Raw genomic sequence first — 54,972 nt, 5'->3', positions numbered from 1 at the left:
AAAACTTGGATGGAATAACTGGAAATGACAGTTTCAAGACTACTCTTTACCAAACTGAGTCATGGATTAAATAGCAATTTAGTTGCCTGTGACACATTTGTGTTCTAACCCCATGAAGGGGGCAGGAGCTGTGGTTCAGTGCCTGAGATACAGGCTACAAGGGGCTAAAACTGTGAATAATATTGGAAGGGCTGATTTTTTTTCTCTTGGGATAGTGAGCTGTTTGTGCATAGCAGGATCTCAGGGAACTCACACCACGGTGTCTACTGACTGCACAGGAGGTGGAGAGCTATGAAGATGGTGTAAGGTGATCCTAAAACAAGGCATGGGAAACCAGAGGTTTGTTAGGTAGCTTTAAGGCTTTGAGGGGCTAGATGGGATTGAGTGGAGCTTGTTTCCTGGACACACTCTTTCTTGCAGGAAAGCTGTTAATTTCCCACTGGGAAGAGGAATAGAATTCCATGCTTTACAGTGATTGTTTTGCTTCTGGGAGAGCTGCACCTGCCTCAAGGATGTGGAGTGACACAAGCTTGGAGCTCCAAATCTCCTACTTCCCAAGAGGATGGATTGTTATTTTTCCTGTTGAAGGTCTTTGTTTTCAACAGCAGGAAGTAGTGTAATGTTGTGTAGCTCAGCTACATACAGCCCTCAATAATATCCCCCCCTCACTGTCACACCACTACAGTCAAGGATGTAGGAGATCAGAAGATGGTGCTTATATCAAATGCTGACTTTTAACTTGGTGTGTACTCCTTAAGTAGTGGTTGTGCTGAAGCAGTGGCTTGGTTTTTAGAATCAAGTGGTCAAGCAGACCTTTGCCCCTGCCCCTTACCCTTCTTAAAGCAGATATCTGGGCTTTCATTTCTTGCTCTGCCAGAGTTAAACTTGGTTCCCCTTCCTGAGCTGTCAGTGTAAAGCTGCAGGATTGTATTCAGCCTCTCTTAAATCCAGACTGGAAGTTCTCTCAAGAATATGAAAACCCTGCTTAAAGCAGCTTAGAGGCTGCAAGAAAAAAACAACCAGAGGTGCTTTTATCATGGACACTTCAGACAATTTGCTGCGGGCTGGAGATGTTCTTCCTGTGGCAATTTAATGTAGGAAGCTTACTAGATGTGGCTGGGACTACTTAAAACAGGTATTTAAACATCAGGCCAACAGTGTGACATCAGCTGTCTTCCCATGCAGTGATTTAAATACAACTCCTTTCCTACACACCCAGAGTAAGTGGCCCTTCTGACAAGTCACCATTTCATAAAACTCACTCTGCTTTATTAGAAAAGTTATAGTAGAAATGTAAAAAACCCGAAGTTACTACAAAAATCTATGTACAAATTCTGCAGGACTGCAGAACATTTCCCTCTGAAGCTGCCAGGGCTAAGCAAGCTCTTCAGCTGAGAATTCCACATTGTAAACAAGTTTTTAGTGTTAAGAGGCCTGGAAGCAAAGTGTCTCCTGCTTCACAGTGTTCAAGCTGCTGAGGGAGCAGAGGAAAAGCTTCCTGTCACTGCTGCCTCGACTGGCAGCAACGTGGAGAACGTAGGCTGGTGCTCCCACACCTTGCACACTCTACTCCCTCACGACGACAAGTCACATCTTTCTCTTGCTCAGGCCTCTGAAATGTAACAGGGCTGCAGCCAGGCTGCCTTGTGAGGCAGCAGGGCTCTCAAGCTCAGCTCAGCAACACCTGCTGCTCCCCGCCCAGCGCTGAGCCTGGCTTAGAGCGGGTTTTTCCTCACGTCTATCATGGCTGGGTGGTGCGGCACCGGGCTGACGGTGAGGCTGGCTCTGCGCAGCTCCCGCCGGGCTTTGGGAGCCGCAGCCAGGCTCCGCGGGGCCAGCAGCTCGTGGGGCTGCCCCGCTCTGTGCTCGCTGTCCCTCGGCCGGGGCTCGCCGGGGCTGTCGCTGGGCAGCGAGGAACGCCTCCATGTCGAGGGCAAAGGAGCGTGCACCAGGTCCCTGCTCTCATCCCTGGCCCGAGGGCTCTCTTCAGCTGGAGGCACGGGCTGCTCCCTGGGGCTGAATTCCTCACAGGTGCCAAGCTCAGGGGCAGCTCTGTCCCCAGCCCCATGAATGCTTCTCTCCATCCCTGCTGGGAAAAATTGAGGGTATGGTGATTTGAGTATCAGGATCTCTACTTTCCTCATCAAAATTGGTATAGCAGTTGCTGAAGGAGCTATACAGGCACTGCTCTGGATGCTCCAAGCTCTCACTGCCAGGGAACTGAACCTCCCTTTTAACTTGGCAGGAACAGCAAAGCCCTGGCCTGGGTTTCCTCTCACCTTTGTTCTGTCCAGGATGGAGGTTCATGTTACTCAGTCTCTGGTTCAGCTCCTGGTTTGCCCACATGTAGCGGCTCAGCTCCTTTTCCAGCACTTGAATCCTCGCCTCATACTGCAGCTTGCTGCTGGCCAGCCCCTCATCCATGTGCTCTACAAGCAAACACAAGGCTATTTCAGCCTGGGAGCCCTGTGACAGACAAAAGCAGTAGCACTGCTGCCCCTCTGGAGGGCTGGGGGTTACCGCGGCTCTGCTGCAGCAGTAACTGCATGTTCTGCTCGTGCTCCTTCTGCTGCAGGGTCAGCTGCCGGTCCATCTCCAGGCGCTGCCGCTCCACGGCCGCCTCCAGCCAGTACACCAGCTGCTGCTGCTCCTCCAGCTGCATCTCCAGCTCTGAGAAGGCAATGTGCTGCCTGTGCTGATCCTCCCGCAGTGTCACCACCTGGCCAGGGCACAAGAGCAAGGAACACTTCAGCTCCTTCACGCCTGGGAGGATTTCCTGCCCCACCGAGCCCCAGTCATGTTAGTTTTTTGGTACAGCTTACAAAGGTTAGTAGTGCTGGGATGTCAGAGCTGCCTTGTGGAGGGAAGGTGTGGCTGCACTGATGTGGCAGAGCCACTGCAGGGATCCATGCATCCCATGACTAGTTGAGCCCTTCTCCCAGCTAGAGGTCATGGAGCTGTGGCTTTGTGGCCTTGCTTTACAGGACAAAACTACAACATGATGCAAGGAGAAAGCTTGAAACTGAGGAAAAAAGGAGTGTGGTCAGGTCATCATTTCTGTTAACAAGTGTGTTCAAGCTGTGTTATATTTATTATGTGCTCTGGCTGGCTACTAATGCAATCACTAACAGCCAGTAAATGAAGTACAGCTCCCACCAGCACAGAGGGCAGTTGTCTCCCACCTTATCAAAGTACTTGCAGAGCAGAGCTCGTGTCTCAGAGGAGGAGAGGTAGCTGAGCTTGGCCATGAGGTTCATCTCACACTGTGACAGCAGGCTGGCCGAGGCCCGCAGGACTCGCTGCCTGCACGTGATGGACTCGTTCTTGTACTCAATGGCTGCATCCAGAGCCTCAATTGCCTCATCCAGCTGGAACAAGATCCGTTCTTCCTGCCAGGCAGAGCTGTAGTTACTGGGGTGCAAAGGGTTTGCTCTGTCTCACCCTGCCCTAGCCTTGCTTGTCATGTCAGCAGTGCTGGTGAGAAGCTGGGACATGCAGAGTTTGGGATGTGGGGGAGAATATGCCAACAACCTCATGCTCAGTCTTTACTTGTCTCCTACAAGCTCCTGCTCCCCAGCCCCAGCAGAGGTACCTCTGGGGACAGCAGCGTGCCCTGACGCAGCTTGTTGTCGAGCTCCAGCCTCTGCTTGAGCAGCTGGTCCTTCTCCTGGCGCAGGCTGTTGATCTCCTGGCGGATCTGCTGCTGGTCGTGGGCACTGCCGTGGCGCAGCTGCCCGTTCTTCTCGCTCAGCTCCTTCTCCAGGTGCTCCAGGCGGCTGGACACGCGCACTATGTCATCTGTCAGGGCCTGCAGCAGAGCATGCTCAAGGGGATCTGCTCCTCAGCCCCGTTCTACTCCCTCTCTAGGTCAAGTGACCCCCCCAGGCAGACATAAGCCAAGGGCTACCAAACCAACAAGCTCAGACTCTTTCACAGAGACAAGATTTCCTACCCACCTCCCAGCACCACCTCATCCTGGCCTGCAGCCAGACCCAGGATGGCACCCAGATCTTCCAGGTCCACCTCTGCTGGAAATCAAACAAAGGGCTGAGGTGTCACACCCTTTTCTTACCTGGCTCGAGCGCAGCCTTTTGCTCTCCAGGCCATTCTTCTCCTGCAGCAGGGCTTCCTTTTTAGCCACAATAGCTTCCCGCTTCCTCAGCTCATCTTCCAGCTCATCCAGGGCCTGGCGCTGCTCGAGAACTTTATCCATCTCCATGTCCAGCCACTTCTTCTGCTCCTCAATTTTCTGATGGAGGGAGAAGCAAAAGGCGTGTATGTGTGTGTGTGTGCAGACAGCAGCAGCAGTGCCCAGGACTGCTGGACTAAAGAGCAGCAGGGTTGAGATCAGAACAAGGGTCCTTATTCCATCTCTGCTAACCCCCATAGCCCAGACCTCACTGGTTTTATCCTTCCAGCTCCTCCAAGAGGCAGAGCTAAACTAAATTCCCAGCTGTCAAGGAGTTCTTGGAGGGCACATCTCTCACCACCCTTCTGCTAACAGACAAAACTTCAAAATTTCTTTACCAATGCTAGAATTTAGATGAGATCCTGCTTCTGGGGTAAGAAAATATCTGGAGTCCTCTGCTACTAGATGCCAAAGACATTACAGACTGTCCTTCTCAAGGGTGGGATGGGCTCAAGTCCCTGTTTTCAGATGTCTCCCATCAGCCTGCAGTCTGCCAAGCATCCCCTCTGAACAGGGAAGCAGAGGCAGGCTTGCTGTCTGTACCTGCTGCTGCTCCAGGCTGATCACAGAACCATTGCTGCCACTCCGCCGCTTCCTCTGGAAAGCCGCAATTTCCTCTGTTTTGATGCGCAGGATTTTCTGGTGCTGCTCGTGCTTCAGCTCCAGTTCCTGCATGTGAAAGAGCAGCCGTGAGCATGCAGGGAGTGGAATGTGTTTGCCCTATGGCCAGGGGCTGAGGGACTAGTTATGTTCTCCTCTAGCTCTCTGGATAGAGCTCTCTCCGTGCCCTCCAAGACAATTACATCAGAGACAGTGGGTGCACTGTCATCCTCACAAACCCCACAGCAGCACAGCTGCTCCTGCCCTCTCCTACCTTGACTCGGTGCTGTCCCTTGTTCACCTCTGTCTCCAGCCGCCGTTTCTGCTCGCTCTCCTCGCGCAGCCGCCGCTGCAGCTGCCCCTGCTGCCGCCGCATCAGCTGGATGTTCCTCTCCAGCTCCTGCACGCGCTTCTCGCTCTGCGCCGACAGCGACACCAGCCTCTCCGTCGCCTGCTTCTTCCTGCACAGAACCTGCCAGGGGGTGAAACCACCCTTGGCCTCGGCATCTCCCCTCTCTGCAGAGATGCCCCCAGCTCTGCCCCTGCTCAGCAGCAGGGCGGGCAGAGCCCTTTCCCCTCACCTGTGCCTTGCTCCGCACGGCCGCCAGGCGTGTGCGGTACTCCTGCAGCTTGCGCTTCTCCCCAGGGTCCCACGGCTCTTTGCCCTCCAGCTCCTGGAGCTGCTTCTGGCTGTCGCTCAGCTCTGCCCGCACCTGCTCTGCTTCCTGCTCCAGCTCGCTGATCTTCTGGCTGTACTGCTTGTTCAGAGCCTGGGCATCCTTGCCTGAAACACAGCCCCCTCTCTCACAGCCAGGATCCTGACCCTTCCTCCCTCTCCCCAAGTATTTTTGGCTGCAGAGACTGAATGTTCCCTTTCCCTCAGCTACTCCAGGGAAGGAACAAACCAGTGGGATGGGTTTCTGTCAGCTGGAGGGATGGAGAAACAAGGCCGTGCTGCTTATAGGGGAAGAGACTGAGCACAAGCAACACAGGGCGAGAATATGAGGATGGAAGAAGAGACTAAGCACCACACCTAGGAGGAGGTTTCATGGGAAATGGGTGCATATTCCTGCCAGTAGCTCTGCACCTGTCTTAATGAGCTCTGTGATCAGCTCCTCCTTCATGCGGATGTTGATCGCCAGCTCTCGGATCTTCTGCTGTGCTTGCACCAGCCTCCACTCAGAGTCCTTCCCTGGCAGGCGCTTCCAGGAACCAAGCAGCGACTCCCGCTTCCCACAGACCTCTGGAACACAGATTCCCAGGTCAGGAAAGTCCTATCTTAGCAGATGGGTGACAGAAGGACAATCTGATCTTGGATCTGTAGCCTGAGTCGGCACAGCATTGCCCAGAGTCACCTCAAGCTTCTACTATAACATACACCCTTGCCAGACCCTAAGAGTTCAAGTTTCTCCCTAAAAAAGCAGCTGTGTTCCATTTTTGCTCCATTTTTGTCCTCTGGGCACATCCAAGTTGGACATCAAGATCTCCCAGTGAAGCACCACCAGCCCATGGAAGATTGTCTAACAACCTACGGATGCTACTTGCCTTTTGACAGCTCCAGCTGCTCCTCCTGAATTGAGTGGGCATTGCCTCCATTTGGCTCCTCACCCAACTTGAAAATCTCTTTCTTGCTCAAATTTTGGATCCCATTTCTAGAAGGAGAAGCAAATGAATCAGTTTGGTCTGGACACTGCTAAAGCTGTTCCCAGTAAGGACCCTCATGATTCACAGGCTTCAGAAGGAGATGGAAACAATAGTTATGGTCAGGAATGATGGTAATGAGCTCCCCAGGGAGCAGTAAGGTGTATCAGCAGCATCACTGACCCCACAGGCAGCTTTTGCCCTGCATCAGACATGAGAGCTGAGCTGCAGTGGGGCAGCCAGGGTCACAGCCAGGGACAGGGACATGGCACAGGGACAGCCCCAACTCACCGGCACTGGGACACGGACTGCTTCTGTTCCCATTCCTCCATCTCCTCTCCTGAGGACACTTCTGATGGCTTCTCTGAGTCCTGGCTGAGCTCCCTCCTCAGCACCACCTCTCTGACCTCGGGATCACCAGTGGGGTGCTGTGCATGGTTCAGGCGCCAGCCTGCCAGATCCTCCTTCTGCAAGGAGGAGTTGTTGCTGAGCTTCTGGGCACAGAAAGAGAGGAATGGGAAAGAGAGGAAACAAGCTGTGTGAGAGCCAGTGTTAGAAAAAGCAGCTCCCAGCTGAGCATCACTGCTACACATAAAAGCAACAAAATTGACTGAGTGTATTTTCAGGAGAACCGGTGTGTTGCCAGACCCAGCTGACTGTGCTTCTGCTGCTCAAATACTGAACAATTCTGGGACTCACCCACACCATGAAAGAAAAAGCCTCAGTTTTGAAGCTGGGCTGTTTTTGCCAGAGTTGTAAAACTCTGGATTTGAATACTGAGCACAATCCTCTGGACTACACTTCTGACAAGGATCACATTAAACAGCAGGGCAAAGGCTCTCCTACAGTGGAGAGCAGCCAAGTGAAGAGGCAGCAGTTCTTCAATGGCACAGCCTTATGCTCTCACCTTCTTGCAAAGAGCTCTTCCACCCTGCTCAGGAAGCAGCCCCGAGGGAACCCCACCAAAGCCATGGGATGGGGCAGCATCCAGCGGGGCTGTGTGAGGTCTCTGGCTGGCTGTCACCAGGTGAAGATTCTCCAGCAGTCCTGGCACACACAGGTTTGGCATTGCCATCTCCAAGCGCACGTGCAGCTCTGAGATCTTATCCTGCTGCTCCTGCAGTTTGTCACTCTAGGAAACAATGAGAAAAAAGTAGTTATATACATGTTGATCTGAGACCCACTGCAGAGGAACCTGAAAGCTGGGCTGAGCACCCCTGGGCAGGAAGGAGAGGAGTGGGGCAGGTCCCTACAAAGAGAGCAGAGCCCAGAAATACCTGCAGCTTATACTGTTCCATAGCATCCTCCAGGGCAGCCAGGAAATCACGGTTCTCCTCCTCCAGACGTTCCACTTGCCTCTGTAGCTTGGCCACCTGCTCATCTTTGATGGACTCACACTTCTTCTCAGTGCTCACCTGCTCCCCAAAGTAAAAGAGAGGCAGTATCAGCATTTGTCCTTCCCCTCCCATCTCTGCAAGGACACAGATTCTTCCTATGCAATAAATCTCTCAGTTGCAGTTGAATCCAATTTCTCCCTGCCTGCTGTGAGAACCATGTCCTTCTGCCTTCCTAGGGCCTCTTGGACAGGTTACTTCACCTCCCCACCCTTTCCTGACCCTTCCATCGTGCTGTGCTGGGGCTGCTGTGGCCATGAGCTGTAACACCCCACCATTACCTGGCCTTTCGCCCCTTTTGAACCTTGTGCCTCCAGTCCCTGCTCCTCCATGGAGGTGCTCTCAATGCCGCTATCCAGCCCGGCCGAGGTCAGCTCGCTCCTCTCGCTCTCCACGGCGCACAGCCACTCCTTGACGCGCAGGATCTGCTCCACGGTCAGGTTGCTGTCCTCCTGGAGCTCGGAGAGCAGCCGGTGCGCGGCGTCGGTGCAGGTGCGGTAATGGGCGCACTCGGCCAGCAGCCGGGCCGTGGCGTCCGGCGCGCCGCGCTTGGCGCTGCCCGAGCGGCGGATGGTGCGCGTCTCGGAGCGCTGCCGCTGCTCCAGCGCCTTCTGCAGGCTCTTGATCTGCAGCTGCAGCTCCTCGATGTGCTCCGTCTCCTTGCGGCAGTTCACCACTGCCCTGTTCTGGATGTTCTGAGCCCGGTTGGCGTAGTTCAGCGTGTTGAGGCTCTCGTCGAAGTCGGAGGATGAGGGGCTGACGCAGGCTATCATCACGGTCTGGGCATTCCCCCCCAGGGAGTCTTTCAGGATCCTAAGGAAGAGCACAGGGATTCAAATAGTGGAAACACAAAATAAGACAGGAAACAGAACGTTTTCAGAGGTTAAGCCCAAGGAATATGATGTCCTTGCTCTGTGGTTGGTTTGGCATCAGTGAGGTGAATGGAATCATTAAGCAGAGGATTAACAGTTTGCACCAAGTCTCTATCCAAATAACTCCTGAGGCTGGGAGCTCCCTGACTCTGATCACTGCTAGGTATGGTCCTGCTGGAGATTGCAAAGGCTGCCTGTTCAAGCTAATGTCTATGGACCATTAAACAAGTCTACTGGGAGTATTTTTTATTCCCTGATGGGCAGGAAGGGCAGGATAATCACCTCATCTCAGCTTTAGCAACAGGAGTTATGCAAGCCTCACTGTTTCCAGCACTGCATTCCTATCCTGGCCTCACTGCTCCTCGAGATGCCCTACATGAGAACCTGCAGAGAGGGCAGACCTGTAAGCTGAGCCCGTGAGACTTGGGGGGTCCTGCTCCCAGTGTACCTGGTGATTTTGGAGTCCCTGTATGGGATGTGGGTGGTCTTTCTCCGAGGATCTCCCAAGGCACTGATGACGTTGCCCAAGGCCAGGAGGCCGCAGTTGATCTGGATACTCTCCTTCAGCCTCTCCCCCGTGTTTCCCGTCTTCACAATTCGCTCTGAGCCCGCCAGGTCCACGAAATGGAACTTGGACACCAGGACCTGTCCGGCGGCGGGCACAGTGGGGGGGTGGTGGTGCAGGGGCAGCCGGCCAGCGCCACGCCGCTGCTCCATGGTCACCGTGAAGATGGTGTGCGAGCGGCTCGACTGCCTGTTGATGTGGGTGGCTCCCGTGTGCTTGGCTGTGTTCCCCATCTCCAGCAGGCTCAGCACCTCGTCCAGCCCTTCCACTTCTGACTCCTTCACCCCGCAGAGCACTGCAAAGCAAAGGCAGCTGTGGCTGGGTGTTGTAAAAGCAGGCGACCCCCACTGAAGGAAGGATGATGTATCTGACTCCACTGATATCAGAAGGCTAATTAATTATTATACTGTATTATTCTATATTACATTACACTATATCACACTACATCTAAACTGAAACTGCACAAGCACTCAACTCAACTGAACAAAATCTTGTGACTGCCTCCTGACCGACAGTCTGGACACACGCTTGGCCCTGACAGGCCAAGAAAACAAAACACCATCACTGGGGGTAAACAATCTCCACATTGCATTCTACTTTGGCACAACACAAGAGCAGCAAATGAGATAAGAATTGTTTTGATTGTTCTTTTCTCTGCTTCTCTCAGGTTCAGAGATGTGAATCCCACAGCTGGGAGGGATGGGCTGCCCGAGGATGCAGCCCCTCGGCACAGCCTGGCGCTGTCACCCTGCCTTGCCCAGACCAGCTTTCCAAATTCAGCACAGCAAACTGCTGCAGGAGACAAAGAGATGGAGGGAGAAGAGCTGGCTCTGCCTTCATGGGTATATAACCCAGCTCTGGCCTACAACATGGGGAAAAAAGGAGCCTGTGCACAGCCACACATACCAATGTTCCCCTTGTCATCCTCCCGGATCTGGATGTCTTTGCTGGCTGTATCCACCTGCAGCAAGTCCCGAAACTCCTCCTTGTACACTTCCAGGTAGGACACTCGGACCGTGTAGTCGATCAGGTCATTCTCATCGATGAGCCTGAAGGTCTCAGCCATGGCTCGTGGGATGATGCCCTGCTCATCTTCATTGATGGAAGCTGGCAAAGAGAGGCACACACTCATGGAGCAGCCAGGGAGCCCAGCCCATGCTGGCTGGGGACAGAGCTGAGGTCAGAAGCCTGCCTGCAACACACATCAGCTGGAAAGGAGCAGCCTCACAACTCTCCCACAGCTCAGCCCTAGCAGCCTGGGTTAAACATCCCACAAGAGCTCTGGGCAAATCCTATCCCACTGCTCCACTGCTGTGCTGGATTCCAGCAAAGCTGCTTGTTTCCAGTCCTTCCTCAAGAAGGAAAATGCACCTTAGCATTTCAGTGAGTATCCAACACCATGCTGCAGCTGCAGTGTGCTGTCCTTTGAAGCCAGCATGACTCCACAACTTTTCCCAACTATGTGAAGCTTTTTTTTTTTTTTGTGCTTGTAGCTTGCTTGTATCTGGCCACAGCACTCTACTGTCCGAATTTTAAATGTTTTTTCTTTTGTCTCCAACAGCCATGTAAAATGGCAATTCTCTAATTTGGTGCAATGATAGCCTGAGCTGGGAGACTGAAAACAGACGTACATTAAACGTATGAAACAATTCAGTGTTTACAAATGATGCAATTAACTAAAGATGACTGAAATGTTTACAGTACATTCTCTGTAAGAAATCACAATACCATTAAACCAGAATGAAAAAGTTGTGTCTTTCCTCATTTCCTTCATATAAAGAAACAAACAGGATTAACACTTGCAAACCTCCCTCTCCTTCAGGTTTATTTCAGGACCTAGGACTATCACCACCACCTCTAGAGCTGGTGCAGGACCAGGTTCTGTCATTTGTCCTGCAGTGAAAGAGGAGAAACCCAGACACTGTGATCTTAAGGATGTGGAGACACACCTTTGGGGGGTGGCTACTGCAACACATGTGGGGGGAAAGGAAAGACTGCTGGGGGTGGGTGGTGGACACTGTGATCTTAAGGATGTGGAGACACACCTTTTGGGGGGTGGCTACTGCAACATATGTAGGGGGAAAGGAAAGACTGCTGGGGGTGGGATGGTGGGGGGAGGTTGGCTTGATCTGGAGGGGCTGGCAGGGTGGAAGGGTTGTTTGGGAGTGAAACTGGAAGTGATGGAGACTGTGACGATGCAGTTGGGTTTGGGTAAAGAGAGCAAAGGTGCTGAAATGGGTGTGGACAGCAGCACCGGTGAGGCTGGTGGGCTGGGAAAGATGGCTGGGATAATGGTGGTGTGGGTGGCTTGGCTGGGGATGGAAGGAGATGGAAGGAGGTGGCCATGTGGGGCTGGTGGGGAGGGCAGGCAGGTAGTGAGGATACTGGCAGGACAGGCATGCTGGTGGAGCAGGGATGCTGGTGGAGCAGGGATGCTGAAGAATCAGGGATGCTGGTGGAGCAGGGATGCTGCCAGCATGCTGGTGGAGCAGGGATGCTGAAGAATCAGGGATGCTGGCAGGACAGGGATGCTGGTGGAACAGGGATGCTGGAGAAGCAGGGATGCTGGAGGAACGGGTATGTTGGTGGACCAGAGATGCTGGAGGAACAGGGATGCTGGCGGAGCAGGGATGCTGGCAGAGCACGGATACTGGCGGGACAGGGGTGTTGCCGGGATGTGAGGATACTGGCAGGACAGGGATGCTGAAGAATCAGGGATGCTGGTGGAGCAGGGATGCTGCCAGGACAGGGATGCTGCCAGGACAGGGATGCTGGTGGAGCAGGGATGCTGGAGAAACAGGGATGCTGGTGGGATAGGGATGCTGTCAGGACAGGGATGCTGGAGGAACAGGGATGGTGGCAGAGAACGGATGCTGCTGGGACAGGGGTGTTGCCGGGACAGGGATGCTGGCAGAGCAGGGATGCTGGCGGGCAGAAGCCTCCAGTCCCGGCGAGACTCACCGACGCTGGCCTCCCCGATGGTGTAGGTCTTGCCGGAGCCGGTCTGTCCGTAGGCGAACACGGTGGCGTTGAAGCCGCGGAAGAAGGCGCGCAGCAGCGGCTGGACGCAGGCCCGGTACACGGCCGCCTGCCCCGCCGCCTCGGGCAGCACGGCGGCGAAGCGGAACCGGCGGCGGCCCAGCGCCACCTCGCCGGTGGCGGCATCGCTCCGCAGGCAGGGCCGGTGTCCCCGCAGCGCCTCGCGGGGCAGCAGCGGCCGCACCCGCACCGCCACCCGCACCACCGCCGCCTCCGCCGCCATGGCCGCGCCCGGCGCGCCGCGATGGCGTCAGCGGCTCCTCCCGGCCGGCCGCGGGGGAGGAGGATGCGGAGGGCCGGGAGGAGGATGCGGAGGGCCGGGAGGATGCGGCCGGTCCTCGCTGCGCCCCGCGGAGAGCGGCCGGGGGGAGCGGGGGGACGCCCGCGGCTGCGGGAGCTGCGCGGCCGCTCCCCGGTGCTCCAGGGAAACTCCATCACTCTTGGGATGCTCCATCACTCTTGGGCTGCTCCGTCACTCTTGGGATGCTCCGTCACTCTTGGGGTGCTCCGTCACTCTTGGGATGCTCCGTCACTCTTGGGGTGCTCCGTCACTCTTGGGGTGCTCCGTCACTCTTGGGCTGCTCCGTCACTCTTGGGATGCTCCATCACTCTTGGGATGCTCCATCACTCTTGGGGTGCTCCGTCACTCTTGGGCTGCTCCATCACTCTCGGGGTGCTCCATCACTCTTGGGGTGCTCCGTCACTCACTCGCAGGGGATTCCGTCCCTCGGGGGATGCTTCGTCACGTGCGAGGCAGCGCTCCGTTAACCGCGGTGCTCCATCGCTGGTGAATCAGAGTTCCCCCAGCCGTGAGAGGCTCCGTCAGTCGCGGGGGACTCGCGTCTCTCATCCCTGCTTCATCCCTGAGGAGACAGCGCAGCGCCGGTGGCACTGCTCCACTCCCGGCTGACATTCCCACTGTCACCCCGGGGCAGGGACAAGGGGCTGCGTGGCCCTGGCAGGGCACAGAGCGCTTTGGGCTGGGGGCGTGGGCAGCTCCCGGGATGCAGCTCCGGAGCAGCCGGTGCCGGCAGCTGGTGCTTGCCGGCCGCCCGCCGCGCCGGGGGCTGGCAGGGCCGGCTCAGCCGCTGACGTATGTCCAGGACAATCTGAGCGATGACAAAGTTTTTCATCCGGCTGCCTGCAGCTCCCTCCGCACCGCCCCTGCGGCTGCGGGGAGGGGTATGGGCCCCGTGGGTCCCCTGGGTGCCGTGGGAAGCGCTGGGCTGTCGGCTGTGCCGAGCCGGGTCGCGCACAGGGCTGGGAGCGGGCGAGGGGCTCGGCCGCGCTCGGCATGGGGCTCCGGCTCCCGCTGCGCCGCAGCACCAGCTTCACCCCCGACCACCCTGCCCTCATGGAGGTGCCGGGCCCCGCTGCCCCGCTGAAGATGGAAGCAAACGTCCTTGTCATGGGAGCAGACAACGTGGGGAAATCAGGTGAGAGCTGGCCGTGAGCTGGAACAGGGGGTTCGCAGGCTGAAAACTGCAGCGGTGTTTGGAGAGAGCCGGTGGTGGGGAGCAAATTGGTGAGATGGGGCTGAGCCCTGGGGTGCTGCTGTGGTTCAAGGTGGGGAAGCTGAGCACAACCTTGTAGCCAGCTGGGGAATGAGAGGGGAAGGTATTTTCCACTGAGCTGCAGTTTGCTGATGCTCCGGATCGTGCAGATGCTTTGATTCGTGCTGTGCCTCTGCTGCACTCACAGACCTGCTGGTGGCTGGGGAAACTCAGAGGTCGTTGCTGCTTGTAGGAGTTTGCAAGGGCATGGTGCCTGACTCTGCTCTGGATTTAGAAAGGAGAATCCTCCAGGTTTTGGGTTATTCTGATGACTCCTGTCCTTCCGTCTGCAGCTCTGACCGTGCGTTTCCTGACCCGGCGCTTTATTGGAGAGTACGGAGACATGGGTGAGTGCCAGGCCAGGGCCAGGCAGTTCCCAGCACAGACTGGGGTCGAGGGACAACCCTGCTTCTGCCTGTGGGGTTTCATTGCAGCGCATCCTCTCCTGCCTTTCTCCAAAGCATTTGCCTGCTCTCAGGGGCTCAGTGTTGTATTTGTTCAGTGACACATCTCTTTGCTCCAGAGCTGCTTCTCTGGGGTGCAAAAGGTCCAGGGTGGGAGCTGGTGATACCATGAAGATGACTATTTTTTTTCTTTTTGGGGACACAGAATTCATCTACAGCCACAACCTGACTGTGGATGGCCGAGAGATTCTCTTACACATCTGGGACGTCCCCAATTCCCAGGTGAGAGGGCTCCACTCCTATCACCCATTTCTACCCCAAGGACAAAAAATTCCTTTACTGGAAGTTACCTATGGGGAACCACAGACTGGGAGGTCCAGTTGAGCAAGGCTTTCAAATCAGAGGGTTCATAAGTGGCTGAACTCTTCTAATCTGCTAAGCACCAGACAGCAATGCTGCTGACAGGGTAGCAATAGTTACCATAGCCCATGGCCTTCTGGAGCTGAAACTCTGATGCTAATAGAGGACTGTGTTAAAGAGGTAGAGGTGCTGCTCTGAGCTCCCTGCACTGTTATCAGCTACAGCCTGCAGTGCTTGGCAGCTGGGTGAGGGTTAGGATTAGGGTGTGATGCTGAAAGCTGAATCATCCCCCCTTGGTTAGTTCTGCCAGGTGCTGCTCTGCCCTCCTTGGTACTCCTCCTTCTCTCTGCCCTTTTGTTGTTCTCTAGCTGTCCCTGCCCCGACAGGCTCAGGATTGCCCTCTTCAATCAGGCAGGCCTGGAGGGAGGGAGCCCAGTAAAACAACCCTTCCTTTTCTCTTTCCCCAGGAGCAGGCAGAGGATGGCTCCTCAGAGGAGAAGCGAATCCAGTGGGCAGACAGCTTTGTCCTGGTCTACAGCATCTGTGACCGTGCCAGCTTCAACATCCTGCCCCTCAAAATCCAGTTCATCAAGGCTGCCAAGGAGGGGCAGAGCCAGGAGAAGGTGCCCATTGTCATTGTGGGCAACAAACGGGACCTGCACCACCAACGGGTGGTGTCCAGCGAGGAGGGGCGGCTGCTGGCCCTCTCTTTAGACTGTGGTTTCTATGAGGTCTCTGCAGCTGAGGCTTATCACGGGGCCCTCATGGTCTTCCATGGACTGGCCAAGCTCATCCCAGACACCAAGCTGGCCCTGAAGAAGGGCACAGGGATCCGTGGCATCGTCAAGACCATGTCGGCTGTGTTTGGCCGAAAGCGAACAGACTCCCTCTGAGCTCCTGCACGGGTGTGGCTGCTTTCTCTGCTGCCCAGCTGGGCCAGGCCACCTCGCTGGGTGCCCGTGGAGACGGTGTGTGTCTTTCCATAAGTATGACGGGTTCCTTGCTGTCCTCCTAGTGCCAGGGTCTGGGTGTCCTGCCATGCACAGTCACTCCAGCTGAGGACTGTAGTGGGTTGGTCTTGGCTCTGCCGTGGGACAGTCTCATGTCTTTGCTGTACCAGCTCTTTAGGTGCCTCCTGCTTTCTCCTTCCATCCTCCAACACTGGAAACCACGGGGGGGTTTTGCCAAAGCTGCAGGCAGCAGCATCCCTAGCTCCTGCAGCAGGAGCTGCCCAGGCTGTCAGCGATTAGGGAGGATATCCTGCTCTTGTACACGACTCCCTGTCTCTCCACTCCTACTCTGGGATCCTTATTCCTGTTTAACCCTCATCAGGATCCTCTTCAGTAACCCTGGAGCACCCATGAGCTGGAGAGGTGGGGCTTTCTCCGCCGGGGAGGCACTGGTAGCTCCCGCCTGTGTTTCACTCTCCAGAGCCCAGGCACCGGCCATCCTGGAGCACTTTGGTGAGGGCTGGTGCCTCCCATCCCCCAGCCGTGCTCAGGGCCCTCTCCCCCACAGCCTTTCAGCCATCACAGCCGCTTCCCTTGTGCTGTACAGCGCTGTACAGGCTGTGCCTGGGAAAAGCCAGGCGCGGGGCTCGTTCCCAGGATGGGAATTGCACCACCGCCTTCCCAAGCCACTCCTTCTGTCGGGCTGCCTGTCCCCGGGGAGGAAAGGAGGTGGGGAAAGGGGTCGCTGGGCTCCTCGCTGAATCCTCTGCTGCTGGGAGGCTTTTCCCTGCCTCTCCCAAGCCCTTCTCTTTGTGCCCTGGGAAAGCAGTGTATTGGAAAAGGGTTTGTGCGTGCTGTAGGGACACTGATTTCTCTGCTGTGTTCTTCTGGAAATGCAATAAATTGTCTTTGGCAGGAAGCCCCGGCTCCTTGGAGCTGTGAGTTTGTACTTGGGGCATGGGAAGAGACACGTACAGTGCTGGGCATGAGCACCCACTCTCCCAGGGGCAGCTACCCACAGGGAATGTAACAGGACTCTTCCTGCACCCACTCCCTTGGCCCTGAGCTGGGGTCTCACCCCACTGTGTTCCCCTGGTTTGGTGTCTCACTGCCACAAAGAAGCTGAGCAGATGGGGTGAGAGGCAGGTGATTTATTATTGCAGGTTTATTATTGCAGCAGATACAACAAGGTGTTGTGGGAAGCCAGGTGATCCTGTGGGAGAGGGGCTCCAGGAGCTCCACCTGTTCTTTTTCCTGACCCCACCATCCATCCCACTACCAGCTGGGAGAGAAGTGCCCAGGGCTTTCCCACTCATGAATCCTGCTGGTTGGTGGGGATCTTCAGCCCCTCCATGGAAGAGCCATCTGTGCCTAGGGATGGGGCCTGCAAGGGGGGATGGAGGGAGGAAGGATGGGGAAGCAGGCTTGCTATGGTGATGTTTGACAGCTTTGCCATCCTCCCCTCTCACTCTCAATGTGTAGCCCATCTAAGTTCACCCTGTCTGCTGAGCAGGGTCCAAGATAGCCCAGTGCCAGCCCTGGCTGGTCCCTTCTGGTCTCACCGCTCTTTCCACATCTCCTTCACCTTCCTAGTCCCACCTTCCCCTACCTTCTCCTTCCAGCAGCAGGGCTTTTGGTTGCCTTTATTCCCCCATCCTGGCCTTGATGCACTCCAGAACAAGCTATCCCATGGCCTGTCTACCACTTTAAGCTCCCGTCCTGGAACAGGGGTATGTGTGGGAAGCTGGCAGGGGCCCAGGCAAAGCGTGCTGAGGGGGTTTGAGAGGGGCTGGGATGTGCTTGTCCCGCCCGCTGGCTCAGTCCTTCTTGAAGACAGGAGTGTACAGGTTGCCGTAGTAGGCCCGGCCGTACATGGACTCGGGGCTGAAGCGGTAGGAGCCCTCGCTCACCCGCCGGTTGTAGGGGGAGAAGGCGGATTTCCGCGGGAAGGGGTAGTCGGGGTCGAAGGCAGGGCTGCGGTAGTAGCTGTGCCGCAGGAAGAGGGGGTCCTCGAGCCCCAGGAAGGAGAGGGGGTGATGGCCGCGGTACAGCCGCCAGTCACCCCTCAGCTGGGATTTCTCCTCACTGGAGGGGGCAGCAGGCTTGGTCTCCTCCTCCTCCTCCTCCTTCTCCTTCTTCTCTTTTTTCTCTGCGTTGGTCTTGGTGCTCCTGGATGCTTCTTCTTCCTTCACCGACTGCCTGCGGAGCTGAGAGATGGGGTGAGCACCCAGCCAGCTGCCAGCCCTGCTCCACCGGTGCTACACAGCCCCCCTTAAACTGGGAGAACCTCAGGAGAAGCCAGTTTGTGCCCAGAGTAGAGAGGCGTGGGTGGCTTGAGCAGCTGTGGTGGAGAAATGCTCCCAGGGGAACAACAGGCTGAGGTAAAGGAGGGAGAACAGGGTCTCAGCCTGAACTTTCACCTTCCCAGGAATGTGGTCACACCTTGGCTTGGGCATGAACTGTGTGAAGGTGTCACTGCTATCTGACTTATTTATTCTATTGGGGCACTCACTGTCATGGCTTTGGGGATGCTCAAGAGGAGGGTGGGACTGAGGTGTCTTCATGGCACCCCATCTCCCCAGTGTGGTCCCCCCTGACATTGCCTGCAGCTGTGGGGTGCTCACGGCAGGAGATTTAGCAAAATGAGGTTTGCTGGAGTTGAACAGGGCCTGGCTGGGGGCAAACTCACCGGCACGTAGCTGTACAGGGTGCCCAGCAGATGCTTAGGGGCACTGACGAGGGTCCCCCCGAGAGCATCCACAGTCTCCATGGCCCTGGACAGCCTGCGGGGGGTGAAGAGGATCAAGCCCTCTGCCGCATCCCAGGCCACGGCTGGGACCTTCTTCACGCTGGAGATGCCCGAGGCGCAGGCGGTTTGCAGGTTGTGAGCCACGCTGCCCACGAGCCCGGGGTCCTGTGCCGCCTGCCCAGAGAAACCATATCAGCTCTGGAGCTGCCCCACCTCCAGGCAGGACAGGGGTGGCCCTGGTTTCCCCAGCTCTAAGCCTGAGAGGTTTCAGCTTGCTGCTCTGCAAAAGCCACCGCAGCCCTTTGCAGCAGGGTCTGTCCCTGTCCCTGCCAGCTCCCCCCACTGCGGGCCCCGGGGGACCCTCGCTCGAGGCTGTGCTTCCGCTGCAGGCAGAGGCAAAGGGCACTGACCCCAACCTGCTGCTTCCCGTCCCCAGGTCCCAGCGGAGCCCATGCAGGAGACTGTTCCCAGCCCCACCGGCTCAGAGCACCCCTCCCTGCTGGGACCACGGCTGGGGATTTTTCAGGGTCGTTCAGAGCTTCAATAGGGAGTTCAGTGCTGACATCCCACAGCTCCAAAGGAGTTTTGAACATACAAGCCAGGGTGATTTTGCCAGTCAGAGAGGCTGCCCACAGCTCCCAGCTTTGGGGAAAGGGAAGGCGACTCCTGGGGCTGCCCCACTGCCAACCCGTGATTTTGCCAGTCAGAGAGGCTGCCCACAGCTCCCAGCTTTGGGAAAAAGGGGACTCCTGGGGCTGCCCCACTGCCAATCCCCTCTTGCATCCTCCAAGCTGCATTTCAGGATTGAGCAGGGATAGGGGCCTGGTCCCCAAAGGTATGGGGGACAGCTTCCACGGTCCATGTGGAGGAGGATGCTTTGGAGCATTCCTAGCTCCCTGCTCTGCTTGTCTCCATACCTTGGCGGGGTTGGTGTCTTTCTTGCCTGCCTTCTCCTGCTTCTGCTCCGGTGCCTTGCTGGCTCTCCGGGTCAGCCAGCCCGTGCTGCCCTGCCCATCGCTGCGGGCCTGAGGGGCCGCAGGGGCACTGGGCTTGGCCAGGCTTCCCTGCAAGGGGAGCAAAAGGCACCACTCAGAGGGGGCTGGCTGGTCCCATCCACTCCGTCCTCTTTAGCCTGAGGTACACAGGGAGTTTGTTTGTACATCTTGGGAGAAATCCTGAGGGCAGATGGGAGCTCTGGGATTGTGGCACAGGCCAGGGAAGTTGTTCCCACTGCAGCATAGAGCAGGAAAAGTACCTCCTTCTCCCCATCCCCTCTGGGTCTCTGCAGGGGCTTTTTGCTTTAGGGAGGATGTTATGGCAAGGCCATAAATCAACAATTACATGCTGGGAACCTGCTGAAAATAACTTGTCCCACCAATGTGGTACATGGTTATGTGTGAACATCACGCAGGAACTGCTAGCTCCAGCTTGTCCTGCTGAGCAGGGGAAGTGAACTCTGCTCAGATTTGCTCCAAGGAGCCTGAAATGTCCTGTCTGAAAGCAAAATCAGCCCAAAAGAGGATATGGGGGAGCAGCAGGTGGGTTCTGGCACTCACCAGGATGGGGATCCAGGAGGCCAGCTCCTGCCCTTTGGTTTTGGCACGCTGGAGGCTTTGGGTGGTTTGCTGGTAAGCGCGGTGGGACACGGTGCTGACCAAAGCACCAATCCGGCCCAGGGTGCTGGGAGCACTGGGAGCACTGGGAGTGCTGGCAGTGCTGGCAGTGCTGGCAGTGCTGGTTGTGCTGTATGCCCTGGGAGCACTGGGAGCCCTGGGAGCACTGGGAGCCCTGGTAGCACTGGTACCACTGGGAGCACTGGGAGCCTTGGTAGCACTGGGAGCACTGGGAGCCCTGGTAGCACTGGTACCACTGGGAGCACTGGGAGCCTTGGTAGCACTGGGAGCACTGGGAGCCCTGGTAGCACTGGGAGCACTGGGAGCAGTGGTAGTGCTGGGCTGCTGCTGGGACACCTTTGGTGTTGACAGACGTTTCTTTTTGGGCTTCTTATCTAAAGGTGGAAGAGTACAGGCAGAAGAATGGTGTGAAGGTTACATTCTGGTGGGACCACCCTCCTAGGCAGACTCATGCCAAAATCCAGGGGCTGCCTCCTGCCCCATGCACCCCAAACTGAGGAGCCACCCAGCCAGTTAACCCCAGACTCCCTCAGAGGGGATTCGGACATCAGGACTACCTGCTTCTTCATCCTCCTCTGGCAGCAGGTATTCCATCAGCTTCTCCAGCCCTCCCAGGGCTGTGTCGACCCCTGCAGCTGCCATCTGGGTCACTGAGTTCTTCCTTGTGTACTTGGCTGTCGTTTCCACCGTGCTCTTGGTGGCCTCATAGCCCTCCGCCGCCAGCTCGATGATCTTATCCATGGAGCTGCCAATGGTGCTTTTGGCACTTTGGATGGGGCAGGAGATGGTGTCCTTCAGTTCAGATGCGAGCTGTGGGCAGAGAGATGGAGAACAGCCCCCCTGGTGTGCTTGGGATGGCATAGGACAGCCAGAGGAACCGCAGGGACCCCAGCCACGTCCATGCCAGTAAACAGCTCCAAGAGGGGCATAACAGCTCTCTCCAACCTGGTCTGGAGGTAGCTGGCAGGGATGGGACACAGGACATTGCTGACTTGTATTTGGGAGCCCCAACCATCGTTTAGGCTGCAGAGGCCCTTGGAGGAGCCCTCACTTGGAGATGCTGCCTTGTTTCCCAGCCAGCAGCCTGTCACCATCCAGAAACAAGACTAGAGGAGATGTACTGTGGGCTTTTCAGAGGGTCTGGGGGGTCCCACATCGTCCTGCCTGTGACTTACCTTGTCAACAGGGTACTGGAGAGCAGGGATCTTCTCCTCTAGGTGGTCCAAGCCCCGGCAAGCCAGGTTGTTGGCCACAGCGACTGCCTCGGGCAAAAGCACAGGGTAAGAAAAACCCCTGGGCCGTGCCAGGCACGTGCTTGTGCCAGCGCTGCCCCACCAGGGGAAGCTCTGCTGGGCCCCCCTGGCACGTCCCCCCGGCACACGGACTCACACTGCGGCTCCAGCCGGCGCACCACGGGCTCCATGCCCCACATGGCCAGGGCGCCGGCGCCCTGCACGCCGCGCTCGTACACCTCGCACACCGAGGCCATCAGCGGGTGCGACTCCTTGGTGCTGCTGTACTTGCGCTGCAGCGTCTGGCACGTGGAGCTCACCACGGGCAGCTGCAGCACCCTCTGCAGCACGTTCTCCTGCAGGGTGAGGAGATGGGCATGGCTGAGCCCACAGCCCTTCCCTGGGAGAGCCCCATTGCCCGCACACCGCTGGCTCTCGGTGGGTTGCAGTGGCCAGAGGAGCTCGGCTTGCACGGGAAGAGGAGGAGGCTGTTTCTCCAGCCCCACTGAGGGTCTGCCAGGTGTGCTGAGTAGGGACAGGCAGGCTGGCTGCTGCCACTGAGGGAGCAGGGACACTGCAGGCAGTGTCCATGGGGGTTGGTCTCCACTCCTCCAATATCCCAAGCCCAACTGTTCAGATGCTCCCTCTGGCTTTCCACCCTGTGGAAACCTTCATGCTGGAGGTCTGGGGACTAAATGGGGCACAGATGAAGGACAGACACAGCTGGCAGCTATCACTTAGTGCTTGTAGATTAACTTTTTTGAATCCGAACTATTGAATTTCAAGCAAGAATAAAGGTTTGTCCTTTCCCTTTGGTGATGCTCCATACTACTGCAGGTAAAGATCCATATAAAGAGAGCATGGGACATGTGAGACAGCACGAGGTGTGGCTGGTATTCATCCAGCACAGTCAATACACACTACCTGGCCCCCTTGGCACATCTCTGCCCTTTTTTCTCTCCCTTTCCCTGCACCCACCTTGGCACTTCCATCCTGCAGAGCCTGGGTCTTCTTCACCGTCATTGTGGCGCATGCACCTGCAAAGCAAAGTTGGGAACCGCAGACTCTGCCTGAAAGCAGGGCTGGGCTTGGGCTCCCCCCTCACTCCTGCACCCCCAAGCACAGCAGCTGGGCTGACACACACCTCCCGTGGCTGCAATGGAGGTGGCATTGCCCAACATTTGACTTTTTACCAGTTAAACTGTAAAAACAAAGCCTCCATGCAGCCATGCCCTGCTTGTGTGCCTTAACACCCAAAGATCCAAAAAAATTAGTTGAGAGGCATTTGGTTTGGAGAAGTTATGGTAAGGGCAGGATAAAGTATGCTGGCAAAGCAAACTCAGAGCAACCAGGATGCTAACAGATGTGCATGAGAACAGACTCTGGCTGAGAAGGGATAAGAAGGCAGGACAGGAGCAGATAGAAGAGTGGGGGACAGGAATATGGTGAGATGTCCAGCTGAGTTCAGCATCCCCCTTGCACATGTCTGCTGCTCATAATGCCAGCACTCATCCTGGTGAAAACACAGCTCCAGCCCCAGCACAGACCCCTTTTTCTTAGCAGCAGATGAAATTCTAGAAATCTAGAGAGAATGGATGATCCCTGCTCTTACTGCCTGGTCCCACTGAAGCAGCCAGTGGGCACAGACTACTCACCGAGGGCCAGCCTGTCCCCAGCAGAGCAGGAGCAGAGAGTGGTGTCTGCACTGTCCCTTCACCCTGGTCCTGTGAGGGTGATGCACCGTGCTCTGGCCACTACCACCACCACGAGGCCCCACCTCCCAGTTGCGTGGGCTCGGGAGCTGAGGGATTGTGGTGGAAACGGGCCAAGGAGCTCCCTGAAACCACCGTAATTGGGAACAGATGACGGCAGAAAATCCCCTCTGCTGCCCTCCCTGCAGAGCCCAGAAGCCACAGCATGTGTGAAACGTTCCAGGGTCTAACACCACACTGCCACAGAAGATGAGAGGAAGCTGCCCTGGGACCTCACCACCTCAAAAGCAACAGATCCTGAGCAGACAGGGAGAAGGTGAAGAGTCAGGGTTTTCTAAGAGATTAAAACCTTCCTGTATCTCTGTAAGCCCTGCTATGCCTCCTCATGGACCAGGGTATGATCCTGCTGGGAAACCTAACAGACCAAGAACATGGCTTCTCCTCAGGAGAGTTCACTGGGCACAAGGAGCAGAAGGCAGATGTGGGGGACATATTCTGCTTGAAGCAATCTGGTTTGGCCAGGTCTGCAATTTCTAAGATGATTCATGAGGCTTTTGGTGAGGAGGCTTTAGCTGAGGGTCAAGGGCAGACACTACATTAGGAAAGCTTTAGACAGTTGGGGTAGATGGACAAAAAGATCAGTTGGGAAGTGATCTCTGAAGAACACCTCATTCAACTCCTGCTCAAAGCAGGGCTACCCTCAAAGCCAGATCAGGCTGCTCTAGGTCTGGTCCAGACTTAAAAACTTCCAGTGAGAGGATTCCCCTCTCCCTGGGGCCCATTTCCTGTGCTAACCATACTAATGGTTAAACTATTTTTTCCTAATGTCCAGCTGGAATTTTCTTTGTTGTACCTGACATCTATTTGCTTTGTGCACCTCTGAGCAGAGTTTGTGCCCTACTTGGTGCTGGTGCAGCCTGTGTTCCATGCCCCTGAATGCCCTACACTCTCACTGATCTTCTGGCAGACTATTCAAGATGTCTCTGTGATGGTGGAACCAAAGCAAGTCGTGGTTCCCCCAAATGTGGATTCACAAATGCTTTGTAGAGGAACCACTGCCCTCATTGACCAGCCAGCAGTGCCCTCACTAAAATGCTGCTCTTCCATGGCCTCAGTGCACAGGAGGCACACTGAGGACTCACCATCATTAACAAATCCATTTGTGGTACTGATTGAAAAGAAGAAAACACCACCTGTGTGGGGCTATGCCAAGTTTTGGTTATTGACTACAGATGAGCCACACTGATGAGAGCAGGACAGTGTGGTGGAAAGAGGACAAATGCCAGAGCACAAGGCAATAATCAGGGAGATCAGTGCAGATGAGAAGTCCAGGGCTGCCGTGTGTCCTGGATCAGCTGGTGAGGCAGGGAGCCCCTTGGCATGTGGCTCACCATGCCCACAGCTGCCCAGCACTCCCATTCAGCACAGGGAGGAGAGCACCCAACACGGCTCCATGCTCCCTGTTTGTGGCTGCACTGCTCCTACATGGGGGTGGGAGGCTTCTCTGGGGCATGGGAAAGCCACAGATGGAAAGAAAATCCTCCTTTGCTTCCCAAAGAGCCCAGAGTGTGCTCATAGCCCGGGGCTGTGCCTGCCTTGCTGGCTGGGTACAGAGGCACATGAATGTGCTGGGCTGCCTCCAGCTGGTGCTGGGGTCAGCCAATGCCCTTGAGACAGAGGGACAAAGGGCACCAGCCTGCTTGAAAGTTTGCTCTCTTGGCACTGAGATTTTTTCCAGCCCTGCTGGCCTGGCTGAAAGTGCAGAGGGCACAGCAACCTCCTCCCTGCCTTGGCTGGAGTCAGGAGCCAACACAGCCCTTGCCCTACTAATGCCTGTGCTCATCCCCTCCCCTTCCTCTGGGGCAAAGGCTGTGCCAGCCCCAGCTCTGCAGGGCAAAGGTACCACGGCCTCCCTGCCCCACACTCCAGCTTCCACCAGGAACACCCCCTGTGCTCCTGCAGGCAATGTTTAGAGCTCACAGATCCACGGGGTGTAGGGAAGCATTTCACAGCCCTGACTCTGCAGTCTGCTCAGTACTCATTAATATACCATGGTGAGGGGATGAGCCAGATCCACAAAGCCCTGCAAGGCACCTTTATACTTTGGTCTGGGAAGGGGCTGGAGAAGTATCTGATTCATTTCCATGCAGGATCAGCTACCCCATAACCACTGCTGATAGATGTCTGCCCAGTCTCTTTTTAAGGATGCCCTCCTAGGCATGCTATTTAGATTTTTATTTTACTTTCAGTTAAAAAAAAAAGAAAAAGTTGTGATTTAATTCTTTGTGGTAATATGATCTTCTGGATCTGGAGACTGATTTGTTGCCTTGCTCTAGGCAGAAAAGCTTTTAGACACTTGGAAAACTACTCACACCCTCCCCTAGTGACACTTCCTCTACAGAACTGCTTTATTTGGTATCTCCCTGGAGATGCTGGTTTTTAACCTTTGCCTGCTCTTGATGCTCACCTGGGAATCCCCAATGGCTCACAAATTCCTTGCAATGTCATGGCAAGCAATGTTAATGTTAGGAAGGCCTTGTCTGTAAGCAGAAGAGAAGATGACCACTCTCCTACTGTTTCCATTACAAAATGTGCATGAGGCCACTAATCCAGAAGGAAACTCTTGCTAAAGCACTCCTGAATGCCATGCTTTATACATTGTTCAGGATCTGACATTTTGGAGCTTCCAAGTTTGCAAAACTCTCCCTGCAGGGGGTAGGAGCTAACAGTGAGCTCAGTTATCCTCGCTCCATCACTCACCACCTCTGCCCGAGATGTCACCCTTTGTTCCCTGCCTGAACTGGCATTTGTCATTAAGCCATGACCATCCAAATGAAAAGCTGTTTATAAGATACTGAAATGCAGGTGGCCCTGTCCCTTTCACCCAGCTGTGCCTATAGTGGCCATAAGGCTCCAGCCCTCACTGCTGGTACTCAAAGGCAGCTGATGGCAATTCCCAAAACACCTCCTTGTTTCAGGGCATTCTAAGGATGCTGTTTCACCTGATACATATTTCCCAATGTTTTTGAAGCTGAAGATTGTGATTCTAAATTAACTGGATGAATCTAGCTGCCAATTTGGTACTGCAAAAGGAAAGTTCTAGAACCCACTCACAGGCAATGTCTCTTTAAGAGTGTCACCCTTCATAAAATCCAGAGATGAGAAGAATTCTCCCTCCTTCAGCACCTCTTTATACCACCTTGCAAGTTATACACAGACACAGTGTCACACTCATCACAGTTTATTGCTTATGTTCAAACATCTTGCTCTTACTCCAAGTGCTGTATTAGAAACAGATACAAAAAAAGGCACTAAACGGATTTTCTCCATATGATCACAATCCTATGGCTTCAGTCACATTTTGTTAAGGTACCTTAAATCACCAGCCTCCAGCTGGGGGCAGAAGGCAAATATTAGTAAGTTAGTGCTTAGCATCCAGTAAACAGAGATACTCCTGTGTGTTCCAGCCTACATCATGGAGAATGGGACAGGCAGGGCTGAGGCAGGCTGAAAACTCACTCCCATTTCCCTCAATAAGGCTGTACAAGATAATCCACACCAGGCCCTACCAGAAACATCAAAGCCTGGCTCAGAGCTTTGCACAGTGTTTGCCTGCAGGACACAGGGAGGTGGAGATGGGGCTGTATCAATGGCTTTCCCTGAAAAGTGTAAGACAGAAAGCAGCTGGCAAACCAATGAAAGTATTTTGCATCTCATTTTGCATCTGAGAGCTCCCCTGAGTGGGACTGAAAACACATTTTTAGCAATAAGATGGAACTCTGTAGGCAAAAGCTGGTCAAACCTCCACTGTCAGATGATCGAGACTCCTCTTCCTTTCTTGCAGGGGTTGCTACACACTGGGATAATGATCAACTCTGATGAAGGTAGGGATGGCTTACACATTGCCAGGAGATGAAACACAAATGGAGAAACAAACAAACAATCAAACAAAAATTCCATTGTTTATAAAGGAGAGGAAGCCTAGAATATAGCCTATAACATATATCTCACACACAATGCTCCATTTTGGCCTGAGCTGCCAGACTGCTTCTGCTTTTAGTGCTACTCTTTTCTATATTGAAAAGAAGAGCTGCTGAAGGCCACATCTGGTCTTCAAACACACTTAATTATCCTGCCCAGCAACCTCTTTCTTTTCAAACACTTCATTGGCAGGCTATCACTTCATATTCAAACTGGAAGTAATTCCAAGCCCAACCACAACTTCAGGTAAACTGGAGCACTGCCTCACCTGCTTACTTAATTCCACTTCCTTTGCCTTTTAATAAAGGAGACCCACACCTTTTAATTTTCTGGTTTTAGATAGCATCAGAAATAATAAGTGAGAACTTTGGTCCAGGTTAGTCTGTTCACATCTCCTTGACAGATTAAACAAGGACTTCTTACACCAGGAAGCAGCAGAACACACAGGCCTAACTCTGATGAAGAAAAATGTTACATTTATCTCCTGTATAATGTGCAATTTTGTCTCAGATGGTGTCAAACTGGTACTCTGCAAAGTCAGGAGCAGCAAAACCTGCATGCCGTGCTAGAGAGCTGGACACAGCATTTCTCTTTTAACCCAGTTACACTGCCAGCCATCACTGCCAGTGAGGTCAGTGATGAACAATAACACAGCAGCAGGGCAACAAAATGAGCCATTTTCAAATGGTTGAACCCAGTCAGCCAGCGAGGGAACACAGAAGCAATCATGTGCTCATGAGCAGGGAGGACAGGGAGCACCAGATAGGAAAGTCTAAACCATGAATGCCCAAATCCAGCAAAAAGCTTTCTTCCACATGGGATTTTGATGTTATCATGCCAAACTCCATTCTCTTCCCTCCTGGAGCTTAGACAACTAGAAACATGTCCTTGCAGTTTTTGTGACTCAACAAGCTCTGAGCCAGGCTTCTCTCCTCAACTGCATGTTCCAAACTCCTTATTAAACTGGAATTTTTAATGTAAAATTAAAAGAGAAAAACAAGCTCCTTATCACAATATCATTAATGGAAAATAGTTGTGCTTGCAATTACAGGGGTTTGGGAGTTAATGTGCTGTCCTGCACCAAAGCTCTCAGCTGTGGCCTGCTGGAGCAGTCAGAGTCACTGGCCAACAGTCCCTGGCTCACAGTATCAAAGGAAACAAAGAAAGTGCAGATTTTTTGGGACAGGAGTTGGCACTCACTAGACTGCAGCTCCAGCACCACAGAGACCCTTTCCAGGTACCACCACAGTGTGCTCAGTGCCTGCAGGGCACAGGATCCAGCAACCCAAACCCATCAGAACACTCATCTCTGACTTCAGGCTGCTCTAACTGCAGCTCTTAACCCACCTTAGCCCATTTGAGGCAATCTGACTGCAGGGGCCTTGGATTAGTGAATTGAAACGTTCCAGTGTAAACATGATTAGTGTAGTCATGAATCATATACCTATTACAGTTGCTTATGCAGTTATTTCACAACCCTGTATTAAAATAAAGGAATATTTTCTTATCTAGCAGTCAAGTTCCAAGTCCTCTTTTTGTTTGTGAAATATTACTCGGCCTTTTCCTCTCTCCACCCCACCAGTGAGTGTGTCATGGCACTAAACTCAACTGCAAAGGCACAGGGAAGGAAAAGTGGCAGAATTCACTTCTTCAGAGGACAAAATTAATCTTGAGATTATTTTAAGACATGTTCATTCGAAAGTGCTATATGAAGATAAAAATCTATCAGAGGATCAAAGCTGCAGCCTTATACTATGTCACTGTTTCAGCTTCAGGTGTGGGCTTGCCAATGTGAGGATCCCCACCAGAGAGGAGAGGATGCCGCAGAAACCAATCACTCCTGGGTTGGTCTTGTAGATTCCCAGCGTATCCAAAGGGCCTGAGAGATCACAGAGGTTCTTCACCAAGTCCAGCAGCAATGGAGGATTGCTTTTCAGTATCTGAAAGAGCTGGCAGATAAAATTGTGCAAACCATCACTTTTCACACCGTTTAGCTCCTCGCTGTGCTTCTGCCAGATGGAATTCTCCTTTGTCTTTTCTTCCAGTGCAGCTTGTTCCAGCCTCCAGGAGATCTCGTACCAGTCCCTGGCCAGGTTCATCAGGAGGGAGCAGTAGTAGCACTTGGTAGCCCAGGTGTGCCACTTGGGTTTGTCGACGTGCGGCTGGAGGCCGACGCTCCGGAGCCAGAGCACGGCGTCGCACACCAAGTACAGGGCCCGGCTCACGTGGGAGGCTGTGAGGCACAGGCAAGGAACCACCTCTGGCACCTCTGCAGCCCTCCTGGCTGCCACCAAGGCGTGCACCATATTGCCCAGCCTGAGCACTGCAAGAAACCCCAGACAGGTTAGCACAGCCTGGCCTCACGCCTGCCGCAGTCCGCGTGCGCTTTTACAAAACCTGGAGGGCTCCGGGCATTTGAATGCTTGAGCACTTGCTAGGATTAGTGGGGAAAGGGGTGTAAACATCTCATTTCTGTGTAAACATCACCAGCCCAGACACACACACAGGTCTGGTCAATAGCCAGGACTTGCAGCCTCTCCTGCCACTCCGTTCTTGCACCTGGGGCCCCTCTGGACCAATATCACCCTCAGTGCCAGCAAATAAAGAACACAAACAGAGCCTCTAATTTCAGCTGTACATTTCACTGCATTTCACCTCACTTTGTGGACAGAAGATGTTACTGCATTAATCTTGTTGTAGCCATGAGACACGAGTTGCCTCTGTGCCTGTGAAAGCCGGGGATTCACGTGCTGAGCACAGAGACCAAAGTCCCTCCTCAGCCACGAATCTGCCAGAGGCACACGTGGCTCCCTGCAAACCCCGTGGAACACTGTATTCCATTTCAAGCTGCAACATAGGGCAAACCTGATTTCACCCGCTGCACTGTTTTGGTTTTGCCCCCTGAATGTTAATGCAATATTATTGAAAACACCTCTTACACCCTGCTGCCTTGTCACAGTGACAGAATTTGACAGCAGCCAAGCCTGGTGGAACTACAAGAGCCCTGAATTTAGGCCTGGTGTCTATTAGTGATTTATTTAGCAGAAGCACAAGAATTATGGCTATGCTGATAAACCAACTGGCCTCCCCACTAGAAATTACCATAACTCTAAAGCTAATGGAATAATAAACAAATCCATGGCAATACCATAGACTAGAATATTTGTCTCATGAGTTGCAGTTGTTCCAGGATTGAGCAATTGACAAGTGGGTGGAAGATCAAGCTGCAAACAAGTGATACACACATAGTAACAGTGTAATCATCGTGGATGCACCCGTGACACAGAACAGAGCGATGCAAATGGTCAGGCTGTAAGCATGGAAGGGTATGTCATTTAGCAGGGTGTAAATGCTGAAGAGATTAATATGGTAAGTAGGATATAAGAGCCATATTGGTCCTTCAGAGGTGATTTTGTGGGATGATGATCTTTCAGCACTGGGCTGTCCCAACCCATCAGCTGGAAGGACTAACGAGCACACAGTGACTAATGAGCCAGCCTTGCCTCATAACCCTGGCGTGTCCTTGAACAGAGGTGACAGTTTGGCCTCTACAGCAACAGCTGACTGCTGACTTATTCCTCTCATCCTTCCAGCAGTAATTCTGATTGTCTAACTGAAGAGGAGGCTGAAGAAGTAAAAAAAAAGAAAAATCTATTTAGCCCTACCTAGCCTGGCAAGCCATGGCAGGGATAAGTCTGTTGACAGTTTTGTAAATATACTAAAAGAGGTTTTGTGGCTCAAGGTAGGTTAACTACAGGAAACACAAGGGCAGGAGCTGTTGTACTGGAAGGAGCAAGTGAAGAAGGTCTTATCCCTCTAGACACTGGGTACTTACTTTTCCGGCCAGAGCTCATGCTAGATTCCAACTGCTTGAGTTTCATTACCAGCTTCTTTTTATCGGCTTTATTCTTTATTAAATAGCTAAGCAACATGCATGTGTACTGAGTGGCTCTGGAAGGGAAAAAACGAGGAGAGGGGGACACGGGTGAGACACAGACAATCGCAGCACGGCAGCAGCAGCAGCACAGGCTCATTCCACAGACTCAGGGCTGCCAGGGCTGGAAGGAGAGCGGGCAGTACAACCCGGCGGGATCACCGGGGCGGGTTTGGAATGTCCCCGAGGGAGACTCCAGGCCCTCAGGGACACGCCCTGGGCCGCTGCTCCCGCAATGCACACAGGTTCCCCCTCAGCTGAGGTGAAACTTGTGTTTTAGTTTACGGCCCCTGCTCCTCGTCCTGCGGCTGGCCCCTTTGAGCGGATTTGATCCGCTCCGCTCTCGGGCAGAGCGGGCGCTGTCCCCGGCGGGGCCGGGCGGGCTGAGGGGCCGCTGGCGGGCCCTGGGCGGGCGCCGGGGGTCACGGGGGGGACGCCTGCCCCCCACACTCACCGGAAGAGCTGGTCGCGGCCCTGGCAGCGGTTGGTGAAGCTCACGAAGCCCTCCATGGCCCGGCGGGAGCAGCGCGGGGGCCGCGGCCGCTCCGCCCCGCCGCGCCCGGGCCCCGCCCCGCCGCGGAACGCTCCGCTGCGCGCCGCGCTCCCGGCCGGGCTGCGGCACCGACGGGCCGTTACCACGGCAACCGTCAACAACGGAGCAGAGGCGGTGTCACCCCGAAAGGCTTCCCCCGCCCCGGAGCCGCCGGCTGAGCTGCGGCGGATCCTCCCGGGAAAGCCAGAGGAGCCCGGCACGGCCCCTCGGCCCCGGCACGGCCCCTCGGCCCCCGGCCCCGCTCCGAGGTCAGGCCGCTGTGAGAGGTGGCGGCGGTGGGTGCGCCCGAAACCAGCCGGTGTCTTGGAAATGGAGTATAAAGCTTCCAGTGAGAGCACCTGCTCTCAGAGTTAATCGTTGGGGTTTTACCCAGGAAGAATAAGGCCTGGGTAATCAACGAAGAACAAGATAATATTTTTTAATACTTTTGAATGCTTTGCCATAATTATTATACATGCTTGCCACAAAGTTTTTGGGCTCTCTTTACCCATGGGCAGCCTGCAAATCCCTGTGTGGCTGAGATCCCCAGAGCAGGACAAAACCCCCAGGAGGCAGAGGCAATACAAGGAGAATCGGGCTGTGCAGGGCAGGGTTGCTCTGGCTATCAATACTGAAAGGAAACCCCCTTAGACATCATTAATCAAGTTTCCCCCATTACCTCATGAGGGAAAGTATTGAAGGACTCTTTATTCTTCTGCATCCAGGGTGATTCCTGCATCCGTGGTGCGTTTTGCATCTGCAAAGGGAGAACCATGGCAGTGAATACCCAGAAGCATCTCCTGGAGATTCCCCCACCATCTGAAAAGGACTGGCCAAAGGAAGAGGAGGAAAATTTCTTCCTGCTGGATCCCGATCGGAAGCGCGATGTGCTGCCGCAGCCCCTCAGGATGATCCACAAACTGGTGATGCAGGTCTTTGAGAGTGCCGTGGAAATCATTGAAAAAAGGGAGATGCTCCGAGAAGCACAAAGACGAAAGGTCCAGCCCGTAAAATGCTTTCCTACAGCTGAATTCCAGGTACAGAGCCTCTCCCAGCAGAGACAGCATTAACCACCCGAGCAGATCTTGTCATTCTGCTGTTCACGACCTTCCTCAGAATGCACAACCATCTCACTGGTTCAGTTTAAAAGCCTGCAGCTTCTCAGCTTGTCTGACTGGCTTCCCACCCAGTTATTCTCTAGGTATTAAGCACTAAATTCACCTTCCCAGGCTGGCTCCACCCTTGCTGGCTGGGGAGAAGGTGATTAGTCAGTGGCACACGAGTGGGCAAGCTCAGCTCTGTGCTCTGCTGGATCCTCCAGTGGGAGCAGGATGTCAGTGCTGCCTTCCCCATAGTTATGTGGGGGTGTCCAGGAGGACACTCTGGTGTCTGCTGGTGTTCTCTGACTGCCTGGAGGAGTTCAGCATCCCGGCACAGCTCTGCACTGGAAGGGAGGGGAGGAATGCTCCTGAGTTCTTGGCCTTTAAAGCCCCTTCTGTTTGTGGGAAGGGGAAAGATGGGAGAAAACTTTCTCATTCCTAAACAGACCAATCTCTGTGACAAAGATGAGAGACCCTGTCCTGCTCTGGTGAGGAAAGAATATGTCAAAAGGTTTCCTTTATGAAATAAATCAGCATTTTCTGGTGAAAAGGCCAGGAATATATTATTAGTATGGCTGATAAGAATGCAGTTGGGTACACTCATCTTTTCCCTTTCTTGGTAGGTAACTGAAAGAGCCAATTGCCTTGCAGTGTCTGGAGAATACGTCTTTGTGGGTCTGGCTGTGGGTCTGGCTGCCTTCAGCAGGTGTGACTTCAAGGATGTCTGTGCCTGGGATGCAGCCAGGACAGAGATCTGTGCCATCCATGCCTCGGATCTGGGCAGCGAGTGCCACGTCCTGCTTGCTGAGGATGAAATGGGTCAGTGTGCCGTGCATTTCCTTGCCCTAGCTGGGGATTAGCTGTGCTCTGGAGCAGAGCTGGCAGTGCCACAGAGCACTGCTGGATCAGGAGCAGCGTTAGGGTGGCTGAGAAGTTTCCTAGAAAGCCCTGCAGAGAGAGGGCGTTGGACAGCTGGCAGATTGCAGGGTGGCAGAGTGGCCCTGGGGCTTGTGATTGGCAGGGGCTGTGGCTTCGGTGCCTTTCTGGCACAGCAGAGGCAGCTGCAGAGCTGAGGGTGAAGCACAGTGAGGTTTAGGGGCATCTTGGGCTGGGCAGAAAGAGCTCTTGCTCGGAATGGCCTCCTGCCTGTGAGCTGCTCCTGCACCTCTACTAGTGTGTTGGTGAATGTGAAAGTTGTCAGTTCTGGTGGAGACACTTTTCAGACTGGCTTATCCATCTCTGTGCACAACCAGAGGTTTTCTGCTCACATAAGGAAGCCAGCAAAAGTTTAGGGCTGGAAACAGTGGGATACTGATCCTTGGGCCCAGGAGGTAATGGAATCCTGCTCACTCTCCTGCACATGTTGTAACAGCCATCTCCCAGGAGCATGGCTAGCATTCATTCACTTTTCTCTCCCTCCTTCTGCTGCTTCTGTATTTCTGTTTCAGGGCTTGCCTGGCTCTTCTGCTTTCACAAGGAAAGCTTCCTGCTCATTAAAATCCTGAATGAAGTGGTAAGTGCTGAGCTAATTCCGTGGACACGGGGCACAGGCTGGGAAGTAATCAATCATGAGCAGTACCAGCTGCCCTCAGAAATTTATTCACAGGCAGTAATGATCCAAGACTGCTGCCCAGTATTTACTTTTGTTCTTCCAACAGTCTCGCTGGCCTTCAGCCTGTTGAGAGCTGTGTGAGGGCACGGAGCTCTCTGAGTCAGGGATCTAGCTTTGATCAGCCTGTTTTTCCTTGGCAGGAGGACATCAGCCAGCGAAGCCCTTGTGTGGAGGTGGTGCTGTCCCGAGGAGGCGATTATGCAGGAATCCTGCTGCAAGGCAAGTGCAGGAACACGCTGTGTTTGGAGACTCTTGTGTCCCAACAGAGAGGCAGCAGCAATGTTTTGAGAATGCTGCAAGTGGTCTGGGTACCCAGGGATCCTGTTTTAATCCTCCCAGTTCCTCCTCCAGCTTAAAGAGCAGCCCCTGCCACTCCCTGTCCCTCCCAAAACACTTGGTGTGCACGGGGGCTGATCCCAAAAGCGAGCTGTCTGGAGCTGTCAGTGCAGTCCCCAGCTCCCAGGAGGCTCACTGGAAGCAGGTTTCCCTCTCTCCAGAAGTACCAAACCCAGTTCTTCCTCTGGTTTGCTGTGGCTCACTTTTACAGTGGAAAGATGTAGACCTGGAGAATTTTCTCGGCAGATATATGGAGAGAGCATAGAGAACCTCTGAAAACACTGCAAGAAACTCATTGTTAGAAGGTTCCTCTGTTTCATGGCAGCTGAAGCCATGGCAGGCAGGTTTTCTGGACCTGTGTTTGGTGGGATCTGCCTGAACACATGCTGAGAATGAGACATGTAGCAGAGGACTAATGTGAGACCATGCCTCATTTTCTACTTTCTACTCTGCTACTCAGAGGCTCCAAGTCAGGTTCTTGACTGAGCAGCTTCATGGAATTTCTTTGATGGATGTGGGACCTTGAGGACTGAGCTGGAGGCTGAGGTGTCAGTCTCAATCAAGCATGTCAAGCCTTAGGTGGGAGGAGAGGTGGGCTTCATGGAGTTCACAGAGATTTTATGTTTCAAAAAATACACAGATCTTTTTATAAAGGATAACAGAAGCTGCTTGCCTGAAAGACCTTTCGTCCTCATTTCCAATTGCTTAACATGGTTTCCCAATGCAGACAGCACAAAAGCTTGGCTGGAGGTCTACCAATTGCCTAAGGATTCCTGGCTGGCAGAGATGGAAAAGAACGCAGGAGCTGCAGAAGAGCTGGCTTGCAGTGACAGGAGGTCAAGCTGCTCATCCGTGGTACAAAACACTTCCATCTCCCTCTGTGCTGTTTTTCCTTGGGCCTTTTTGCCCACAGCTCTTCCCCCAAGCCCTGCTGCTGCAGTGGCAGCAAGGCACAGCCTGAACCCTGCTGCTGGCCCAGGGGGGTGGTGTGTGTGTCTGCAGCTGCTGCAGCTGCCCATCCCACATTTCATAAGGCCTTTGTGCTCTTGGGACATGTCTGCCCTCCCAAGACTGGCTTTCTGAAGAGATTCCCCTGGTGCCAGGGTTTGTGTGCCTGCTGCCCCTCCCTGAAACTGGCAGCTCCTTTCTCAGCAGTATTGCTCCATCTGAGGGGGCCCTGGGTGAGGGTATTCCCACAGGGCTTCTCCCGTGTTTTACTGGGGCAAGGAGGAGTGGGAATCAGGCAGGATGCCTCTGTTTGGGAGTCTGGCCCTGAAGCAGGGTTTGTGTTTTAGATTACACAAAACAAGAGCCTGGTGGGGTCACAGCCTCCCCCACCTGAGCAGGGCAGAGTCTCTGCCTGTGTGCACTACCCACAGTCTGCTCTGTTCTTTGGCAGAAAACTGAGGGGCTGCATGGAGACAGCTCTGCAGAGGTGGTCTCTGGCCTCAGGGACTGTCCTGAGCTGCCCTGGGGAATTTTAAGTGCTGAGTCAGTGCTTAACCCTCCCCTTTATCACTTTCACCCTGTGGGATTTCACCTCTCAGCACACAGACACCTCCTTCCCAGCACCTTGAACCAGCCCTCTGTCATAGCACCCTCCCAGCTCTTTCCTCTTCCTCCAGCAAAGACTTTCCTGGACATTTAAGAGGGAACTGCTCTCAGCCTTGTCCTCAGGGCAAACACCCTGCTTAACCTAGCGAAGCCAAAACCAAACACTCAAGCGTTCTCTCTTTGCTGATTTGGTGCAAACTGTCCAAGTTCCTGCCTCTTCCTTCTCAGACTGGCTGATTATTAAGCCAGACCTTTTCTCTTTAGCCCAATGTCAATGTGTGTGGGGGTGGTGGTGGACACACACTGGTGTTGGCCCCCTGTTACAATTTCCTGTTCCCAGCCATGTCTATATGTGACCTCCTCCAGTCCTGGGCTCTGTGAAGTAAAATCTGGTTCTTGCTTTCGGGAGACACCCTTCAACCTTTAGTCCTCCTTCTTTGTTTTGTTTTTTTCCCTTTATTTTCTGAGCATTGCTGTGACTCACCCAGGCCTGTGCTGCAACAGGAATAATTGAGAGATGGCACAAAGACAAGAGTCTGGGCAGGACACCCTTGTAATGTAGTTGAGAAAGTAGTGATGCCCTCAAGCTTCTGTGTTTTGGCCTGAAAAATGAGCCCAAACCCAGTATCTCCCAGATAGTGCCAGCCATCCTTTGCATACACAAAGTTTTCCCTAAATTCTTTAGGAAGCATTTGATTGCCATGAACAGGTGAGAACTCATCAGTGTAGCACACACCACAGTTTCAGGTGGGCACTCTTCTGTTGCAGGAGCTTCCAGTGTCTGCAATCCAGGCTGATGTAAAGCTGGATCCCCCAGAGCTGCTGCTGACTGTGAGGCCACCCAAACCCATTACAGGTCAGGACTGAGTCTGGATGTGCAGCCTGGTTCAGGTGGCAAAGGCAGCATGGCCCCTATAAATACAGAACAGGTCAGAAAGTCTCAGTAACTGATCCCTGGTCCTTTCCTGACCTGTCTGTCTGGTTACATGTGGGAGTTGCTTCCTCCCAGACCATCTCACGTGTCACCTTTGCCAGCACAAAGTGCTTTAGAGCGTCTCAGAGTGGGTGTCACTGGGGAGGGAGGAGGCTGCTTCCTAGATCTAGCAGCACCCCTAAGTCCTGGAATTATAGAGAAATGCCAAGGATGAGGAGGGGACAGACTTTATGTTGGAAAATGCCACAGAAAGGCAAGGTGAGTGGGGTCCTCAGAAGTCCTGCCCTAATCCCTGCATTCAAATACTGGAAAATGAACTTGTGATATGGAAAATCCCACACAAGATAAAGTGTTTTCTGCCTCAAGACCATGCCACCCCCAAATGCCTCCATGGTGTTTGCTTCATGAGTTCTGCTTCTCCAGGACTGCCTTTTCCCTTGGTGTTCCCAACCCAGGCACCAGTTTTAAAGGCCCTTTGGATGCCTTGAAGGAAGTGGATGATGGCAGCATGCTTGGCTTGGGGTACAACCACCTAATCAAGGACTCCCAGTGGGAGCTGCAGGATGCAATCTTCTCTAGCACTTACCAGGAGTACCTGGAGGCTGAGGGTGTGACCAAGGAGGAGATCCCCAGGTGAGTGGCAGCACCAGCCAGGATTCAGTCCATGAGTCATCCACACAGGACACTGAGCTGTGTTGATGGAAGCCTCTGTCTTTGCTTTGCTTCCTTCATCCCAAGGCTTCAGGGCAGGGGGCTGGAGCCATTCCAGGTCTTGTCATAGTGCTGCCTACTTATCAAAGCATTTCTTTTACATATGTTTCTTCCTTTTTTCAGATATGCTACCTTTCATTTCCTCCTTCCTAGCCAGATCCTGATGGGACCAGAAATGAAAGAACAGCCAGGTAATCCAAAGGGACAAAAAGCTGTTAATCTGTGAAGCACAGTCATTGCATGACATTGAGCTCCAGTGAGAGCTCAGTGGGTCTGGCTGGCATTCACTCTAAGTTCCATCTCCAAGGACATTAAAAAAACCCTGTCAGCTCTAAGACTTATAAGTCAGTTATTGGCATGGAGTAAAAAAAAACCAAAAAACACTTATCTTCATATTTTAAAAAAACCTACACAACCTCCCCCCTGAAAAAAAAAAAAACAAATCAAAGCAATCCCCCCCAAAAATAAAAAAAGGAGGCATATAGTAAAGATTAAAAAAAAAAAAAACCAATCCAAAACCAACAAAGGGAGAGGTTGTTCTGGTTTAGTTTCTATGTGAGCAGAATTTCTATCAGGAGTGCCATGAAAGCTCTAATGAGAGCTTTCTAATGGTGTTTTGGTGTCCCAAATGTTCCTTTCTTTGTCCCCAGTCTTCTTCTCTTTTTGCCATCCCCTTCTCTGTACCAGATACTCCAGTTGGCATTGGTGTGCATTGGGATGGAAACCACAATTTCTGCTTCTACTTACTCGACCATTCACTCAAGGACAAAGCGGGTAAGAAAGTTTTGCTCACTCTAGCAGAGCACTCTGTGGGGAGTGGGAGTGTTCTGTGGCCAGGGGCTCTCACTCTGCCAGGTCTTCATGATTCAGGGAAATGAGGAATTGGCAGGAAAGCTGACTGCTATCTTGTGGGTTAGGCTGGCATTTGGGTTGGGGCTCTGTGTGGCACATACTGGCAGTGTTTTTAGTGAAGCCACTCTGGCAGGTGCATGTTTGATGAGGAAAATGAATGCCAGTACTATGTGAGAGAATGTTCTGCACCTTCTTACAGTTCTCTCTCTTCGTGCCGTTCTGTTTAGGTTCTGATCTGAAACCTGATGTTGTGTGGCCGTGTGCAGCTCCAATTGCATGCTCAGCTGTCAGTTCTTGCTCCAGGTACCTGGCACTGGCAGGTGAAGATGCAACAATAACTATTTGGGATAAGCACCTAGGTGAGCTTGCCCTTTGGGACTCTGTTGGGATCACTGTGGATAAATTGCACCTTTGCCTGGGAGCTTTGAGGCTCAGACTTACTGTGAATAAAGGGCTGGTGGTGAGTTTACGAGGAAATCTGACAATAGTTTGGATTCAGTCATCTGTTGGATGCTTGGCCAGAAGTTGCCAACACAGTATGACTGCTCTGGCCCCTGCAGAACCATCCCCATGCAGGGCAGTGCAGGGGCTGGAGCTGCTGCAGCAAGGACTGATCAGTCTGGCCCCAAGGCTTGGGACAGTGACAGTCACTGCTTTGCCACTGCACTCTAAGGTCACTTTTGACACTGTTGTGGCACCACAGTTCAGGCTGCCATCAGTGCTAGTGTCATCCTGCCATGATGGAGAAACTCTCCGGGCAGAAGAATCTCCTTCTGCCATCTGCTTGTTCTCCCTCTGAGTGGGCCACACTCCAAACTAACCTGTGCTTGGATAAATGACCAGTTCCTTATTTCTTCCTTCCTTCCTCCCTCAGGATACCCACTGTGTGTGACTGCCATTCTAGAGGAACGTTTCATCCGTAGTATTCATTTCCTGTATGGTTCTGCAGCTGCCAGTGATGAGACATGTGCTGCAGATCCTGTCTGTCCCATCATACAGCTTCTAGTGCTGTGTACAGACAGCTCTTTCTATTTGGTGAAGGCACCCAAGGCTGGGAAGTCCAGCATCACACTCCTGTCAGACAGGTGAGGTAGACTCCAGCCAAAGAAGCCATGGTTTTAATGGTCCAGTCTAACAGGGAGCCCCAGATTTCTGTGGAGTAGAGAACTTCCTGCTGTTTTTACCAGGATGGCTCTGCCATGCTGCTGTCAGCAGCAAGTGTGGTTTTGGTAGTGCTAAAATTCAATGGTTTGCCAGAATTAGAGGTGTTTCTGGGTTCTTCTGTGCACCAGAACACAAATACTTCCAGCACAGCTCCAGGGCTGGTGCTGAACTATTTGTGTCTCTGCTGGATACCCAGGGGAATTTTTTTCTTCCATCCCCCTAGAAGTTAGAATAAGCATTTATTGCCATATTTCTATCATTTTTGTGTTCACTCCTACCCCTGCTCTGAAGACTCTGGGTTCATGCCTCCGTGGCAGGCAGGGATTTGTATCTCCAGTGTAGCTCCCAGGCAGGTTTGCACAGGGATGGGCCTCAGGGGTTCCTGCCTGGCAGGAGACAGGCTTTGTCTCTATAAGGAAAGAGCCTGGCTGGGACATTTTGCCAGCCAGTGTGCCACAAATTGCCACTGGCATTATCACAGCCTCTCAGTACATTCCAAGTACATGCAACAGCAGCATAAACCTGTGTCTCTTTCACAGGCCTGAAAATCCAAATCTTACTGTCAGTGCAGTGATGCCTGTCCTGGCCTTCCCCAGTGCAGTGAGTATTAACAGCTGGGCAGGAACTCATGTCCAGCTGTGCTGGGATCTTGTTTCCAGCAAGGACAGTAACTGGGTGACTAGAGATAATGAGCAGATCCTCACATCCTTTCCAGCCTCCAAATATTTTTGGTGTGAATATTTCCTGCACCAGTCACAGTTCTGTGTGCAGCTGGTAATGCTCAAAGGATTTCTCTTCCATGATCTTACTCAGTATCCCCTTGCACTTGTGTCCTCTAACTGGCCACTGAGGTGCACATGGACAGGTGAAGGTGGGAGGGCTCAGCCGTGAAGCCTCAGGCATCAGGGTCAAATATGAGAGAGCATCCTGGGGAGGAAGGTACAAACACAACCTTACAAGTGGCCTCAGAAAGTTTGCAGGCATGGGGAGGAGAGGACTAAAAGCCACTCACCATAGCAGCCATGCAGAAGGCTGGATGTAGCTAATTTCTAATGTGCCCTGTTGCTCTTTTCCAATCTAAACCTCCAGCAGTTTCAGTCCAAGTTCTCTGCAAGGGCTGTTCTTCATCTCTGTCACCCTATGACTATGGGGCAGGCAAAGAAAACAGCATCACAGTTGGGGATGTGAAGTCCTGGATGTCATCTCAAGTTCTTTACAGAAAATGTTTTTCACTTGTTTTACCCCATTTTGCTGCTTCAGGTCCTGATCTTCTGCTGGGATGGCACGGTGTCCCTGATGAACACTGACACATCACAGACTGTTTACTGCTTCTGCACTCCACCTTCTCATGCTGTGGCACCTGCCTGGCAGCCAGTGTTCACAGTGGATAGTGTGAATGGCTGCTTGCTGCTCCGAGGTGGGTGACACCTTGGGGTGGGTTAGGTACACCACCATGGGTGCATTCAGCTCTGCACTGGTCCTTGACTGCTCTTGTTGGGTGACTCCTGGTGCAGTAGCTCACTGTTCTTGTCTCTGTCTAGGAGATGAGCACCAGCAGGAAGATGAATTTGTCCAGAGCAAAGCCACTCACAGCACCATCTTCCTTTTTGACTTCAACTCCTACCCACTGAAGGAGGCTTTCCCAAAGAAACCGGATTTGTCTCTCAAACCTGTGCAGGAACTGCAGTGGGTTGAGAGATGTAACATTTTTTTACAAGATAGGTTTGGCTTTCTGCCGGAGAGGTAAGTGCACCTGCATTGTTGTCAGCTGTGGTGTCCCTGAGTTCATGCAAGGTCTCACCCTGGAGCTTCTGGGTTGTTCTGTGTGCTGTGAGAGGTTTGTGTCTGAGTAAGGCTGGTGTTCAGGCAGCTGGATTCCTGGCAGCACCCAGAACCCTTCCTCCTCTCCCTAGAGTAGCTTCAGCTGTAAGTCAGGATGCAAGTTCTAATGTGTTTTTGTGCAGCACAGTTTGTGTGAGCTTGTCAGGGAGTATGATGCTCGCTGTTTGCGTCCTCCTTCAGACCCCCCAGCCAGGCAGAGCCGGGATCTCTCTGTGCCTCTCTCGACCCCCGCATTCCCGGCTGCCTGTGGAAGTGGTTTGTGTTGGAGGTTCCTCGGCTGGGGCAGGTCCCCGGCAGCCGGGCTGGTGCATCGCGCCGCTGCCATCGTTAGATGGCACTGTGACATCTCTTTTTGGGGTCCTTTGCCTTGAATTCTGCTGGAGCTAGATCCCTCTCAGTATTTTGTATCTTCTTTTCACTATGCTTTAATTTTCCAGTTTGAAACGAAACAGGTGGGTGCAGCTGTGATCTTATAGCACATATTTATTACCTGGTAGCCTTCCCTAATCCCTTGTCTCCAGGTGAATCCTGTGGAGTTGTCTGGCTAGTTAAGTGCAGAAAAGTTCCATCCTATGCTACCAGGCAGCAGTTCTGTCCCTCCTTCTCAAAATGATGGAGAGGAGATTCCTGTTTGCCTTATAGCACAAAACTGGGGAGTCACCAGCTCCAGGGATATCTTGCTCCCTGGGAACTGAGAGCTGAAGCCAGAGTAGTGCAAATACAACTGGAGTGGGACCTGTGCCTATAGAGATCTAGAGACAACAGAAATTCAGAGGTCCTTCCTCAGGAGCAGTGAACTTGACTATTGATTGGCATGAGGGAATCACTGGGAATTTTTGGACACAGGCAGTAGAACTGCTTAATTGGTAGTGAGCCCCAGGGGCCCTTGGGGGTGTTGTCTCAGCACTGGGGGAATGTCAGGGACTGTTTTTGTTTTAACCATCCTTTCCCCACCATTTTAGGCAGCAGGTACTGCTGGAAATGGAGAAGCAGGAATACTGGGATTGTCTGCAGGCACAGGCAGCTGCCATGGACAATGAGAGAGAGAAAGTGAAGGGAGAGAAGAAGCAGTAGCCAGCCTTGCATGCTGAGGGCCAGGCTCATGATCCAGCACTGACATTTTGATAGACCCTCTATTGCAATTATCTCTCTCCCAGAGACATGGAGCACCAGAGCAATCTGGTATGTTACAATAATAGGGTGGACCTTAATAAAACCTTTCTTCTATTAAAAGTCTCTTGCTCTTCATAGGATTGGCATTTTGTCAGACTCTGATTTCCTGTCTTGTGTTGCTGGAGCTCACAGTGGGTCTCATTTTCTGTTCCTACCCAGATGGACAGCCATCAGCATCCTTGTGCTTAACCAGAAACCTTGTCCTTTCAAAGGAGGCAGCAAATTGCCTGTGGAGGTGTCTTCCCTCAAAGCATAGCAGTGCTAAGCAGCAGTGACACTGCAGGGTGTGACAGGCCTGACGTAGGATGTCCTGCAGTTGTTTCTCTTGACTTCAAAGCAGGCAGTTCTGGGATAAGACTGCTTAGGAATTGCAGCCTGGAAGGCCCATGAGAAAGCTTCAGTCTCTTTACAACTGATCGTGCTTCTGGGATGACTGCCTAACCCACAAGGAATCTGACAAATCTCCCAGGAACAACTCCAGTCTGTGTGCATGGGGGACATTTTTCCCCCCCCAGTGCCTCCCCTAGTGCCTCCCACAAAGGTTCAGGGAGCACCAGTGCAGGGTGCCAGGGATTCAGCACAGACTGTGCTGTGTAGACGCTCCCATCCAAGGTCCCATTTCAGTTTTTCATAGCAAGTTGTCTGTCTTTGGGCTGCGTTTTTATGATAGGTTTCAGCTCATCCTCTGGAAATGAAGCCAGCCAATCTGCTGGGGAGGTAGGAAAAGGGAGAAGCATTCCATTTGTTTCACAGACTCAGATGCCTGGCTTTACTCTGGAGAAGGACGAGCCATTTGAATTAAACCTTCCTGTTTGCTGCCTTTGTGAAGGCTCTGAGGCCTGTAGTAAAAGCTTTTGTGCTATCATTTTCCATCTGCCACAGATTACAGCTTCACAGCTCATCTGATTGTTACGGATATTGGGACTGGGCTGTGTGAGCTCTTGCCATCTGCCTCGGTGCAGAGCTGGGTGGGTGAGCCCAAACCACCCTCAGTGCCTGTTTAACCCAGCCACTGGGTCAGCACTGAAGTGAACAAGGAGCACTCCTTGATCCTTCCTTCTGTTCTTGCTCTGGTGGCCATAGAGCTTAATTATTTTGTTTCTATGGTACTTTCAGAAACAATAGGCCTTCTGCCATAGCCAGGCATTGGGGATTACTCAGGGCAGGAATTCCTATTCCTACATTGCTTCCCATGCTGCAGAAAGCCAGCACAACAAATAAGTGGCCCCTTGAGCAGCACTGTGTCCAGTTCTTGCTATTTGTGCAAATATAAAGGGCCTGGGGATCTGTGCCATTAATCCTACCCCATCTGCTTTTCATCCAGAAGAGGAGCAGGGCTTGCCTGGCATCAGAAGAGGCAGGACAGGATCTGCTGAACAGTTAGATGTACTGTGCATCCACCAGTTTGTGTATTCCTCTCAAGACATACTTGTTTGTTTGCAGTTAGAATTTGCTCTAAGATTCTAATCATGTGCTTGGCCAAGATAACTAGGAGCTGGCAGGCTCCACAGAGAAAGGAAAACAACAAGCAGCTGCAGGAGGCTGATGAAGAGCCTTTGTTTTAACTCATGATTTCAGCAGGGGACCTTTTGTTCCTGCTTCTTCGAGGGATACAGAAAAATCAGCATGATCAGTGTGTTGACATGTGTGTTAGTGATGGAGCTCTGTGCTGAGCTCCACAGCATGTTCTGGAGACAAGCACAGGCACCTGATTGCTCGTTCAAAGACAATGCCCTTGGCAGCCACGCTTCATTCCTGGTCACTCTGTGAGCCCTAGGCAGATGTAGCTCTGTTCCAATTTCAGCTCTTCTGCTGCTGGAAGCTATAAAAAGGCCTTGAGTAGTATCACACATGTGCATCTCACCACCAAAAGATGAAATTGTGAGTTCTGGCTGGGCCAGCTCCCAGCTCAGTGCCAAGTTCAGTGAACTCAGAGGTGCTCAGGGTATAATAGGAGCAATTTGGCTCTGTGTTTTAAAAAAGTAAAAGACAGTTAAAAGGTCAGTTGATGGCTAGAGAAGGCAGTAAGGGAGGAAGAGGAGCTCAGAGCCACAGGGAGGCGCTCGAGCAGCATCATTCCAGCAGAGACAGGTCCCTGACACAGGCAGAGATGGCTTTTCTGCGAGAGAAGGGAGACGAGGCTGTCGTTTAATCTCGCTAAATCATCTGCTGTTCTCTGCAAGAAGCCAAATGTCATCTTACTTCTTTGCATACTTGCTTGTGCTGTGAAGGCAGAGGAAATCAGAGGCTGATTTGGTTCCCCTGCTCCTGGGGCCAGCAAAAGTTTGGGCTGTTTGGGTAAGGCACGCCTGTGTCTGTTGGAAGGAGTGTGCCCTCGGAAGAGCTGAAGTGCTGTGTGCTCTGGGATCTGCACTCCTTGTTGCTTGTGTTGCCAATTTTACTGCAGTTATCCACATATCCTGTAGAGTCTCACAATTAAAAAGTGTATAAAAAGTCAACCATGTTCGATAATAAACTGTTACCATCTCAAACTGCTTGTAGTCCCTGCTTTGTGTCGTGACCACCTCGACAACGACAAGGAGGAAGATGCAAAGACCCCTGTGTCCTACCTGGGGGAAATAAAGTCCCTGCAAAACACTGTGGGACATGCAGTAGTGCCTGGGGCAGGACAGTCCCAGCAATTGCTTTGTTTGCTCTGGAAGTAGCCAGGGAAGGTCAAGCTGCACCCTGCTCTATTAATTTCTGTCTAGATATAGGTAGACTATGTCCTGCATCCCATTCCTAATTTCTGAAATAGCTCTCATTGTCCAAACTAGTGTCGCCTCATTACCTCTAATGCCAGTTCCCTGTACCAGGGAGCAGTTTCTCATCATCCTCTGAGCCCAGGCTATCGCTGGTGGATTGTGCTGCTCAGCCAAGCCATGCAGATCAACTCTTTTAATCTTCCCTAATGCACTGTGCCAGCCATCTCAGTCTGGTTTAATTCTGGGCTCCTGAAAACCCTTCCAGCTTGTCCCTGTTTCCATTCCAGTTTGATGGTGTGCAGTGCCTCTTGTGCTGATCTGTCTAGGACCCTGTGTGTGTGGTCTCACACGGGGAGCCAGGTTCTGCTGGCCTTGACACCAGGTTTTGCAAGAGCAGGACAATTGGCTGAGATGAGAAATGAGCCACGTTTTCAAGGCCAAGATTCAGGATGAGGCTGGCTGAGCTTAGCTGAGGGTGCTGGGGAGAGAAGAGATTTGCACGGTGACAAGGGTGATGCGTTTTGGCTCTGGGCCCGTGGATTTGCAGGCACTCCATGCAGCTCAGGACAGACAGTGCTTGTGCTCTGAGGAACTCACACCCTGCACAAGGCAGGTGCTGGGGTGTGGAGGAGCAGCCTGGCTGTGCTGCAGGGGGGACTTGTCCTGGCAGGAGCTGGGTGTTCACGTGGCACACCTCTGTGCAGGGCCCTGTGCTGGCCCGGCCCCAGGAAAGTCCATGGCCTAAGAGAAGGGGAAGGAGAATGACTCATGTCACTGCAGGGCTGCAGATCAGGCAGGAGGGAAATGCACAGTGTCTGAGCAGTGAATTGGCTGTGCTGCCAAGTTTGAAACACTTCCACTGCCTCGAGCTCGTCAGGCTAAGCAGCTCGTGGTGTTAGAAGCTTTGGGTCAGCCTGCTGGGGCAAACAGCAGCTCTTCTGCACATGAAGGGCTGGACTGTCAGAGGGAGATGAATAAATTTGTGTTGTTGTGAGGGTGTTCATAGGAAAAGCAGATGTGTAGGGGGAAAACAACAAGTCCTGCACCGAGCAATGAGGAATATATGCTAATTAGGCAAGGAAGAGGAACCTGCTAGGTTGCAATCCTGACCTAACAACCAATTATAGGATAATATAGCACAGTAATACAGGGTAAACACTAAATGGAGGATGCTTCTGAATTAATTCCTTTTTGAAACACAGCCATCATTTAAAAACATCCGGCATCCTAATTTTAAACTGACGCCAGCACAGCCTGTGGTCAGTTATCACAGCTGTTAAACTACCTGTGCTGTTTAAATCTGTACTCTGTTTCTGATCTGAACAGCTCATGCTCCAGCCTCCAGCCTGCTGGCTCTCTGGGAGATGGGAGAGCCCAGCAGGAAAAGGTGTGAGATTTGTGGAGGGACTTAGACCAAAGTGTGTGTGTAAAGCAGATGTAGGGGCCCTGAAGAGTCTCCAGTGTCCATGGAGGAATTTAGCAGGTTCAGGTTCGAGGGGAGGGGAAATCTGCACTGGTTGTGGAGGCAGCATAAGTGTAGATTTCGGGGGAGTCATGCAGCATCCATCAGTGGAGGGATTCTCCTGGCCAGGGAGATTCAGGAGGACAGAGGGTACTCTTGAATTCTTTCTAGCTCTGATTCCCAGTGATTCTCAGTCTCTAGAAATGAAATGTGTTCCTGAAGTGTTTCCCACACATTCTGCATTTGGGTCCTTTCTCTCTTTGGAGGATGTAACATACAGAAGAAGATGAGAAAAACATTTCACACAATTCCTGGGACAGTGCAGAGAGGCACCAGGAGCAGGGCTACAAACCAGGAAAAAATATTTGCAATTGTCCAAATGGGAATGGAATGTTCAGTTCCATCACTAGTAGCTTTTGCTCTTTATGGATCTCCCCTGTGACAGAGTCCTGGCAGAGACTGGGGCAGTGATGGTGAATGAGACAGGACTAAAGAGATCTGCCAGGTTGTACTTCCCTCCTGGTTCAATAACTTGTATCCTTCATGCTTCCCAGTGAGCAGGCACTGCCTATTATGGTTTTGTCATTTTTTCTCCTGGTCCTGTCTCTGTGGAAGTTCATATTTTAGCAATTCATTTTCTTAAAATTATTTCTGCTAAAAGCATTGCCAGAAGGTCCCTTGGCACTGGCAAATGTTTGCAAAGGCTGAATTGTGTTGATCAGCATTGCAGACAAGCCCCCTTCCAGCAGATTAAATCAGAGTCAGTGCTGCTGAGTGGAGTAACAAGGGGTAAGGCAGGTATGAGTGATACAAGGAGGAGGCCGTGAGTTATTTGGCTTTGCTATGATCACTTTAATCAGTGGTTTTCAGAAACAAGTTGTATTTTTCTTCAGTGCACATTACCCGTTGTAAATCATCATTCCTCAGGGATTCAGAGAGGCTGAAGTTATTTACTTGTTGGTACCAGAATGAACAGAGAGTGACTTACACATTTCCTTTACAAAATGAATCTGAATCAGAAGCCTTCCTCTGTATATTCTCCACCTCTTGAGGCAAAACCTGAAATCCAGATCTGGATTTTACACTTGCATCTCACTATGATCACACTAATCCTAATCTTCCAGACTGGGGAAGAAACTATAAAGCCTAGCTGCCATTTAGGCTACCTGTTCTGCTTTTGTACTTCCATTTAGTCAGCCTTAACAGCAGTTTTTCTTTCTGAATGCATTAAGACAGTCTCATTACAGCATAATTATTTTGTGGAAAGACATGCATCTTGTTGCCTCATACCAGAGCTTCTGCAGGAAAAATACTAATGCAGCCTGCAGTTTGATTATCATTGTGGTGACAGTTGTTTTCCCATTTAATTTCGACTTTGCTTTCATTCTCTGGGAACAGAGTGATGGCTGGAGCCCCTCTCCCTCTTTCAAAGATGCCATGCTGCAGCTAGGAAATATTTAGCAAGGCACTGGGGCAACACAACAGAAACATAAAAGGCACATAATGAAATACAATGAATTGTTGGTGAAAATATCAGCCAATTAATGCTTTCAGCTGTTGCAGCACAAAACCCCCCATATTCCCTCTCCCAAAGGTAGATCAAGTGCTGTTATGAATTCCTAAAGCCTCTTTAGAGAATTTAAATGCATCCTCCAGCTCTGAGCTGTGGACTCACGTAGCATGCCAGCAATAATGTTTTCCCAAGGATGAACTGTTCCTGAGCAGAATGGCCACTGAAGTGCATTTCATAGGTAAGGGATTTGAAGTTAGCACGAGCTTATGGTTCTATAAGTAAGGTTTGTATCATCTATCAGAAAGCTAAACATTTCCCCAAGAAGTTTGTAAAGAACCCTGTGGGTTTCAAATTTTGAATCCAACTCCTGTGCTTTTTCACTTGTCTTTATTATCTAATTACACACACAGGGTGAAAAAGGAATAAGAACTGTAAGGAAGAAGGTTTATTTTTTTTTATTTTTCTCAAAGGAGAAACACTGCTGCATTTTGTTTCATTAGTTTAAAAAATGACAATCCTTTTCACTGAAATGGTCTTTTGTGCAAAACTCGTTTCAGTGTTTTCATGCACATCCTCAGCACTGTAGGAAAGAAGAGACGTGGTTTGCAAAAGAAATTAATGATTTTGGATGCCTTTACCTCATGTACTCAACTAGAGTTTCCTCAAATGGACTGTTTTCACTGTCCCCCAAAGGCCTCCTTCAAATCAAATCAGAATGTCTTGAGTTTTCAGCTGAACCTCAGATATCTCTCTAGAAAATGCACTGAAGGTTTGGCTGTCATGCATGTGAAGAAACAATTAAATTTTCCACTGCCTGTTAAAGTAGCACTGGGCTGAAGCTGCCAGGGCCATTGGGCAGCTTCAATGGACACCTGGGTCTGTGACATGAACTGCCCTGGGCCAAATTCACTCCTCTGGCCTCCTTGAATGTGCTGACCTCAGTGCATTTACACTGAAAAAAAGGAAAAAATTATTTCCTATGCAGATCAACAGGAGGGAACTTCAGTTGATTGCAGCCATGCTGAGGGTTTGTGGGTGAGCAGAAGGCAGGTGCCTCCATACATGGCTTTGCATCAGGGCTGCGTCTGCAGAGCCATTTGGCTTCAGGGCTTCAGAGCAAGGCTGTGATAACCTGCCCTGCCCTCTGCACCCCAGCCCAAGGCACAGCCTTGGGAGGCACAGCCTTGGGAGGCACAGCCTCATGGCCTTCCACCCAAATCCCCTTTGCTGCATGCCACGGCCCCCCAGCTCTGAAATGCAGCAGAGCAGGGATTCTGTTTGCCAGCCTGCTCAGACATCACAGAGCTCTCGAGCTGAGCCCAGCTTGCTGCAGCCCCTTGGGCAGAGCCCAGGGCCTGGATCAGAAAAGCTGAATGGGGCTGAAATGTGAGCACATCTGAGCCCACAGCCCTCCCTGCTGCTGCTCTGGGCTGGGCTGTGTGAATGAGCCTGGCAGACACAATGCAGCCAGGGCAGGAACCTGGACACGGCCTCCCACTGCTGCTGAGATGGTCTGGGGGGATTGAACTCAACCTGGGCTGGGCTGTGTGAATGAGCCTGGCAGACACAATGCAGCCAGGGCCAGCCAGGGCAGGAACCTGGACACAGCCTCCCACTGCTGCTGAGATGGTCTGAGGGGATTGAACTCAATCTGCTGGAAATTCAGGGGCCTTCTGGGAAGGATGCTGATGAGGGCAGGGAGCTGCAGGGTGTCTCTTTTTCAGCAGTAAATCTGTTTCATGCAATCATTTTCGACCCCCTCTTGGCTTCAGTGCCCTCCCCACAACAGTGAGGCTGATTATTTGTGCTAATGTCCTCATCTCTGGTGGACAATATTGCTGCTATATTTAATATGAGAGAGGGTTATTACAGTATTATCTAGAATGAGCCATAACCATTATAGGTTGCTCAGTGTCTCAAAGCTGGTTTTAATTAAAACTGCCAATAACTTTTGAGGTGTTTGACACTTCTGGAGTTGAGACAAAGGAAGATGCTCAGGTGGTTTCCTTTGGTTGTGAATGAATTATTAGAAGGGTGGAGTCAGGTTCACTGGCAGCTGAGCCCTGAACTTTCTGTGATGCCTGTGAGAGTCCATAGAGCCTGGCTGGCCTTCCCAACACATGTATATATTTGGGAGCAGGTTACCATTTCCTACAGGCCCATGGAAGGAGATGTTATCCTCCCTCACACCAATCAAATTGATTTTATTATGAGACAGACTGTCAAGTGGGACTTCATGTTGCTTGGGATGCCATTTGAACAAACTCCCTGCTAGCCAGAAATAGAGAAGTGGGTCCTCAGAAGCTGCTTGGTTTGAAGGAAATTCAGAAATTTTCCAGCTCCCTCCCAAGCTTCAGCAGGTCTGGACATCCCATCTGCTCCATCAGCAGGCGCAATGGAATACGAGGTCATGTCTCCCTTTACCTGCAGCAAGTAGAAAAGCACCTCACAAGTGTGCTATTAAAAGACTGAAATGAACATGCAATTAGAGATCAGAGAAGCTTTCTGCAGGAAAGTGCTAATTACTCCAATCAGAGATTCCTGTGTCTCTCTTTACCTGTGCACATCAGAGTTCAAGATTTGATAGTCACAGCAAACTTAGAAAATCCATTTATAGCCACCCCTGATGGCTGGTGTAAGTGACATAATCGATCTGCTTTGCTTAGACCTTTGCCCATGTCCTACACAACATCAATATGCAAACACAGCAGAGGTGAGCTGGGGTTGAATTCAGGCAGTTTGCAGTGGGATGCTTTCTATGGTTTGGAACAATTCCCCCTTTACCTTGTGTCTCCACCACCCTCACCCTGTGAGACTGTGGCTGTGCCTGATACAGGGCACATTCCTAGCAGGGAAAGGGAAAAGGGTCTGGAATTTCGAGCACTTTAATGTAATTTTGTGAGGAGGGGACCTCTTCAACCCTAGAATCAAAAGGAAGTGATGAAGAATTGAATAACCTTTCCCTCCCACTTCTTCTGCCTGTGCTTTTTCTCCCCAGTATCACACGGTATGTGACAAGTTTTCTTCCCTGATGGAAGTCACTGGGCAATTTCCCCACCTCAAGTACTGATGGGTGCCCTTCCATGTACTAATACTGTAATCATTACCTCCAGGACGAAAATCATCTCAGGTTTACCCTTACAGAAGTTTTACACTCAGGTTTACAGCCTTTCCTTGGAGTGCAGGGAAAATACTCCACCATTACCTGGTTTGAATAATCTGGCATCCTACCAAGTCATCCATCCCATTCCTGAAATAATATCATTAGAGTCCTTTGTAAGAAAGTGTATGAACTTTGTCTTTATTTTGGTATCTAATCAGTACACATTGAATCAGAATTAGCACCATAATATGAGGAAAAGAACAGCATATTTGTTTGGGAAAATGCAGGCAGGCAATGATGGTAGGTGTGAGGGATATTCTTTCTTAGCTGTGCCATGGAACAATTTTTTCTGAGCCTGAAACTTCAGTCTCAATTTCCTTAATAGCCAATTCTTTCATTTTGTTCTCCTTGTTCAGCCTTAAAAGTTATTTACAAGGTACTTCTAAAAGCATGTGATTTAGGCTGCTCTAATGCTTCGTTTGTTTTTGTCTCATCAAATTGCCTGCTGACCTGCAAGTAGTGGCCAAATCAGACTGAAATTAAAAAGGTGGTGGAATATGCCCCAGTCTCTCCTCAATCAATACCAGCCTAAATTACTGCAAACCTGGAGCCATGGTGCATGTAATACATCATTTTGTAACCCCATAAATTGCTTTTAGCCAGTCTCTTCTGATTCCTCTGTAATGGCCTTTCAGCTGAGATCAAGAGTAGCATCAGGTCTGCATGGGCTGTGCACCCTGCCCTGGGACTGGCTCACACTGGCACAGGGGTGAGCTCAGCCACATGGTGAGAACCCCTGGTGTTGGTCATTTGGAAGCTGCTCTGAGATGCCTCCCCTCTGAGACTCAGAGAGCCCAGACCTGCCTGCCCCTGGCTGTGAAGTCCTGCCCAGGGCTGGGCTCTTATCTTTTTTTCCAAGAAAGTGAGGAAGAGAGGTGGAGAGATGATACTGGAGTTTGTTATTTAACCCTGGATTACATGGCCCCACAGCACTAGCCCTTGCCACGATTTCTTCTGACTAAAGGAGCAGTTCCAAACCCCAGTGGGGACCTCCAAAAGCCATGGCCCTGCAGAGCTCTTGCCATGGCCTCAGCAGCCACAGCTGCCAGGAAGCACCCTGGGCAGAGCCTGTCCTGCCCATGGATCATCCCTTTGCTTGCACAGAGCCGTGTGTGACTGGAAGAGCAGGTGTCCAGCCTCCCCTCCTCCTGAGAGAGCCCTGCAGCTTCTGCTGAGATGGAAGATCCTCACCATCTGCCAGTGCTGCTGGCCTGGCCACGCCACTCCCTTCCCAGCAGGACTGTGCCTGTGTCACAAATCCTGCTGCAAGAGAGGCCCTGCCCTGCCTGCAGCTGAGCTGAGAGCACGATGGGCTCTGGGACAGCAGCTTGGTCCTTCCCAGAGCCTGTGTCCACAGAGTCATTTTCAAATAAATTCAGAGAGAGACAAATTAAACCCAACCCAACCAGAAGCAGGACCACCATTGCATCTCTTCAAACAGGACTCTTGCTTTTGATGCTTTTCCCATCCTCAGCCCTTTTTCTGTGGTTGCTCACACAATGATCCAGTTTCAGGGGAGGAGACACTTTCTCCTTTCCCATGAGCTGTGTCATGGAGAGACATTTGCTGTGGGTGCAGCCCCTGCACCCACCCATGCCCCTTCCCTGGGACACCCACAAGCTTTGATCAGGACCAGGCCTAGAGGGATTTTTTTGTCTGACCAAAATGTGAAGATGGTTAACTAACATTCTATATGGAGTTTAGAGTTATACCCTAAAGCAGTACAGGATTCGAAAAAAATAAAAGCTAAAATCCTAAGGTGTCAGCTTCGGGGGTGACCCTCTGGGGACTTGCAGGTTCCTTTTCCAGAAAACACAGTATAAGGAAATTGGACAGATTTTACAGAGCTCCACTAAAAATAAATATTTTTACAAGAAAACTTTAAGAAGAAAAGGTTTAACTTTTGGCAAAGAAAAAATGTGTCTGTGTGTGTCTGCTGAACTGCTGAATATGCTTGGCACTGGGAGCAGTTCCTCTTCTCTTGGCTCTTCTGTTCCACTTTTCACTGGCAATTGTCTTAAAGAGTTATTAGGAACTCTTAGAGGAACTGTGGAAGATGCTGTAACTAAAGTACAGCCTTGGTCTGTGTTGGTGCAACGTGCAAGTGAAGTGATTTCCTGGGCTGGGAAAGATTCTATGAACTGAATCACTCATAAGATGCCTGAAATTTGTTGACTTGATCTGTGCAACTTTCAACACTCTGAAATGTCAATGTAGGCTGCAAAGAGCTCAAAACACTTTCAGATGTTCAGAGATGGTCAGAGATCAGCTTTCCCTATCAGAAGTATCAAACACCCCCTCCTACTGCCAAAACATAATCTTTTTATAATCATCTTAATAGGAACAACATGCCTGTTATTGGAGGGCAGAAATGCAAATATCCTATTTCAAGCGGGCATTTTAAAATGAAATGAAAATTTCCATTTTGGTTTGTTTTCAGTTTTCTCAACAGGAACAACATCATTTTCCCACTGGAATAGCAGCCTTCCTTTCAAATGATTTTTACTTTGGAAGAAAGCTAATTTTTCTCTTGGGACAGTAGCTACAGGGTCAGTCTCAAAGGAAACAAAACATTTCTGCAGCTGGGAGAAAATGCCATGTTCCCCTCTGTGTTCCAGTGCCCCCTTTGCTGCATAAGCCACGTGTACACAAAGAAAGGCACAAAGGGCAGTGCTTGTCTTGGGGCAGGATTCATGCAAGCAGTGGCAGAGCAAGCCACGAGTAACTGACCTTTATTTTTCTAGGAACTCAAAAGCAGATGCAACCCAAATCAAGTCAGGGTGGGATTTCCCAGCTCTGGCTGCTGAGGAGGAGAGCAGTGTAAACACTTAGAGGCTGCTTTGAGGTTTGCTGTGCTTCTGCTGCCTTTCATCAGGAGTTGGTGGAGGCTTCAAGGTGACATGGAGAGGCCATTCTTGTGGCCTTTTTCTCTTGATGGACTTCAAGTGGATTAAAAGCTGCCCAGAAGTCACTGCACTTTACAAGCATCACAGTCCTGCATGCAGGGATGTTGCTGGTGGCTTCAGGGGAAGGTGCTACTTGTCACTGTTAGTCACTGCAGGGAGCCCAAAAGCTCCTCAGATCTCCTGTGCCTGAATAAAATACACTTCCAGCTACAAAACTAATTAATTTTCCTTTCTCTCTGAATTTCAGGAGCAGCATGCTATAAGGTGGGCAAGCCTTATTGATTTTTTACATATCTTTATTTGAGGCTGCAGAATTTAAAACTTTCTGTTAATAAGAATAAAGAGGCCTCTTAATTAATAGAGCTTGTAATAGCCACAGTGGCTTACAGAGCAAAATTTGACAAGAGAAATTACTTCTGCAGAAACATTATAATGAACTTGTGTGCAGATCACAGTACTGATAGACATAATGTACTGCATCTGGTTTCAATTTGCAGCTTTGACCTTTCACCGAAAATGAATTTTAATAGGCAATTGACTTAAATAATTCGTCTGTGTTCAAATCAATACTGGAACGTGATGGTTAAGTGGTTAAAATAATTGA

General features: G+C 51.9%; 5 protein-coding genes across 7 annotated transcripts; 2 read left to right on the top strand and 3 right to left on the bottom strand.

Annotated features, from left to right (window-relative positions):
- Positions 1-1,247: 1,247 nt before the first annotated feature.
- Positions 1,248-12,608, bottom strand: KIF7 (kinesin family member 7). Of its 3 annotated transcripts, none has more exons than XM_039723476.1 (18): positions 12,223-12,608; positions 10,168-10,368; positions 9,145-9,556; positions 8,106-8,637; positions 7,708-7,845; positions 7,338-7,562; positions 6,722-6,924; positions 6,335-6,441; positions 5,877-6,032; positions 5,371-5,573; positions 5,064-5,261; positions 4,733-4,858; positions 4,073-4,249; positions 3,593-3,808; positions 3,183-3,389; positions 2,521-2,719; positions 2,280-2,429; positions 1,248-2,089 (listed from the first exon to the last, which is right to left on the bottom strand). In XM_039723476.1, the coding sequence occupies exons 1-18, from the start codon at positions 12,521-12,523 to the stop codon at positions 1,716-1,718; spliced, it is 4,125 nt and encodes a 1,374-aa protein (XP_039579410.1). In that variant the 5' UTR covers positions 12,524-12,608; the 3' UTR covers positions 1,248-1,715. The 3 variants fall into 3 exon arrangements, with proteins under 3 accessions (XP_039579410.1, XP_039579411.1, XP_039579412.1); XM_039723477.1 differs by having other exon boundaries at positions 1,248-2,086; XM_039723478.1 differs by lacking the exons at positions 1,248-2,089; positions 2,280-2,429 and adding an exon at positions 2,823-3,022 and having other exon boundaries at positions 2,580-2,719.
- A 331-nt stretch (positions 12,609-12,939) lies between these two features.
- Positions 12,940-16,473, top strand: LOC120509145 (ras-related and estrogen-regulated growth inhibitor-like protein). The gene is made up of 4 exons (XM_039723480.1): positions 12,940-13,736; positions 14,147-14,200; positions 14,463-14,539; positions 15,085-16,473. Exons 1-4 carry the CDS (start codon positions 13,595-13,597, stop codon positions 15,508-15,510), a joined length of 699 nt encoding a protein of 232 aa, XP_039579414.1. The 5' UTR covers positions 12,940-13,594; the 3' UTR covers positions 15,511-16,473.
- Positions 16,474-17,384: 911 nt separating this feature from the next.
- PLIN1 (perilipin 1) lies at positions 17,385-22,950 on the bottom strand. The gene is made up of 9 exons (XM_039723017.1): positions 22,838-22,950; positions 22,161-22,219; positions 21,340-21,538; positions 21,126-21,208; positions 20,508-20,760; positions 20,158-20,324; positions 19,234-19,380; positions 18,257-18,490; positions 17,385-17,774 (listed from the first exon to the last, which is right to left on the bottom strand). Exons 2-9 carry the CDS (start codon positions 22,203-22,205, stop codon positions 17,385-17,387), a joined length of 1,518 nt encoding a protein of 505 aa, XP_039578951.1. The 5' UTR covers positions 22,206-22,219; positions 22,838-22,950.
- A 3,169-nt stretch (positions 22,951-26,119) lies between these two features.
- Positions 26,120-31,377, bottom strand: PEX11A (peroxisomal biogenesis factor 11 alpha). Its single transcript, XM_039723112.1, has 3 exons — positions 31,264-31,377; positions 30,711-30,826; positions 26,120-29,198 (listed from the first exon to the last, which is right to left on the bottom strand). The coding sequence occupies exons 1-3, from the start codon at positions 31,317-31,319 to the stop codon at positions 28,633-28,635; spliced, it is 738 nt and encodes a 245-aa protein (XP_039579046.1). The 5' UTR covers positions 31,320-31,377; the 3' UTR covers positions 26,120-28,632.
- Positions 30,842-42,550, top strand: WDR93 (WD repeat domain 93). Its single transcript, XM_039723114.1, has 16 exons — positions 30,842-31,071; positions 32,067-32,378; positions 33,065-33,260; positions 33,890-33,954; positions 34,194-34,272; positions 35,117-35,244; positions 36,712-36,799; positions 37,333-37,510; positions 37,712-37,779; positions 38,276-38,362; positions 38,668-38,799; positions 39,315-39,525; positions 40,144-40,204; positions 40,865-41,021; positions 41,146-41,347; positions 42,409-42,550. The coding sequence occupies exons 1-16, from the start codon at positions 31,045-31,047 to the stop codon at positions 42,518-42,520; spliced, it is 2,103 nt and encodes a 700-aa protein (XP_039579048.1). The 5' UTR covers positions 30,842-31,044; the 3' UTR covers positions 42,521-42,550.
- The last annotated feature ends 12,422 nt before the right edge of the window (positions 42,551-54,972 follow it).

The sequence above is a fragment of the Passer montanus genome, unplaced genomic scaffold, assembly GCF_014805655.1.
Source record: "Passer montanus isolate IOZ18808 unplaced genomic scaffold, ASM1480565v1 scaffold5, whole genome shotgun sequence".
Taxonomy (NCBI): domain Eukaryota; kingdom Metazoa; phylum Chordata; class Aves; order Passeriformes; family Passeridae; genus Passer; species Passer montanus.
The sequence above is the reverse complement of the archived record's forward strand: the minus strand, read 5'-3'. Positions and strand labels throughout refer to the sequence as shown.

Bases quoted from the DNA above. Each gene is read 5' to 3' on its own strand.
- PLIN1 (XM_039723017.1), bottom strand. From the start codon at position 22,205: ATGACGGTGAAGAAGACCCAGGCTCTGCAGGATGGAAGTGCCAAG. The intron at 21,539-22,160 runs GTGGGTGCAGGG...CTCACCCTGCAG, and splicing joins TGCAGGATGGAAGTGCCAAG to GAGAACGTGCTGCAGAGGGT. The intron at 21,209-21,339 runs GTGAGTCCGTGT...TGCCCGAGGCAG, and splicing joins GCGCCGGCTGGAGCCGCAGT to TCGCTGTGGCCAACAACCTG.
- LOC120509145 (XM_039723480.1), top strand. From the start codon at position 13,595: ATGGGGCTCCGGCTCCCGCTGCGCCGCAGCACCAGCTTCACCCCCGAC. The intron at 13,737-14,146 runs GTGAGAGCTGGC...TTCCGTCTGCAG, and splicing joins AGACAACGTGGGGAAATCAG to CTCTGACCGTGCGTTTCCTG. The intron at 14,540-15,084 runs GTGAGAGGGCTC...CTCTTTCCCCAG, and splicing joins GGGACGTCCCCAATTCCCAG to GAGCAGGCAGAGGATGGCTC.
- KIF7 (XM_039723476.1), bottom strand. From the start codon at position 12,523: ATGGCGGCGGAGGCGGCGGTGGTGCGGGTGGCGGTGCGGGTGCGGCCG. The intron at 7,846-8,105 runs GTAATGGTGGGG...TTTGGGGAGCAG, and splicing joins CAAAAGGGGCGAAAGGCCAG to GTGAGCACTGAGAAGAAGTG. The intron at 7,563-7,707 runs GTATTTCTGGGC...ATTGTTTCCTAG, and splicing joins TGGAACAGTATAAGCTGCAG to AGTGACAAACTGCAGGAGCA.
- WDR93 (XM_039723114.1), top strand. From the start codon at position 31,045: ATGCACACAGGTTCCCCCTCAGCTGAG. The intron at 33,261-33,889 runs GTCAGTGTGCCG...TTTCTGTTTCAG, and splicing joins GCTTGCTGAGGATGAAATGG to GGCTTGCCTGGCTCTTCTGC. The intron at 39,526-40,143 runs GTGAGGTAGACT...TCTCTTTCACAG, and splicing joins ATCACACTCCTGTCAGACAG to GCCTGAAAATCCAAATCTTA.
- PEX11A (XM_039723112.1), bottom strand. From the start codon at position 31,319: ATGGAGGGCTTCGTGAGCTTCACCAACCGCTGCCAGGGCCGCGACCAG. The intron at 30,827-31,263 runs GTGAGTGTGGGG...TTTCCCTTCCAG, and splicing joins GGCCGCGACCAGCTCTTCCG to AGCCACTCAGTACACATGCA. The intron at 29,199-30,710 runs GTAAGTACCCAG...GGTTTCTTGCAG, and splicing joins CATGAGCTCTGGCCGGAAAA to TGCTCAGGCTGGGCAATATG.